The following is a 72,089-nucleotide window of genomic DNA, read 5'->3' on the forward strand; positions in this document are numbered from 1 at the left end:
CCCGTTGCTTCTTTCTCCGTGGTTCGAAGGGACCACAGAAAGCCGGGTAGTTCATCGACCCATCTTCCTTTTAAGTCTTCAACCTTTTTCTTCAAGCCGTTGAGTATCGTTTTGTTGGCTGCCTCCGCCTGTCCGTTGCTCTGAGGGTGGCAGACGGAGGAGTATGCAAACTTGATGCCCAACTCTTCTAACCGATTCATTATCAGTCACTCCAAAATTCTCGGCCGTGGTCAAACACCATGACTTGGGGTAGTCCAAAACGAGTTATAACATTCTCCCAAATCACCTTTCTCACGGCCGCCGTAGTCTTTGCAGGCACCGCGACTGCTTCGACCCATTTGGTGAAGTAGTCGACGACGACGATGGGGAACTTCCTTCCCCCGGAGGCCGTCGGGAAGGGCCCTAGTAAATCCATCCCCCACTGTGCAAATGGAAGGGGACTGAGCACCGGTTGTAGGTCTCGGGAAGGAGCGTGTATCACCGGAGCATGCATCTGACAGTTCGTACACTTCTTCGTTTTTGCCCTGGAATCTTCAAGCATGGTGGGCCAGAAGTAGCCGGCTCGGAGAGCTTTGTGGGCTAGTGTTCTTGCCCCCATGTGGTGTCCGCAGGTGCCTTCATGAATTTCTCACAAGTATAAGCTCGCGTCATTTACCGGGCCGACACATTTCAAAAGTGGTCTTATTACGGACCTTCTGTATAGTTCTCCTTCGAACACCAAGTACCTGGCGGCGATCCTTTTTATCTTGGCCGAGAGATTGCGGTCCTCCGGCAACTCATTTATAAGTTTGTATTTCATTATCGGAGTCATCCACGTCGTCTCGGCTTCCACGTCGCCCACCATGCCGACGGTCTCAGTGATGCTCTTCGCATTCCTGATATCTACCAGCACGGTTCGGCTGACATTCTTGATGGTTGAACTGGCAAGTTTTGAGAGAGCGTCGGCCCGGTTATTCTTAGACCTGGGGACGCATTGGATCTGGAAAGATTTCAGTTTTGCTGTGTCAGCTTTTACCCTTTCCAGGTATCTTACCATCCCGTCGTCCCGAGCCTCATACTCTCCTCTGATTTGGTTCGTCACCAATAGTGAGTCTGTTTTCAACACAATGTGTTCGCCCTCCGGCGGCTCTAGCTAGCTCGACTCCGGTTATCACCGCCTCGTATTCGGATTCGTTGTTTGAGGCCGAGAAGGTAAATTTCAAGGCATACTCAAACTCGTCCCCGTTTGGGCTGATGATAAGGATGCCGGCCCCCGCGCTGTTCGTCGTGGAGGAGCCGTCGGTGTATACCTCCCATACACCTGGATTTGGCTCTTCTTGATATGTGCATTCGGCCAGGAAATCTGCAAGTGCTTGCCCCTTTATCGAAGGCCTCGGCTTGTACTGAATGCCGAAGCCGGAGAGTTCCACTGCCCATTTGATAAGCCTACCAGATTGTTCGAATTTTTCCAATGCCTTCTCCAACGGCTGGTCGGTTAAGACCGTTACGGGATGTGCGTCGAAGTAGGGTTTTAACTTCCTTGCGGCAACGACGACGGCGAAGGCTACTTTTTCAATTAGTGGGTAGTTCCTCTCGGCGGCCAGTAGTGTATGGCTGATAAAGTAAATTGGGTGTTGCTGCTTGTTCTCTTCTCTCGACAATCACGACCGACCGTGGCCGAGGTAATCGCTAAGTACAGATATAGCGTCTCCCCAAAGATCGGCCTGGACAGGTCGGCGAGTGTCGAAGGTGAGCTTTCGGTTGCCGAAAGTCGTGCTCTGTTGCTCCCCCACCTGAAGTCTTTATTCCCTTTTAGCATGTAAAGAATGGAGTGCTCTTGTCGTTTACCGACCGAGAGATGAAACAGCAAGGGCCGCCATCCTCCCGGTCAGCGTCATTACTTCTTTTCGGTTCCTCGGCTCGGCGGCAGTCCAAAGATTGCTTGGACTTTCTCTGGATTGGCATCAATTCCCCTGGCACTGACAAGTACGCCGAGGAACTTGCCGGCCCGGACACCGAAGTTGCACTTCTTTGGATTTAGCTTCATCTTGTATTTCCTTAGTGAACAAAATGTCTCGTGTAAATTGGCTAGGTGCTCGCTGTCAGACTTGCTCTTTACAATAGCATCGTCGACATAAGCCTCAACGTTTCGCCCTTTCTGATTTTGGAACACTTTGTCCACCAGTCTTGTGTAAGTTGCGCCGGCGTTTTTCAAACCGAACGGCATCATTTTATACATAAATGTGCCGTCTCTGGTGATGAATGCGCATTTAGGCATGTCTTCTTCGGCCATGAATACCTGATGATACTCTGAGAAGGCGTCCAGCAGGCTCAGCATAGTGTAGCCTGCAGTGGCGTCAATTAAACTATCTATTCGAGGCAGAGGATAACAATCTTTGGGGCATGCTTTATTAAGATTGGTAAAATCTACACACATTCTCCATGCCCCCGATGATTTCCTCACCATTACAACGTTAGCTAACCACTCAGGATAAGTACAAGGCATGATAAAGCCCGCCGCTAGTAACTTATCTACCTCGGCTTTGATGGCCTCATCCTTCTCGGCTGAGGAGTTCCTCATCTTCTGCTTGACGGGGCGAGCGGTGGAGAGTACGTTCAGCTTGTGAACAATCACCTCCCGGCTCACGCCCGGCATTTCGGCCGCTGAGTAGGCGAAGACATCTTTATTCTTCCTCAGCAGAGTCCAGGAGGTCGGCTCGAATTTTGGTTCCGGTTGACACCGACGATTACGGTGCGGCACGGGTCAATCTCCACCTCCTCGGTCTCCGCTCCTTCGACCATGCCGACGGAGGTATCCATGCGTTCGCCCTCCTGTTGCAAGGATGGGCTCTTCCCCTCTCTCGATTTCTTCGCCACTTTGAAGGATTGCATGTTGCACCCTCCGCGAGATACTTGGACATTGACCACTTCGTCCTTTTCGTTCTTTGAGACGAGCTTATGCGCTTCCCCGGTCGAGACATACATCAATGTCGGGCCGGATGGACATTCTGCGTCGGCCTCGCTCGAGTGACTCGGCCTATTAGAACGTTGTAGGCGGACGAGCCGTCAATGACCACGAACTCAGACATAACATTCTTGGCCGCACTCCCTTCGCCGAACCTCACCGTGGCTGATTGACCCGGGGGTACCGGCCGGCCCCAGAAAAAGCTGTACAATGGGTTGGTGCAGGGGCTGAAGTCTTCAACCTTCAGACCGAGGTTGAGAAAGCACTCTCTGTACATGATGTTCGTGTAGGCGCCTGTGTCAATCAGGCACCTCTTCACCAGGTGGTTGGCTATGTCCAAGTGGACTACAAGTGGGTCGCTGTGAGGGGCGATGACTCCCTCGTAGTCCTTCTTCCCAATAGTTATATCGGGGATACTGGAAGCGGGGGTTGCTGTGTTGGGCACAAAGTTGATGGCCTGATATAGTTCATTCAGGTGCCGTTTGTGCCCATGAGCGGACCCACCGTTCTCGTTGCCCCCGATGACAACGTGGATTACCCCTATCCGTTCAAAGACGGATTTCTTATTTGACCCACTGGTATCAGTTTTTTGGCCCCCGACAACATATTTGCCGAGGCTCCCCTTCCGGATCAGCTCTTCAATGGCACTTTTCAGATGCCGGCAGTCGTTAGTTAAGTGGCCGGTGTGGCCGTGGTACTCACAGTACTGGCTCGCGTCACCGTCCCCTCTCGCCTTGGGAGGCCTTTCCCACTTCTGACCCTCGTTTTTGCTCAGGGCGAAGACCTCAGCAAGAGATACGACTAGGGGAGTGTGATCATTGTACCGTTTTTTGTAGTACGGTACCGAACTTCCCCCGGCGCCCGCCGAGCTCTGCTTCCTGGCGGATTTGTCGGGCCGTGACTTATTATTGTCACGGCGTCCTTCGTCCGGGTTGTCCTCCCGGCGGCTCTTCTTCTCTGAGTGCCCAGCCTCGCTGTGGCCTACCCAGGTCTTGTGATAGTCCTCCACCTTTATGACTTGATCGGCCAGCTTTCTGGCGGAGTCTAGGTTCAGGCCGCCGTACTTGATGAGCTCGTTTTTTTAAGTCCCCTCTTGGGAGGCCTTTCATCAGTGCGAAGGCCGCCAGCTCGGGGTTACACTCTCGGATCTGCTGAACCTTGGCGTCGAACCTCTTCACATAGCTTCGTAGAGACTCGCCCCCCTCCTGTCTGATAGTCAGGAGATCCGAAGTGTCCACGACCCTCCTCTTATTGCAAGAGTACTGGGCTAAAAAGGCGTCCCTTAGGTCGGCGTAACAGTATACCGAGCCGTCGGGGAGCCCCTTGTACCAACTTTGAGCCATCCCATGCAAGGTCGTTGGGAAGACTCGGCACCAGACTTCATCAGGTTGTTCCCACACCGACATGTACGACTCAAAAGCCTCGGCATGGTCGGTGGGGTCGCTATCCCCTTTGTATGTGAGCGCCGGCAGCTTCAGCTTGGTTGGCACGATGGTTTCAAGGACATAGGCACTGAGGGGCTGTCTGACCACGTGTCGAACGACACGCGGCGATCGGCTCCTCGCATTCCTAGTCCGGCTCCTCTCCCCGTGGCGGGAAGGGCTTCTTCTCCGACTCTGGTGAGTCGGGCTTCTTCTCCGACTCTGGCGAGTCGGACTTCTTTCACTCCTCTGGGGCAGGTCTCGTCGGTGCTGCGGCGACGCTGTCCTCCCGCGAGTGCGGGAAGGACTCAGGTCGACCACTAGCACTCCGGGCTCCGCCGGCGTCTTGGCAGGGTCAGCTTCCTCCAAGGCTTCGTTCAAGTTTCTCGGAGTCACATTTTGGGCCCTGGTCTCCAGTGGGGGTGCCGCCGCTCTTGTCGTTGTGACAGTGTGAGTCGGCGTGCCACCTATTAGGTCCGATGCGACTTCCCGGTTTAGTTTGCATCAACCACATGCCCCATGATGGTGACCTGGTCGGCGGGCAGCGGTGTATCTTGCTCCTTTGGCATCCCGTTCGTCGTATCAGTGATACAGCCGGTGGTGGATTGCCCGATTTCAGAGTTGTGGAATGTGTCATCCTGGTAGAATTCATTTTCCACAAGCGCCCTCTCTGGTTGTTTCGACATCTTCTTAGCTTGTTGGGTGGGTTTTGTTTTTGTTTGGGAATGAATGTGACTAGCTTCTAGTATCTTTTCCCCACAGACGGCGCCAATTGTTCCGGGTGTAATTCCGAAGCAGGTATTGTTACCACTCGTGGCTTGTAGAATGATGTCTTTGATCGAATCCTCCTTTGGCCTCTCCTGAAATGATGAACAAACTGAGGGCTCGGCTTTGGCCGAGCGTACTCACTCCGACGCCCAAGTCAGTGAACTTAAAGAGATAAGTTATGTGTTACTTGGCTATATATATTGTAGAGAGATAAGGAAGATATTACCAGATTATGAGGTATTTAGGTTATGAATTTGGGGATCCTTTCCTCAATGAGGGTTGAGGAGTATTTATAGACTTTTACCTTTTGTCACGTAGTGGCCAAGTGGCTAGCAGGTGGAAAGACTGATCTACCCTCGGCCGAGGGACCCATGGCAGGCCGGCGGGCCCTGTTGACTCTCCGCCGAGGGGTCTTGGATATGAGTACGCGGATATGTGCCCTACCGGCTAGTTGTCCAGCCCGAGACCCAAGTGACAGCCGACAGCCGAGTCGGCTAAATTTGTCGATACGTTGACTTCTTTGTGGATATCTTTGACCTTGCTCAATATGTTGACTCGGTCAGCGGGTGCAGAATATGCCCCATCAATTGTGTTTTCTAAATTTAATTACTTTAATTTAATGTAGTTTCCATAAATATTCTTCATCAAGGCATCTTTATATTATACTTTTAACAAAAATTATATAATATTTACATTGAGGTCCCTTTATCAGGTCCATCACACGGTGCTATCGATTTAAAACTATATAATATATTTAATTTGTATAAATTTCTTTAATTACATTGAAGTCCCTTGGTTTCTGGAATTAATATATAGTATTGATTGATTGATAGTATTGATTGATTGATAATTTGTAAGTCCTTTCTTATTCACTCCTCAAAAGTTAAAGGTTAAGTAATCAAATCTAAATTAACATCAAGCATTATTTTTACCTAGTGAAAAAGTATGTCAAGGCCTCTAAAAACACCAAAGATGAACCATGGCGTTAATTCAATAACTATGGAAGATTTAGATGACTATATCCTTACTCAAATACTACTTAGACTTCCGTCTTGTGCAACCGTAGTAGCATCCAGTCCTGTGAACAAGCGTTGGTATTCTTTAATCTCGGACCCCAACTTTCCGGTCCAGTTTGGCAACCACAAGAAGAAAACCTCCACTTTTTTGAAGGGCTCGGGTTCCAACATTGATGAGCCACCATTTACCTTGGTTATAACCTTGTTGACAAAACTCAGACCTTATGGGAACAACAAAACCAATAATGTGTCCGGATTTGTCACGGAATTCATGTTCGGGTCGCCAAAATTATCATTGAAATTCCTGCCTGGTAATTCTTTCATTGCAAGGGCCACCTTCAAGGACTTAGTGTTATGTTTTGATTGCGGTATCTTTGACGTACGCGGCGGCGGCAGAGTATATTACATTACCAATCCATTAACCAAGCAATGGGTTGCTCTCCCACCATGCCCTCGTGTTGAGTATCAATGGATGCCTGCTTTTATATGTCAATCACCTTATAACAACACTCAAAATTACTATAATTTTAGAGTTGTGGAGGTTCGTCGTCATCATCGAGACAAATTAGAGTTGGTCGTTTATTGTTCAGAGATTGGTGATTGGAAGGAAATTAACCTTACGTTTCCCAAGGAGGCTGGACCAGTCACGGTGAATATTAAAGACCTCGAGACTGTTGTTTGTAATGGTATAATCTACTTTAAAAATAAGTTATGTTTGGTGGGATTTGACCCGTTTGATGTGAATGTCATTTGTGACACGACCCTTGAGGCGAAAGTTATGCCACCATTACCCAATTTTGGGTATTTGCTAGAATCCTCGGGACAATTGTTACTCGTGCACACTCCTAATAGAAGGGCCGTACCCTGGTTGTGGTACCAAAAAGATGGGATAGATATTGAATTACAAATGGTAGTGTGGAAGTTGGACCCGAACCAAACACCTCTTGTATGGGAAACGACATTTAAAGGCTTGTGCAAAGGCACCGGTAATAAAACTGAATCGCCATGTAACTCCCCCGGATTTCGATACAACATTTACTCCAACTACATTGGGGTACACCCATACAATGATACGCTGATATATATGTATCTTTCCTACGAAGAACAGCTGTTTTTGTGCAACACGCGAACAGAATGCTTGACGCCTTTAAGAAGTTTCTCTAACTATCATTTGCGGACTGTTCAATTATTTCAACGACTCGAGCACCAATGGTGGCCTACCTTAGTTCCTTGTTGTGCTATGCCTCACAATCGTGCAGAATTTGACACCACTACTGCTTCGTAGTGGTAATTGCTGGATTTTAAACCCAAAACTAGTTATGAACTTATGATTGTTGCTAAGGTTCGAGTAATTATTATTGTCACACTAATTTCGGTGACAATATTGCTGGATTTCATGTGTTACCCACCAATATAATTTAATTAGGGATATTCTACAGTGTACTCCTGAGTTTTTCGCTTTCTATGTTGTACTCCTTTTTTTTTTTTTTTTTTAATTCTACATTGTACTCCTAAACTTCTTACTTATTTCTCATCATAACCTCGTTTAACTCTCCATTAACTTTATCACTATCAAACGATACTTTGACATTTATTCTGACTTATTAATGTTGTATCACCATTCTATATGAGAAACATCACAAATCACTTTTAATAAGCACCAACTACTATTAAAAACATTTGTTATGATTCATGACATAATAATGAAGATTTTTTGGAACTTTTAGTTATTTTCGTATACTATTTCTTGGGCTAATGAGTAATCGGCGAACTAATAAGTAAATGAGTAGGTTATCGAGTAACTAAAATGTACTCCGTATAATCCCTTTATCGAGGATACAACTCTGTAATGTCGTCCATATTTTTGGTATCATGACTCGAATATTCACGACCTCGACTTTGATTTGATTCAGCTGTAGTTGTTACGGCAGAAGATTGTCCAGAACTATAAACAGTACGTACAGGCTCTTGGGGTGGTTCCGGCTCCGGGAATTCTACTAGATGGCCATTTAAAGCCGAAACAATCGGGGCCATTGTCGGCCTTTTGTTTGCTTCTTCTTGGATGCAAAGCAAGCTAATGTGAATGCATCTTGTCACTTCCTCGCTCGAGAAGCTACCATCAAGTCGATCATCGACCAGGTCTGTACCCGTTCCTTCCGTCCAGAGTCTCCATGCCTGGCACAAATAACAAAATGTGTTATCCATAGGACCTATACATTCCGTTGTATCAAGCGTGTGGATTTCGACTTACTCTTTGTACTAGACTCTCTTCCTCGTAAGGAAACAAAGTTGAGTTACATTTGTGGCCGCTTAGTACCTCCAAGATTATTATTCCAAAGCTGTAAACATCGGTTTTGACTGAGAATCGACCCGTCCTAGTATACTCTGGTGGCATATATCCACTGTGATAATCATATCAATCAATTTAATTATAGGGAATTTTTATTGTTGGAGAATTAGCGAAAAATAATGAGATTTTAAGACGAAATATGCGAACAAATTAGTTCTATAAACAACAAAAATAGGTTAGTTGATGGATGAACTTACTATGTGCCCATGATCTTACTAGTAACAGCCTGAACTTGATCTGTACCCACGAGTCTTGCCAATCCGAAATCCGCTATTTTGGGGTTCATACTTTGATCTAACAGAATATTGCTTGATTTCAGGTCTCGATGAATAATCTTCAGCCTCGAATCTTCATGGAGATATAGAAGTCCTCTCGCGACTCCAGCTAAGATCATGTACCTTTCTTCCCAACCAAGTGGCGTTGGCTTGCTCGGATCTAGCATTAGTATATATGGAAATAACAATCGATTTATGCTAATGCGATGAAATTCAAATAATATTCGACTTTTAATAAAACGTTTTTTTTTCAAAGGATTCTACTAAATCACTTTTTTATTTTTCAATGAGATATTTATCGTCAAACTTTCTCCTAATAGTGAACTTTGTCAATCTTACCTAGCAAGACTTTGTCGAGACTCGAATTTGGCAGAAGTTCATATATAAGCAGCTTTTCATTAGAATGTATGCAAAATCCCAAAAGCCTAACCAAATTCTTGTGCTGGAGTTTCGCAACTAAAAGAACCTCGGTCTTAAACTCTTCAACGCCTTGCCCTGAGTCTATCGATAGTCTTTTCACTGCTATTTCTTGACCATTATCAAGTCTTCCCTGAATTCACAATGTATAACCTAAATTAATACCGGTACTCTTTTCGTCTAAGACATTTGTTTACCTTCATTATTATTTACTACTATACCTTGTATACTGAACCGAATCCACCTTGTCCAAGTTTATTATCGTTCGAAAAGTTGTTTGTTGCCTCCCTAATCGTCCTGAAATCGAACTGAAGCGATTCTGTTGCTGTGATTTCTTCAAACCCTGAGTAGCAATTGACAAAAGAGCAATTAAAAACATAGTTCAATTTAGTGCGTAACAGAGATTTTCAGAACATAAATTGTGACTATACCAAGGCGAGATTTTCTGCGCTTCTGAAGGTAAATGCATAAATAAGTACACAAGAGCAGCAGCATGACTCCTACGACAATTGACACCGCAGCTATTACAGCAGCGTGAGACCGTCTCTTCTGCTTCCCTTCATGGCAAAAAATTACATTGTAAGAAAAATTCTGTGACGAGGGACTATATAATTCAAGAAATCATTAAACAGCGGAAATAATTAGGATCGGACCTTACCATTTGTAACAGGCACTATAGAATTGGTTGAATTCGGCAAAAAGAAAGCCGTATTAATAGCCTCACTATAGAAATGGTTGAACTCGTACCTAACGTTACAACTCGGCTGCAAAACCCGGGCGCCATACATTTTAGGAAGCTGAGCAATTGCATTCTTCAAGCACCGGTCACAATCGTCCTCGGTCAAGTAAGGGTTACACTGCCCGAGCGAGTACAACTTATCTGATGAGTCCGTCACATCCGATTCCTTAGTACCATACTTAATGGTATTATTCGCGACTTGAGGTGCCAATTTATTTGTATTATTCTCAAGAGTCTTCACGAAAGCAACAAACTCATTACTCGAGACATTTTTAGGATTACCAATCACCCTAGACGGAGCATTGTCCGAAAAGGGCAAGTTCGAGTACCCAAGCATGCAATTATCAAACCAAATAATGGCCGATCTTTTAAAAGGGCATTCACCGGACATAGTCCCACTGGCTTGGTACACACATGAGCTACAATCGGAGGCACTAACATCGCCTCGACAAAGGTAATGAGCGTGGATTTGATCAACGTTTTGACCGATGGACGACTTGTAAAACCCGGTGGAGGCGGCTTGTTTAGTTAAGGTGGATAAAAGAGTGTCAAGGTTGGTTTGATATGTGCTATTTGGGGAATATATTGAACTATCCGTACAATTAGCAAAGCAAGTATAAGCTAGGGAGGAGTTGGTCTTTACTACATAAAATCCAAGTATAGAAAGGATTGATATTAGTATTTTCATGTTATTAATTAGAAGAGATAATTAACATGTTTGATGCTTGTGCCTTATGTTTTGTGGTGATTGAACTTGTATTTTTAATGAGAGTTTTAGTGAGTCTTGTCTCAACCAAATATTCAATTCGCGTTGACCTCTTCAACTTGCAATTTTTCAATTAGACTAGATACGGAGTGGATAGTGATAGGGCGCCATCGGGTGACGTCCAAATTGGGTGCCACCCTCTCACAACAATTGTTTATTGAAGGGGTCTCCACTCACCCCATGTAAGAGGGCGGCGTCCAAATTGGGTGTCACCCGGTGGCGCCCTTTCATTTTCCTTAATTAATATGGTGTATGGAATAATTCGAACCTAATAGAGTAAAAGTTTGATAAGTGGAATTGAGGTTGACTTGATTAAAGATGATAATCAGGTCACTCGAATTAGTTATGGTAGGGTAAAAGTGGGTTGGCTTATCTTGGATTTGGGTTGTTTCAGCTCAATGACAAGTTTGGGTCAGGTACAGTTTATGTTGGGTGTTCATAGAGGGTAAAGTGGAGTCGGGTTCGATTCAGGTGAGTATGTATCTGGTCAGGCTATCAACAGATATTTTACCTATGTAATTTAATTTCGGATGGTTAATTTCATGTTAAAACAATGTATGAATGCATTAAATTTAGTTTTAATTCAAAACAATTATGATAAATGTCAAATTAGTCTTATTTGCATCGTTATTAAGCTAATTCATTATCGGATTTTTTATCAGGTTGAGTCAATATCGGGTCACGTGTTAGTCCAGGTCGGGTTCGAGTTGGAACAAATAAAACTGTTATCAATTATCGGTTTAGTGTCAGGTCAGATTGAATCGGTTTTGATTCACCCAATTTTCAGCACTTGTCAGATTTCTTGTTGTTAAGGTCGGGTTCCGCAGGTTAGGTCTTTGTCAGCTCTACATTTGATTCACCCAATTTTCAGCTTTTGCTCAGTGGTAACTGAACTTGTATTTAACTTATTGAGAGTTTAATTAAGTGGGAAAAGGCTAAACATACACAATGTGTATGGAATTTCCATACACATCTAATCACAACGCAACATGTGGCAATCTCAATTTAACCTAGTTTAGTTTTTTTTAGGGTTAGGTTAGTAATTTTGCAAATGTGGTTCAGTTGTTAATCATAGGTAGTTAATTTATTTATGGAAGTTTAAAACAAAATCATTATTCATAATCTATTTTAATTAATTACATTACTCCTGATTTAACTCCTACTTTAGTCAATTTTTTTGTTTGTTTTTTACTAATGTTGATCAATCTTGATTAAATCAATCAAAACTTACTGAAGATAATAATCGATCATCAAACTCCTAATTCATTTTGTCAAATCAATTGCCCTAAATTAATTACTTTGATTAATCTTAACATAAATCAATAGCAGAATTTATAACGATTAATCATGACACTACTCACGATCATAATTTATAACTAACGGTTAACCCTATTTAATTTATGAAAGTTGATTAACATAAAAATTTGGGATTTTCGATTTTACATTGAAACTTGATGAACCCTAGTTTCAATTTCATCAAGCCATGAACCCTAAATGTAATTGTTAAAATCAATTAACCCTAAATTAGTTTATTCGATTTTGTTAAAGAACCCTATTTTTTTTTACGGAAGTTCTAATTTTTGTCAAATCCTAATCGAAATTCTAATCAATTACACAAAGTTTATGAACCCTAATTTTGGGTAAATTCATGATTACAAATTTATAATGACTAAACATAAAATCAATCAAGATAATAGGGCATAATGTTCTTTCTATATTGTTGAACCCTAATTCAATCATCAAAATCAATTATGACACTTGAAGAACCCTAATTTAATTATTATTTTTTTGATTAAATTTGTTAAATTGATGAGCCATAATTGATAAATGTGTACTTTAGGTTGGTATGATTTTACGCGATAAAAAAGGTAAAAAAAAAATTGTTATTGAGGTTCGAACACGGGTGGGAGAGAATAACGCGATATGATCTTTGCAAAGTGACTTGTAACCAAGTTAGCAGGGGTATCAGCACGTCCATTTATCTTCTACATTTCAAAGTGACTAGTTTTTAGGAATGATTCAATTAAGATTTCGGTTAGCTATAATTTAGGAATGATTTAATGAAGATCATATTTTTTATTTCTTTCGAGATTCTTCCATATTGACCATATATTTTTCATTTTATCTTATATTCGTCCATTATATTTTCCGATTTTCTGTTAGTTATTTTCTTTTTATTCGAAATTTTTACAATCCATTGATTTAGCACTTGATTTTGGAGGGAAAATTGGGAGGGAAAAACAACTCTTCATAAACCCTAACCCAATTATGGGATTCCAAGTTGAAGATGGAGGCCTTGATTGGTCAATTTATGCTCCTCCTAACAAGATACACGGACTTCCTAGTGCAATAACAAACCTCGATAAAATTCATGCGGTTCAAGTGAAGGATCTAAACTCTCCGCAAGTATGGTTGCTGCATGCAATGACCTAATGTCATTCTACACCTTTTGAAGGTGTGATTCGTGGACGAAATTAGCCATGACTCGTGCATGCAAACCATGGGCTTATAGTTAGGCACATTGCAAGGAAACAGTCGAGAATAAGTATGATGAAGCCGATGGAAAATATAAAATATTGTCCTTGACTATGGTACTAGTTAGATTTCGATGCAACTCTGTTTGATGAACGTTTTTATGCATAATTTTCCGTCTTATTTTGTATAATTAGTTGTTTGTGTAATCGGAGGTATAAGTTTCGTTTTGTTGCAATTGTGTATGTGTATCTCATTTTCAATTGCATGGTAAGTGAATGTTGTAATCGGATGTGAATGTTGTAGTCGGATGGCGTTTTAATTTAAATCGTTTGTTCTTGTTATCGGATTGTTTAATCTCGTTCATTTTTTGTCAACATCTTGCATGAAGTTGATTGATAAATTGCACAAAGAATAGCATGTTCGAGTAAGATGGAAACAATTAGTGGTCAATTGCTCCAGTAATCGGTTCATCAAAACTGATTGATAATATAATACGAATTAAATTTCGATTGCATTTGAACACGCAAAAAATGTCAAATCAGTTGAAAATTTTGGTAGGATAATTAGAGTCAATTGCTTGTTCAAGTAAGATGGAGTACAAAGTTGTACAAAGTAAAGCAATTGATGTGACTTAAAATTAGAAATTGTAAATTACATAACATAAGACGACTTATTAATTACAAACTTAAGACGGATTGTTAAAATACACGAACCCAGCAATGCTTGACATAAGACGGATTATTAAATTGCACGAACCCAGCATTACTTAAGACGAATTCAAACGACTACAATACACACAATGCAATACGGAAAATACACACAATGCAATACTCGAGTTATGTAGAATAAACCATTCTCTATATGTTTTACTCTCCTTTTATATTTTGGTCTATCATATACTGCCCATATATAATCACGGTGTAAATGCGTACTGTATAGCTAGACGAACTGATGAATATTGACGATATCTCCGTAAAAATGTTATGAACCTCACGAGTCATGACTATTGACATAATAATGATGAAGTAACTCGAAATAATTAAGCATAACCACATAACCCGTAGATACAGTATTGCCGAGTTAAGCCTTACTTTTAATTTATTTTTTCCCTTCAAACTTAATTCAAATGACTTGGTTTGATATAAGATGGAAAATACAAACAACTTGACTAAACAGTAAACACAATATACAAAGTACAATACTACTAGGGAAAAGATCGTTTGCGGCGCTCTTGAATGACTTTTAGCAACGCTAAATAGCGCCTCTAGGGGATATACCGACGCTTTTAAAAGCGCCGCATTTGCTCGTGCCGCTAACCCCTTCCGCGGCGCTTTTTATTTGCGTCGGTATAAGTCATATAATAGCGTCGCCAAACTAGCAGCGCTATATTCTTCTTGTAGCGCGCTTTTCAAGCGTTGCTAAATAGAAACCGTGCCTGTTATAGAGCTTCAATTATTTTGTTTGGCTGCCTTCTCATTACCAGTAGTCACGCTCTATTTAAGCTTGTCACGTCTTATAGTATTGTCATTGGCAAACAATTTATGAAGCTAATTTAAAAAACTGAAATCCCATAAGAAAAACATAGTTTTTAAATTATTCACCGTCGAGTCAATTAATACATAAGCTCTGTGTACACATTCCAATCCATATGTTTGTTCTAACTAAAAGTGAAAATGTTGCAACAATGACTACAAATAATAGCTATGATACTTAATTGTACAACTCGTTCTTCACCACTACTCAAATTAATCAAACTAGTCTTTTTTGAGTTCTTGAAGCATCTTAGAAGTATTGTCATCAGCATAATAAACCTTCCAACACCTTGTAATGCAACTTGACTTCCAACCCCTAGTAATGCAGCTTGATGCTTGAATTTTTAACACTGCTAAGATCCATGTGAAGATAATATTAAAGGTCATATCATGAAATCAAAAATGAAAATCTTGACGATTTCATTTAACGAATTTACATACATCACTACATCAGCATAACAACCAAATGCTCATACCAGCATATCGTCAATATTTTCGCCAGTACTTAAATTTAAAACTACCGAATATAATAACAAGCATAATTTAATAACGTACCGAATAAAGCTTTAACAACATACAGTATTAAACCACCTAAATGCAATAGCGGATCTATCAATTTATCAAAAGTTTCAATCTTGAATATAAATTCAAAAAAGTAAATATCCACACACAAGGTTACATAAATTCAGAAACAAAAATAAAATCAATAAAACATTCCAACCTCCAGATATTGCCTAGCTGCTCCAAGAAAGGATCAGAATACTCGATCAGGCCCAAAATATAAAGCAATTGTACTATAAATCCGGAAAGTTTGTGTTAATGAGGGATACTACTTATCAGCTGCTAAACGTAACAAGCTACACACATCCACCATAAGCGTTCAACGAAAATTATTCACACATTTCGGTCAAGTGATAACACCGGGAGAGGGTGAAAGGATTAAATGTTTTAGTTAAATACCTTAGTATTGTCATTATCAGAATCTTCGTCGGATTTATTCACACATTCCGTTGCAGAGTTGTGACCTTGTTCATGGTTATCATCCTCCGAGCTCCTTTGCATTTCTTGGATGCTTCTTTTTCTACTAATCTTTAAATTCGTAGCATTAGCCATTTTCCTTGACAATGTGTAAGTTTCATCAATCTACTAATTATATTTGACAAAAATTAATAAGCACATGATTTAAAATCAATTTGCACACACAACTTCAAAGAAAACAAGAATGCACAATCAGACCAACAAAAACTTGTTCATACTCTACTCAACAGTTGAAATAAAGCAACTTCGTCCATAAACTAGTGATAACTATTGCAAAATAATGATCTGGTGACACCCACCATATTTCAACAATAACAGCATACAGGTTTTGAGACAGAGCTTAAAAAAACAAAGTTGTTATAGTTTCTCACTGAAGCGAAAACAAAAGAGACAAGTGTAGGAATTAGTCATTTTTCATGTATTACCTTTGAGAACCGTTTGATAGATAACAAATGGAGATTCAAGTATTTAAGGTACCATATTCATTGCATTTAAGAAACTACTCAAATAAGTTAATGGATGTTAACAACTTACAATTAGGCAATGCACGCTGTTGATCTGGATACTAGCGTAGGTGGCAGAGGAGACAATGGAGAAAGGCAATGATAAATTCCTTCATTCACAATGAATAACCAACACCTAGGAGAGATTATTAAAACAAGTACACAAAACAAAGAAAACTATCTACAAAAGACATTGTATATACTTCCTCCGTCTTATTCATTTGTTTACCTTCCATTAAAATACCGCTCACATACAGAGAATAATAAAGGTAAACAAACAATTGAGATTAAAAATAGGAATCATATCCCTAAACCAAGATATCCTAAAAAAAACCATGTAATTCGCAGTATCCAGTACCTCATGAAAACAGTCGCTCAACTCCGTAAATTTCAAGTGATAGGATAACAAGTATATCAATATCTATTGTTATTAGATCATCATTTATGGGTAAACTTGTGGTCTTATACTACTCTAGTCATCATATCCAACTTAAGTCGTTGAAAAAGAATGCAATTTATATAAAAATCGTCAAATAAAAAAAAAACCCAAATTTTCAATTGAAAAACATACAAACAATTAATTAGTGCTAATGATAACTACGACATAGAAAGAGAAAGACAAGTAAGGAAAAATGATACCTGATTGTGAGATAAGAGATCTTGATTTTCTAGATCTTGAATGGTTGTGCTAACTTATGCGCATAGCCCTTCCCCAAAGATGGTGGTGATAGAGAGGTTATTTTCTAAGGGTTTACTAGTACTGCTGGAGTCAATGGGATATAATATGGGGCTCAGATTATCCCGCCTTTTCTATTTTAATTTTTAGGATGACGCTTTTGTGAGGCGCTTTGTATAAGCGCGTCTTTTTTTATGCTAATGAGTTTGACTCAGCACTTTTTAGTGATAGCGTCGTAATACAAGCGCCCCAAGAGGCCGATTTTGTAGTACTGAATACAATATACGAACTTAAAATTAGTATTGAACGAAATTAGAGAATCGTAAAACAATAAATAATTTATTCAAATATATAGCTTTAAAACTGAAAAATTACATGCTAATTTCGGTCCAATAACAAACGTAAAAATACACGTTTAAAATGCTAATCAGTATCTAAAACATAAAGCTAATGAGTGTTACGAGATATGTTCGTATGAACCCTTCTTCATCGCAGAGTTGGTTGTGAAGGGCCTGCATCATCGTCGACATTTAAAGGCCTCCTTACCGTCTTTTGCCTAGGCCTAAAATCTCTACCTACCCCTCTTTTATCAAACGGGTCTCTCAAAGCGCCTTCTGTAGAAGGAGGTGCGTTCCTTATCATGTGGCGTTGGTTGTTCTCCTTAGATTGTAATATTCTTTTACCCCAGACCTTTGTTACATCAGAGCCACTTTACAAACATTATATCACGTCTAAAACGTCCCGTGTTCGAACCTCAATAGCAACACTTTTTTTTTTGACGTTTATTCCCAAATTTTAATAAAAAACCGTTTAATCAATTAGGGTTCATCAATTTATCAATTTCTTTCAAAAATTCGATTAATCAATTAGGGTTCATCAATTTAATTATGAACGTTTTTGATAATTGAATTAGGGTTATCATTATAAATTCAGTTTAATCAATTAGGGTTTATCAATTTTTTCAAAAATTCGATTAATCAATTAGGGTTCATCAATTTAAATTATGAACGTTTTTGATAATTGAATTAGGGTTATCATTATAAATTCAGATCTTGATTAAGTTTTGATTTATCATTGTCGATTTTGATCTTGAATTAGGCTTCATCATTATAAATTATGATCTTGATTAATGTTATGATTAATCATTCTCGATTTTGATCTTGATTAATGTTATGATTGATTTTGACAAATAGAATTATGGTTCGTCTTTTAATCACTAATTATGAGCTTGATTAATTTTTGATTGAGTTTAATCAAGTTTGATCAACCTTTGGAAAAAATAATAATATTGTAATTAATAGAAATAACGTTTTAATTGGGAATTAAGTAATAAAAATTGAATAAAAAAATTAGTATAAAACAATAAACATTCCATAAATAAACTAACTACAAATAGTTAACAAATTAACCATAAATGTTAAATTACTAACCTAACCCTAGATTAACTAATGTAGGCTAACTTGAGATTGCCACGTGTCATTATGTGAGTGGCTGTGTATGAAAAAAAAACCATACACATTGTGTATTAAGTGAGTCTTGTCTCAACCAATTTATATTATTCAAATCGCGTTGATTTCTTCAAATTGCAACAACTACATACTAGAAGTACATCTCATATATTTTGTGTAAATTAATATGGTGCGTTGAATAATAGAAGAAACTAGGTAGTATCACGCGCTTCGCGCGGCCTGTTTTAATATTTTATGATTATAATTGAATAAAAAACTATATAATTCATATATGACCTTCAATATTTTCTCTTATGAATAATTTTTTCTCAAATTTAATATTTTTAGGTTTAACTTCAATGTATCAAAATAAAATACATAATAGTTTTAATTAAAACTAATAAGTGATAATTAATTATGCATGATCAACGTTTTATAAATAAATTTGTGACTTGTGAAATATTATACATTAATCAAAATAAAATTTATTTGAATAATACAACAATAAACAATCAACAATAAGTTCTCAAATTATATCATTTCACGATACTTTATGTCTCAAATCAATTAATATTTATTCAAAATGATGTGAACATAATTTTATGTAATTTTTAATTTTTTATGTATAACATGTGACTATCTATCAAACATATAGAGTTCAAACTCAACTTATTCAAATGTTTTGATTGTGTCTTGTATGTGATATGTGTCAAACATATCTATGAGAAATTTGCACCTTTTGTTTTTTTAAACAATTATATATAATGATGTTTAAGAGTTTATTACCTGTAAATATAATAGGTTGAACTTTCTCAAATATTATTTTTTTATGTTTAAATTCAAAGTATTTAAAAGATAACATATAAAATATTTAACTAAAAGTAATACGGAGTATTTGGTTAGTCATAATTAATATTTTATATTTGACACGCGTACACATACTTGTTATCACACTATTGAAACCTATCAAAATCTCATATGTATTCAATTTGTGCAATATAATTTTTTTCATTCCCAGACTATAAAAACTTATCTTTTATTAGTTTTTTTTAAAGTTGTGTTTTTAATATATACAATGACTCTTCCAAATATATTTTTCTTAATGGATTTAATAGTCTAAGTTTTATAACTTTCTAAAAATATTTTTTTACGTAAATGTAAAACATTGTGAGGCACTCACTTTAACATCTCTACATACCAAAATAAATATTTCAATAAATATAATGAAAATTATACTCAATTGAAAGCATTTTTCATAGTGAACGTAATTATTTAAATTTTAGAATTTTTATCAAAATAACTTTTTAGTAATTTAGAATCAAATCACCGTAATTATTTAATAAAATTTTATAATAAAATTTATTAAACTATAATTAATATTTTGCTGAGATTTATACAGCATTTATTATGTTTGTATTTAATTTCATTTGTAATTAATACGTGTAGTTAAAGCTGGGTTGACACGTGGCGCATCCACAGCGTTTCAACCCAGTTTTATATATATACTAGATTTAATGCTCGGGCGATGCCCGGGACAATTTGTACTATCATATGCTTATTGTGATGCAATAATACATAAAGGCTCCATTCTTTTATATTTAATTTTGCTGAACTGGACATATAAAAGCTGAACTGAACTTATAGGAGATTAACTTTTAATTTTTGAATTAACTTATAAGAGCTTAACTTTTCTTAATTGAATTTATAGGAGCTGAACTGAACTTATAGAAAAATATGTATAAATTGAGCTTAACTTTTCTGAACTGAACTTATAGGAGATAAACTAAACTTATAGGAGTTTAACTGTTATCAACTGTGATAACTAAAAGTATAATGGCTAAAATGAACATAAAGGAAGTGATTCTAAATCCAAAAGAATAGTGTCTAACTACTAAAATTTTGCCAATAATTTAAATCTAACTCAAATCGCATGTGATTAAATTGGATGACATAAGTTAACCTAAAGTTGCAGTTGAATTTATAGAACGGTAATAACGTTAAAGTTAATCTTAAAGGTAGAGACTGCTTAATTACTCAAGCGTAACCCATGTCGAATACCTAGCTATAGTCAATTTGTAATTTATAAGTTCGGTTGATTGTTTTGGAATAAAGTGGAATAGATTAGGTCCATTGTACTATCAATCTATCACAAATTCTCTTATTAAACGGTCTCTCTATCAAGTTGATGAGACATCTCATATAATATAGGTAATTATTAATTTGAAATTTTTAAAAATTACTTTTGTTACTTCATGGTGTTTTCCATGTCTTATTCCTTGTCAAATACATTTTACTCAACTTCATGTTGACTTTTGTATTTTAATAGCTGATTTTAATGTTTTTCAAGTAATTCGGTAAGATTTGCATATTCCATTTAAAAAAGCTCCCTCACATATTGACATATTTTAATAGCTGAATTTAATGTTTTTCAAGTAATTCGGTAAAATTTGCATATTCCATTTGGTTTGTTAACACAATTCACATCAACTAAAACGTTTTCACAAGTCCAATTTAGTAGACACAATAACACAGCTTATGAATTTAAAAAGCTACTTGTGAAATTATTTTATTCAATATTTTAATACAATAGTAGTAACGCCGATGTCTAAAATGATGCATTCAAATTGGCTATTGGTCTTAAGTTATAATTTTAAATAACATACTTCTATATTTTTTTTATTTTCTTTTATCATACTACTGCTATTTAATTTGTTAATCATTTTCTTTTCTTTGAAAATCAAAAGTAATACGGAGTACTTCATAAGTAACGGGACATTGAATGTGATACAATTCCAAAGTCAAATCTATTTTGTTTGATTATGTTAGTATTACGAAGCACATGGTAATCTTGTAACGCTGGGCAGAATGAAATACGATACCATAAGGTATGAGGTTCTAAATTTTCGTGGAATATTGTTGATATGTAAAGTCTCTTAAAAGCATTCTCAGTGAATAGTTTAAATTTCCTTTATTTTGTGAAGAAAAAAATAAAATAAATGTAAACTACTGACTGAGACGGGAGTAAAGAACAATAGTTACTGGTTAATAACAACTGAGTTAACATACACTATATAAGTCTACAAATTAATAACAAAAATATGTACATTCGGCACAACAACACCAACTTATTATTTGGAAATATGGAATCGATGAACTGAAATTTATAATGCAAGTAGATAAATCAATACCGGATAGATAAAATCGATTATAGTTGTCATAAATAGAAAAATAAATGCAAAAAACTCAATAAAATCCCATAATAGATCATTAATCCAATAGAAGATGCGTGAAAGATAAATTGATCACAATTAATATCTAGGATGTACCATAAAATATAGTTGACCATGCAGTAATTATTGTGTAAGACGGTATCACACCGTGAGACGGTCCCATAATGAGAAAAATAACCCATTTATTTGTAATAAATGAACAATCTTTTTTTTTTGTAAAAGTAAACCGTCTTATACTATAATTTATAACATCAAAAGTATTAGCAATTACAAAAATCGTTGTGTAATGTGCTAACAACTATGTTATATCATACGGAGTACGGAGTATTTGATAGTAAACCTATATCAATTAGATTTTGACTACAAAGTGAAGATCTCTCATATTGAACAACGCAGCCAGGTCTTCTATAATCTATGAACTATCTCCCGATAAAATAAGTAGATAAAATACTACTCCGTATAATTTATAATCCATCAAAAGTATTAGCGATCACAAAAATCGATGTCTAATGTGTTAACAACTATATCAAAAGTATATTATACGGAGTATTTGATAGTAACCCTATATCAATTAGATTTTGACTACAAAGTGAGATCTCACATATTGAACATCGCAGCCAGGTACTTCTATGAACTATCTCCCGACAAAATAAGTAGATAAAATTTTCCTTATTATTCCATATATTTATAAGAGTTATTGTATCTACATTTATCTGCGTTTAATATCGTTCACCTCCCTTCCCCTTTAATTCTTATGATGTTTGATTTGATGTTTAAGTTAAAAAAAGTAAGCGCTTTTCGTTAACAATACGACGTCAAAATCATCAAAGCCACGTATCATATTATTGATTCATGGTTCATAATTATACCTTGGTAATAGGGACTGAGATATTCACCCTACAAACAAAACAAAAGAAATCCGTAGTAAAGACTAAAGATTGACAGACAAATTAACAATACGGGATATTTCATGTCAAAAAAGAAAACAAATAAATAAAAGACGCACAATTAGACTGGAATAGAAAAACCATGCCATGACATATATTTATATAATAAATATAAGTAGAAACGTATGAACATATATATTTCAAACACGATATACCTGATAATGAAGAGCATAAAATAATCGACAAATAGGCTTGAGACGGGTGAAAAAAACCATAATTCCATAACGTAATTGCCAAATAATCAATACATCACTTTTATTCTTTTAGCCTCTCTCAATCTTGTTATAGCCAAATAAACAAATCATATCAGATCGTTAATATATTACGGAGTAATATCTAACATGCAAAATTTTTAGGACCGACAGATTTGACAAAAATAAAACAAAATAAATAACTTTCATTGAATAAACTATATATGCAAGCATAGGTAACAAAGACGTGAAAGATAAAATAAGTTGGTGGGGGAGTTTTGTTTATATACTTAGAAATTTGTTGTTGCTTTGTATTAGAATTCCAACGTAAGATAAAAATTGGCTCTCATATTTTTTTCTTAATTATATTATTATTATACTATATTTAATTAAAGTAGGTAGCTTGGAAAAATTGGACTCTCTATAATCGCTCGAAAAAAGCTTCCTTTAATAATATAGATAGATAAGAAAGATTGGAAAGTTCATCAAGGTTATCCACAAAAATACATTTACTGCTGAACTTAAACATCAAGGTCATGGAAAGTCAAATGTGCGTGCGTGGGATCAAGGTTGACTTGATCAAGTCATCCACAAGACCACAACGTTTTGTGATTATAAAGTGGAACAAGCGACCATTTAAGATTTTAAGCCAATCCGATTTCTTATACCCAAATTTTGATATCTAAAATGTGTTCTAACGATACACGTTAAGAGACTTAAATAGAAAGTTTTATGACATAAATGTATTATGAAAAATTAAAATATTAACACTTTTATAGATTCTAATGTCATATTTATCGTCAAACTTTCTATTTAACTCACTTTAACATGTGTCTTGGTGAGGTCGAGACTTACCCGCCGGTTATCATCAATGCTAAACTAGATGCAACTCAAGAAGAAAAACTTTTGAAAATTTTCAAAATTCATAGAAAGACATTGGGTTATAGCATTGATGACATAAAAGGGTTGAGTCCGAGTTTATGCATGCATAGGATCACCTTAGAGGAGGGAAGTTGGCCTAGTGTAGAAGGTCTAAGAAGATTAAACCCGAAAATGGCTGAGGTTGTTAAAAATGAGGTCTTGAAATTGTTGGAGGCAGGGATTATTTACGAAATTACGGATAGTAAGTGGGTAAGTCCCGTCTAGGTGGTCCCGAAGAAAGGAGGGGTGACCATGGTTGAGCAAGAGGATGGAACTTTTTACTTCGATTATTTACCAAATTGTTGGAGGCGGGGATTATTTACCAAATTTCGATTAGTGAAAGATATATTTTGAGATTTGTAATATATGAACCCAAATTTTTTGGCAATGATCGAGAATTTTTTTACTTCGATATTTGTAATATATGAACCCAAATTTTTGGCAATGATCGAGAATTTTTTACTTGTAGCAATATAGCAATGATTGACGGTAATTTTTTTTTTAACAATGATTGAGGATTTTATACTTATTTTTTGGCAATAAATTTTTATGTTATTTTTGAGCAAGATTATTTATGATCTAGATTTAGGCGCTGTTTGGTAAACGACATATTGGCCAATTTTTAGCATATTCAAGGGTTTTAGCATGTTTGACCAATCAATATGCTAATTTTAGTGTTTGGTAAACAGCATATTGAAACAAAGATATTTGGGGTCAATATCTTTGTTTTTACAATATCTTTCGCTTACCCCAAAGATATTGGTTAGCATATTGTAAAATAGGAATTTTTTCTCCATTTTACAAAGAAAACTAACAATCTACTAATCGTAATCTCCCAATTACCAAACACCCAAATTAATTCTGCTAATTATAATATGTTAGTCAAACCTTCTGATAAAATCTGCCATTTTTAATCTGCTTTTGCAATCTGCTTATGCTGAAATTAATCCGCTGTTTACCAAACAGGGCCTACATAGTAGAATAGAACGTTATACATATTTTTTGGGAATCATTTTTTACATCAGACTTAGCCATGGGCGAAATCAGGGTTAGCCCGAGTAGTTTCTAAGAGGAAAACAAATACGGAGTATATACGTTTTGAAGTAGTAGAGAATCAGTATTAGCTTTGTAGTCTGGAGGTCTTGTTGTTGGTTTTCACACAATCACCCCTTGACCCATTGTTTTCAGTTTTTCACACAGCTACTTATATCACGTATTGGTTGCTTGCCACAAGCCCACAACCTCGTGCGATTTTGTTTCTTGATTTCTCAATGAAGTTTTGTTGTATCTTTCAAAGTTTCACTTTTTCTACATTTTTTTCCTCTCAATTATCAATCATTTTACAGCTAACAAATAATATATGGTATGATAAATGTTATTATACACTTCCTCCATTATAAAACTGTACGGACTATAAAATTTTCAACTTTACCTCATAATATTAAGAAAAATGGCGTACATTCTTTGGAAGGGAGTATGAGTACATCATTTTAAATGAATTTTACGAAAATTGTGTAGGAGTGCAATTAAAATAGTTCGCCATCAAAATTGTTAGAATATTATAAATTAGACTCATTCAACATAAACATTATAATATCGATAATAATTAATAACTTGTACTCATTAGTAAATAGTAACGGTTTATATTCATCTCAAAGACTACAAAATTGATACGTGAGATGTAATACCCATAAAACCTTTTTTATAAGTATCGACTTACCAAGCCTATATAATACTCTTGTATTACAATCTCGAAAAAAAAATTTAGCCCTAGGTAGATCGAATTCCTAGTTCCGCTCCTGGACTTAGCCCATAGTAGAATGCAAGAATTAAAAGCCCAATTAGAAGATCATATTTTAGGCAGGAAAGAACGTAGATTGACCTATTTATTTAGTAAATAGGGGATGATGACTTTTAATTTAAAATAAATAGTAGCACCATATCACAATCTTATTGTATAATCTACGACTTGGTTAATAAAGATAGTTGATGACTTGATGACAATGTGTGAAAAAAGATAATGCATTACATATACGGAAAGTAAATTTGATGAAAAGACGACGGCTCATAACAAAAGCAAATAGATAGGCTTGCAGTATGACAAATCTGGGACATGAATTAGAGAGGCAATGAGGAGGTGCTTGATTGAATTTGTTGGGGTGCGTAAAACTGACCATCAAGCCAAAAATCGGGGACATGTTGTATTAGCGGGTAGTCTGCTCCATTAGGTACAGCACATCTTTCGGAGAGATGCCGACAATATCTAATCCACAGTGACTCCAGAAACTTGATGTGGAGAAATCCCTCTGGTAGACGAACCAGATCAGGACAGTTGTTAATGACGATCTTACGAAGCACCGTGAAACTCTGTGACCACGTCCCAAGTCCTATCAGGCTGCTGCAGTCTGAGATGAACAGATATTTCAGAGACTTTGCAGCTAATTGAACACCATCCGGTAGATATTTCAACCGTGGAACCGTTTGGATAAATAGTGATCCAAGGCTTTGTAGGCCATTCATACATTCACCTTTCTCTATATCCAGCTCTTCACAGTTCTCTATCCACAATTCCTCGAGGTTAGTTAGTCCCTTCATGCTGTTTGGAAGACTACCCAATTTCTGGCAGTGCTGTATGCCCAAATATCTAAGAGAACTCAGATTACCAATATCATCGTCGTCCCATAATAACTCTAATTCTTTGCAATTGCAGAGCACCAAGACACGAAGACTAGGTAACCTCATAAAACCGGTGCCAACTAAAGTTTTCTGACATGTAGTCACTGACACTTTCCTCAATTTTACCAGCCTGTATATCTTCTTGGGTAACTTTTCAAGTGTTTCACAGCAGTAAAAATCCAGATTTTCTAGTTTTAGTAACTTGCAAACGGTATCAGGGAGTCTTTTCAGGAAAGGATTGAAAGATATCTTAAGGTCTCTTAAGTGCTTCAACTTCCCAATTGACTGCGGCAACTCCTCAAATGTACTGTAACCAATCTCTAAGACACGTAAGTAGCTGAAATGGGCGATAACCCCCTCGAGAAAGGATAGACTTACATTACTCATTCGATACCCAAATTTGAAAGTCCTTGCCTTTTTTGCCACTAGAAGCTGCTCCCTCGGAAATTGGACTCCTTTCAAACCATCAGGCCCTTCGTATCCCCAAATGATATGTCTAGTCGATTCTGAAACATTGAGCTTATTCCGAGTAACAACAGCTAACTCTTCACCTAGAATCTCCTCAGCTAACTGGTGCAAAAGGTCGTGTATCTTACACGATAAGATTGTGTCATTAAAAATGATAGTTGGGTGTTCAAGAAGGGATCTAGATACCAACTCCATTGCACACGCATATCCACAACCTTCAATATCAGCATTTTCATCTTGTAGCTGCAGCAACCCATGTGCATTCCATATATACATCAGTTGTGACGGATAAAGCTCGACATCTCTTCCCCTCAATGAGCAATAAGCGAAACAGGGCTTCAAATGGGATGGAAGTTTGTCATAACTTATCCTTAAAAGTTGCATCACTTTGGTGTATTCTCCAGGCAACTTTGTAAAGCTATCCATGTTGTTAATACGCTGCCATTCTCGCTCATCCCTATCCCTCCGTAAAAGACTTGCTATACTTTTAATAACAAGCGGAACACCACCGCATTTCTCAACAATAGATCTACCAATCTCACAAAGAAATGGATACCTTTGTTCTTCACCTTCCCTGAAGGCTATCTGACTGAAGATCAACCAACTAGTTTCATCCGAAAGCCTATCCAGATCAAATACTCCCATCGTTTGAGTGTCTGAAGCAATTTGCCGGCTTCTTGTGGTGATCAAGACCACACTTCCAGCCTCACCAACCTCAAGAAGGCTCCTAAGCTCCTTCCAATCCGCAACAGCATCATCCCATACATCGTCTAGAACAAGCATATACTTTTGGCCTCTTAATAAATGTTGTAGTTTATTCACCAACTGTCCTAGAGTGTTGTTAGTTGTATCTATACCACTAACATCTTTTATAATGTCTTCTAACAGCTTAATGAGGTTAAACTGATCCGAAACACAACCCCAGATCTTCATATCAAACTCATTACGTAAATCATCATAGACCAACTTGGCTAGTGTAGTCTTTCCGATCCCGCCTATTCCAGTAATAGGGAGAACAGAGAGACAACTAGCATCACCAACCGACAATAAACTACGCATCACTTGTTTTTTGGCCTCGTCTCTTCCCACAACAGACGATCGATTCAAGTAGGAAATATCATTAAAGAGATCTCTTGACGGCCTCGACACTTCAATTGGATGCTCGGTAAGACCAAACTTAGTTTTTCTAGCTACGATACGCTCTAGTTTTTGACCAAGGTCTTTAATCTTGTGAGTTAGCTGGAAACGAGAGATGACAGGATTTGAGGAGGAAAAGTAGTACCTTAGTTGCGGAAACAAATGAGATTTGTTGACACTACTTCGAAGGGAATCAATGGCGACATCATCCAAGAGGTCATCGATGTCGTAAACAAGCGTCTTAAGATCTTTTAGCCAAAGCTTCATGGTGTCATTACGATACTGCTTAACCTCTGCATCTTGAAGAACAGCACAAATGGCAGTGAGGTCTTCGGCTATGATCTTGAGATCTTCCTTAGCAGATTTGGCAGCTTTAATTTCTCCGTCGATAAGGTTCAGCACACGATCACCAGTAAAGCTAGCAATCTTCTTAACGATGCCTTTCGCTATGGGAAATATGATTGCTTCCGCCATGTTACAAAAAATGTCTGATGACTATGCAAACTCCATTGTTAAGTAAGGAATCGCTTCTTCGAAATCATTTGTTTATCTTTTTTATTTTTTTGAGAGTATTTTGAATAATGATTTGAGACGGAAAAAGTATGCACTCGCCTAATTTTCGACTTTCGAGCTCATTATTACGAAAAGTCTTGAGTTTAGATAAGGAATGAAATGAGTAATTAACAATGACCACGTATCAGTTATCAGTTTATCACCATATATACCAACTTCAAAATATGTATGGCGTAAAGCAAATAACTAACTCCCTTTAACCACTTATTAACAAATTGTTGGGCCATTCTTCTCCAATTATAATACGGAGTACATGTTGAATTGTTGATACTTGATATCATGTCACCTGTCGTCCTTGCGGGTTCTTTTTTCGTCTTAAGCTTAAGACGGAGAAAATATAACTCATTTACAATAAAATGTAACTACTTTTTTATATAAAGTTACCAGAACAATAATTCCTCTAAAATGGAATTATAATATGTCTACATATAACCAGGCAATATTTTCTAGTTAACATGAATTCTGAAATCAGGTGACATGACATTTTCAAGGCATTGCGAGTTCCCGTATGTAACCAAATGATAAGTCTCATGAAAGTTTTTCCCCCACAAGGCAATCATTATATATATAAAAGAGGAATGATAAAAAGCTGAGGTGCACAATCTCCTTTGAGAATTAAGGTAATGCAGCCCTTACATTCAACCTCACAAAATCAGTTTTGTTTGAGCCAATCACGGTTTTGCAATATGGCCACATCAGCTTTTTATCATTCCTCTTTTATTAATTGGACAAATGGTCCATAACCTCAAAGAGTATCGTAATCCAGTAGAAAAGATTAAGGGCAAAACTGTCCATCTTGCTCATTAATGCAATACTACTTTTTAAACCACCAACCATTCTATGTATTACAAATTCCAATGGGTAACAGATTATATACAGAGTCATAAATTAAACAATTACCCATTTTTAACATTAAAAAAAGCATTCATTGATTACTCTTCTCCCATTCTTCCTTCACGCCTTTTTATTTCCCATCTTCCTTCATCTTTTCATCAACTTTTGTTACAGTATTAGATTAGTAACCAAATATTAACAAGTCTCATTATTTCCCATGCACAAAAAGAGTAATTATGTATCAATTTGTTATTCGGATTCCATAAATTCCAAATGAAGGAATACCAAGTATAAATTTGGAAGAAACAACTGATTGTCTTCGTCACTCAATGAATATGTGAGTCGATGCTCTACGGCAAATCACTTCAGTCAGGTAAATCTACCATCTTTAATTTCCCTTGCAATTTGTGGATTTTACAATTCGCAATTTTATCGAGATATCGGCGGACGTTGATTAACCCAGAATAGTTGTGTCAATTATAGTACTCTACTCATATTTTAAGGCCTTAAGAATCTCATATCATCTTAGGCATAAAATTTAGAATGGTAGTCGTATTTTTAGAGCTATCTATTATGGTTAATAGTTTGACAACTTGAGTATAGAAGATTGGATTTTTATATAGAAATAATAGAATCATAATTAGTTTTGTTGTTTATTTACTACTAATTGGGTCCTTTTAGATGCAGGTATTACTGATTTTAAAGGAAGCCTATATAACTTCACAAAGGACTGAAAAATAGAAGAAGATGAAAATGGGTATTGTTTAATAACATCACAGTTTGATTTCGTCTATTGTCTACTATATTTGTTGTTCCTGGTGTTGTTACTTGTTAGTGTTGATTTGTGAAGGGATTTTGCAAAAAGGCTACACATACACGAGGTGTATGAAAAATTCATACACGGCCAATGAAATTGCGACACATGGCAAACTTGAGTTAACTTATTTGGGTTAATCTATATGTGGTTAATAGGTTAACTACATCTAGTTAACACTAATTATGGAATTGTTTTATTTGTTTTCATTTTCTTTAATTTCATTTATTAGCATTTATATTTTTATTGTTTTTTTTTTTCATTTAATTTGTTATAAATGATTAAACAACTATTTTAATCAAAATCTGAGTAAGTGTTGGAAAAAAAAAATTGTCATCGATGAACCCTAATTTAATTCAATTAATCAAAAACCTAATTCAATTATATTAATCAAATTCATATTAATCAAATTTCTATTGAAAATGAGTAATGAAAATCGATTGAATCATTTATTGTAAATCAATGAACCCTAATTTAGTCTAATTAATCAAAAACCTAATTCAATTATATTAATCAAATTCATCACCCTGATTCAAATAATGATAGTAGATCAATGAACTGATGAACGGTAAAATCACTTGGAAAACCCTAATTTAATACGATTAACAAAACATAATTCAATTCTATTAATGATATTGATAAACCCTAATTCAATAAATCATAATCGAACAATTGATAAAACCCTATAAATCATAATCGAACAATTGATAAAACTCTAATTCAGTTAAGTTTTATAAAAATTGATAAAGTGATTGGGGTTCGATTCAATTAATCATGATAAAAATTGATAAAGTGATTGGGGTTCGAACACGGGTTAGTACGGGGTAAGGGGAAAAAGTAAAAAAAAAAAAATTGTTGTTATTGGGGTTCGAACCCAGGTGGCACAGGAAGCTTGATGGTGATTTCAAAGAGACTAGTTACCAACAAAGCAAGGGGTATCAGCACATCAATTAGGGCATCAAAATACATTATATTGTTTACGTAATGCTTGATAAAGAAGCCTAATATAATAATTTCGAATTTATGTAATTAGATGATCTGATTATTTGCTTTCCTAAAAAATATTATCTTAAATTCCTTATTTAGAGTCCATTATTATCTTAAATTCCTTTTGTTGAGTCCATTATTTTAGAAATGATTTTTGGAATCATATCTTTTCCATTTTAACAAATTCCCCACTTTATTTTAATATTGATTGTGTTCACACTTTATTTTATTTTATTTTATTCTTCATAATATCAGTTTTGTTTTTAAGGAAATAATTTTTATTTTATGTAAAAATCTTGACCGAGTACAATTTTTTTTTTGGAGGGAAAAAAGGGCGGGAAAAAAGGGAGGGAAAATATGGAGGGAAAATTGGATTAGCATTATTAGTTTCATATAAATATGGAATTAAGTTCTAAACCTAACACACTCAAAACAAAACTGATCAAAGTCACAAATCTCATACAATTTTTTTTAGATTTCATTGCTATACAAATTCCCATGGCTAATCAAGCTATTGAGATTGCTAACCTAACTAGAGAGCTTGCCATTGAGCGAAAAATTCACACAACCGACACTATGGAAACACGTTTTTTTATTAGGGCAATGTTGGACTCGGTTGATCCTAATGTCATAGAAAAATCTATGTCCCGTTCCCCTTACAATCTAAATAAGGTGTGGTATATCTATGAGGAAGAATTCAATGCAAAATATTCAAGGTCACTACCGGATGAACAATTGAAGTGGCGTCAAGTGGGTGATCGTGAATACCTCCCGATGCCTGTTACGGACTTTTCAATTGTTCGGGTTGAAGATGGAGATAACGTTGAAGTTCCTAGAACCCCTCCTCCTACGCATCCACAATGGAGGTCTAGGGGACGTTATGCCCTACATGGAAATGTAATGAGGCGCATTAATTTCTAAGGACCAGACCTTGCAATCTGCAAATCGTGAGGAACATCAGTAGAAACAAAGCAAAGCTTCTCCTTAACATGATCAATAAGCAAAGTCTCATCCATAACATTAACAGTAAAAAAAATAATGTTCTTTTAAACGTAATTATAAGATGATAAACCCTAAATTCATTAGCTGAACATTTAGGATATAATGAAATACAATTGGTGAATATATGTGTTGATACCCCTTGCTTAATTGGTTTCTAGTCTCTTTGCAAAAACTAGCTGTTATTGACAACCTGTGTTCGATTCCTAATAGCTACATTTTTTTTAATTGTAAATTTTGATTTTAATTAACTTAATTAAAACTGATTTAACACCATTGGCGGTAAATTCAAATATTTACGTTTTCAACTTGATAAAATTTATATTATTGTTCCTTTGTTCCAAAAAAAAAAAAAAACTTGATAAAATTTAACCTAACTTTGATTTTTTGAAGTTAACACAATTGGCGCAAAATTTAATAAAAGTTATGACGTTTAGGGTTTTGGGTTTTTATGTTTTGGGTTTCTAAGTTTAGGGGTTAGGGTTTATAAATTTAGGGATTAGGGTTTCTAAGTTTAGGGGTTAGGGTTTCTAAATTTAGGGGTTAGGGTTTTTAAATTTAGGAGTTAGGCTTTCTTTGACCGATTATGGACATTTCATGTAAATATTAATAAGCTAAGTTATATAGATCATATGTTATAAGTAAAATGATATTTTATGAAATTACGTACTAAGTTATGACAATTATAAGTTAAAAATGACATTTCATGTAAATAGTAATAAGCTAAGTTATATAGATCATATGTTATAGTAAATCGATATTTTATGAAATTACGTACTAAGTTATGACGATTATAAGTTAAAAATGACATTTCATGTAAATAGTAATAAGCTAAGTTATATAGATCATATGTTATAGTAAATCGATATTTTATGAAATTACGTACTAAGTTATGAAGATTATAAGTTAAAAATGACATTTCATGTAAATAGGAGTAATAAGCTAAGTTATATCTTATGAAATTACGAACTAAGTTATGCCAATCATAACTTAGGGGTTAGGGCTTCTAGGTTTTATAAATTTAGGGGTTAGGGTTTATTCTAAGTTTAGCAGTTAGGGTTTATAAATTTAGGGGTTAGGGTTTCTAAGTTTAGGGGTTAGGGTTTTATAAATTTAGGGGTTAGGGTTTCTTTGACCGATTATGGACATTTCATGTAAGTTATAGATTATATGTTATAAGTAAATCGATATTTTATGAAATTACGTACTAAACTTTTAAAAAAGACGAATAAGTGAACTAGGTGTATCAAAATCGGTCATGACGAATTTGTATATATACCAAACCCATGGGAGAAACGTAATTATAGAAGCTCTCTCATGGGATTAATCAATAGCTGTAATCTACCGTCGTCGACAATAATTAATCAATAGCTGTAATCTTTGAGAAATCATGGCTTCCAGTTGCTGAGTAGCTGAACAACTCAGGGAAGCTCTCTCATGAAATTCCAAATATGCATATTTGCACGTATGTAAGTATATCTATGCGGGTGTACACAAGTAGTTTAGAAATGCAGGCCAGTGGATTGTTTCTACACTTAAGCATACTTTATGATGAGATTTTCTTTTCGCCTAATAGGATCATTGCGCTTCCACATGATTGCAAATTCGTTTCATAATAGGTCTTAAAAATTTATTGATGAAAAAGACGAAATCGTCAACCAAGACTTAATAATTGTTAAAACAGACGGTCTTAAAATTTGCTAAACATACGACACAAATAAAACATAAAGTCTTATTAGATAATAATCAAACGACACTTAAATCAATAAAATTCACTGAGTGCTACGAACTGTGTTCGTATTGACCCTTCTTCGCCGCGGCGTTGGTTGTGAAGGACCTGCATCGTCGATGTTTAAAGCCCTTCTTACTGTTCGTTGTCTAGGCCTTGAACCTCTACCTGAACCTCTTTTATCAACCGGATCTATTAAGGCCCCTTCTGTAGCAGGAGGTGCATTCCTAAGCATGTGGCGTTGGTTGTTCTCCATCGTCTGTAATCTCTTACGACCCCACACCTTTGTTACATCGGAGCCTACTCCTATAGCGTTCAAAGTCTCAATGCCGACATGTGCCTCTAACGCCTTCACCACCTTCGCCGATTCGGCCTCATATAAGGCGTATGTCTCATCATCGTGTAATGCCAGCCTATATATGTAGTCATTCTTCATTGTGACCGCAAGAGATCGCTTAAGTAGTTCAGACTCACCAGGATTGTAGTACCCAACAGGAATGTGCTCGTAACCCCGAACCAAATCCTTTCGCCAGCGACTCAAAATGTACTTATCGGGAATATACTGAACTTTCTTCAGCTGTAGTATACGAATAATATGCCTGCACAATATTCCTTTAAATTCAAATAGCTTACAAGTACAGGTAAACTCACCGAAGTCCAATTGAGACGTAACAACAAACTTTTTTTCTCGTCGATTCCAAAACGGTGTTGTCACCTCATCCGTTACAGTAAACTTTGAGAAATTCCCAATGTTCATATCACACTCCGCATTGGTGTGTATAAGACCTTGTACCTCATCCTTCACCAACCCGAATATGTCATTTGTGTAAGCCCTTTGGAAGACTTCCTCAGCAATGATGGTTTTATTATATGGACTTGGTTTTTCGAGACAAGCATAGTTCAATTTTAATTCATGCTCGACCTTGGACCTTAGTGCATTTTGATAACTATCAAAAAATTTGAACAAAGTAGTTTCGACGTTGACATAATTCTTGAAAAATCTATTTGTCTGTTCACTTCTTTGCGTAGCTGACATACCTGCACAAAAAATGTCCCTCCAATACAATGGCACCCACGAATGCCGTTTTTGAAAAGCCTCTATGACCCAATTATTCTTTTTAAGATCATATTTAGTGACAAAATGATGCCACGCCTCCTCAAAGTCATCGCTATCAGCACTGTCATCAACAATTTTCCTAAGATCAACATTAATTTCATTATACCTGACATGTTTTCCCAAATTCTTTACCGCGTTCATCATCATGTGCCAAAGACACAAACGGTGACGAGTACTAGTAAATACGTTCTTCACAGCTTTCTTCATCCCCTTGCATTGATCCGTTAGTATAACTGATGGAGCTCTACCCATACAATCTATCCATCTCCTAAACACCCAAGTAAAGCTCTCTGCATCTTCATGTGAAACCAAAGCGGCATCAAGTACAACAGTGCTACCGTGATGATTTACGCCAACAAATGGAGTAAACGGCATTTTGTACCTGTAATTAAAACAAAAGTAATTTGAATGGAATAGAAGAAGTAATATACAATTTTTTATCTATGCCTAGTGTATTGACACATAAGTTCAACATGGAAAACGAGAAGACAAATATTCCCTATACAACCGTCCATAGTCCAAGCCCACACACTCAACTATTCAACTCTTATTTTCACACTTTCACGTGTAACAATTTTAAACAAACTCCCATATTTTCCAAAATAAATTCTCATTTGTGACGGGTAGTATTCGTCACAAGTTTGTGACTGGTCAAGTAAAACCCACATAAATGGATAAGACAAATCATCTATGATTTAGTATTTACTTTAATTCTTGTCCTATCTACCCATGCGGGTGATATTGGACTCATCACAAGTTTGTGACAGATATACCCGTTACAAGAGAGACTTATTGATTTTCCAACTACAAGAATCTCTCCAAACAATCCAAAATGGTGCAATGAATACTCTTACATCAAGGTTAGTCTCTCTTATCTGATGACTGCGAACTTTCCACATTTGTTAAGTGGCAGGCCTTTGAGAGTGTTTTGTACACACTGCTCTAGCCTTTAATGTGTACAAACATTAAACTACAATTATACTCCTCTGCCCTTGAATGTGGGTGTTGTATAGGTTTTTTTTGTCACTGTCGTCGTTGTGCAGCACAGTTTTCGTGTCTCATTTAGGCCAGATTTTACGTAAATTGTACTTGACAGAAAGTCCAGAAAAAATTGTACAAGTTTGTGACGGACATACCCATTACAAGAGAGACTTATTGATTTTCCAACTACAAGAATCTTTCCAAACAATCAAGACATAAACAATTACCAGAATTCGCTAACCAATCTTTCCAAACAATCAAGACTTAAACAGCTACACCATATAAATGCTTCTTACTTCTCTAGACAAAAGTGAACAAAGCCATAAAACAATTACCAGAATTAGTTAACCAATATGACTTTCTAAGCTAGCTAACATTGGCATGTGACCAATCACACTTGCATTAACAATTCACTCAAATTCCTACAAAACTATCCCGTGCAAATGAAAATGAAAATGAAAATTGACACAACCTGTTAAAACAAGTAAAATAATTGACACAAATCTAAAATTACAGTCCCGTGCAAATGAAAATTTAGGCCACTAAACTTATTTGTCTATAGCTGAGATAAAACGAGTAAAATAATTGACACAAATTGCTTTACCTGTTAACACAAAATGTAGCGTCGTAAGAAAGCACATCACCGAATACCTTGGCCATTCCTCTACAACGTCCATCGGCCCAAAACACATAAGTAGCTTGCCTTTGGCATCCTTCTCGATTGCATAGTAAAATTCGGGATCGACATCTTTAAGCTTAATAAATCGTTCTTCCAAAGCAGCTGCATCACCATTAATTCTACTACGTCTTCGTTCAAGATTAATCAAGTTCCTTATATCACGCTGATTAATGCGTAAATTTTCATGACCACCAGCTTCTCTAACTAAAGTATTGAAGTTTTTAGCAATAGAAATACCGGCGGCGTCATTCAACAAGGCTCGTCTTCTAAAAAATAAGTCAAACATCCTGTAACTAACCATGTGACGAGTATTTTCAGGTCTTAATTCGTGATTGTGCTCCAACGAACAAGCACCGATGACAATAACATCATTTTGCAACGATGCTTCCACAACGAATTTGCATTTCTCAAAGTTTGGAATCTTTATAAACCCATTTTTTTTGCTCGGCTTTGCCCCCCTTACACAACATAACCTGATCCGCTTCATCATGTAGAAACGAGTCTGGTTTTTCCCCGTACCATTGCGCTTTACACCTCTTTCCTGGTACTTCTTCATTAGTTCACTAGTTCTAATAAAAATTTGAAAGCCGTTTTTATACGCATATAGGTAACAATACGCAGCAAACTCATCTCCATTCACAAATGTCATTCCTCTGGTAGGAGGATTAACTTCCAGAGAATCAGCATTGCCTCCAATGTTTAACATATTACCTACCCTTTGCACCCATCCTCCTTCGACAATTGGAGGAGAATCGTCCAAATCATCGTCGTTATCGTTGACATCATCATCATTCACAATATTGAAAATATCAACGTCTTCACTACTTGACTCATTGTCTTCACTACTTGAGTCATTGTCTTCACTACTTGAGTTAGGGTTTTCTTCTTCCCATGGTATATTCAAATCAATATCCATTTTACAGTAAGCTTTCTGTTTGTTTGTTTTTTTTTCTACGGTGGAATGAATAACAATAGGTTTGTTTTTAAATTATTTTTTTAGCTTTCATGATTAATAACAAACCGATTAATAATGCTACTAAAAAATTAAAAAAGATCTTCCCCATAAATCTCTCAACAATAAGATTGCATATTTTAAAAAATATTCCTCAAATCAATCTACAATAATTTTCTTTTCAATTAAGGAAAATTTAAAAATTGAATCCAAATTTTTAAATTAAGCAGTTTATAATTGAGGTAGTTTTTAAATCATGTAAATGAATAATTTAAATACGGCATTTTATAAATCATGGAAACAAATAATTTAAATAAGGAAATAACCGAATTTACGAATTGTGTCAATTATTTAAAGCTTCAAATTACAATATAATGAATTTTGTTTGTTGTTTTGACGTGCTGATACTCATATCTTAGATGGTTACTAATCTCTTTGCCAACATTAATGCTCTGTTAACGACAACCCGTGTTCGAATCACCATAGCAACATTTTTTTCCTTTTTTTTTTTTTTTTTTTCGATTAGTCAATTAGGGTTACCAAACAATTTAGGGTTACCCGTTACCCCAAACAATTGTCTCTACATTTTGATTTCGTAAACATTTTTTTTGATTAATCATTTATTTACATTTTCATTTAGATTCTCATAAAGGAAAACAATTGAATTGGGGAATCGATTAATCAATTTGGGTTAATTGAATTTTGACGATTTGAATTAGGGTTCATCAATTGATTGATCGATATTTGACTAATTGAATTTGATTAGCATTGATTAATGAAATGAAATTAGGGTTTGATTTTCGCAAATTTAATCGAATTGATTAATCGAATTGAATGATCGATTTGATTATTTAAATTAGGGTTCATCAATTTGAATAGTAAAAATGAATTAGGGTCTCATTAATCGAATTGGGATTAATCGATTGGGATGAATCTAAATCGATTTTCATTATTATGTGTTAATTGATTGGGATGAATAAAAACAATAAAATAAAAATTTCGTTTTGGATTTTTTTAATATAAATTTGATAATCAAAATTATAAAATCTAAATAACAAATAAATAAAAACAATAAAATAAAAAATACTTAATTAAATGAAATTGAAGAAAGTAAAAAACAATTAAAAAAACTTCCAATTAAACTGTTAACTAATCTAGTTATCTTGTTAACCCAATATGATAATTTACTAATCTAACCTTACTCTAACCTATAGTAGTAAACCCTAGTTTGCCACATGGCGCAATACCATTGGTCGTGTATGAAAAATTTCATACACCTCGTGTATGTGTATCACCTTCCAAATAATGATATCAATAACAATGGCAGGACATAGAGTATTTATACACATTCAATGCAATTATATATGATCTATACATAGGGAAGGAGTTAAAGGTAGTTTTTGATTAGAAGACTCCTTCTAGATTAGTAGTCTTTAATTTTCTACTTTAATATTTGACTTTTTTAGATGAGTAGTCTTTAATTTTCTTCTTTATCTATTTTATCTTCTTTTATCTATTTTATTATGAAGTAGTATGTATGGATTGGACTCTCTGTAATCGCTCGAAAAAAGCTTCCTTTATTAATATAGACTAGGTTTGGTGCCCGGCTTCGCCCGGGCTACCTCTATTTACCGTTAAATTTTATTTTCAATGAAATAAATTATGTTGGAGTTGTCTAACTCACACGTTTACTATTTGTAATATATTTTTCAACAGCATATCTTGTAATTATGATGAAATGTAAAATTTATTTCCAAATTATGAGACACGTTCACTACTCCGCTATTAATATTATTACTTTCACGACATTCTTTCTTAATATCATTACGTTCACTACTCATGTGGTTACTATTGTTTATTTTGCTAATTCCTCTATTTTTTCTGTTAAATTTATTATTCCCGTTAATTTTATCCGGCCTATAGTTAAATAAATAGAATATTTACTTGAGTCGATTGGTTATTTAATTGTTCATACTTTTCTCATTGTTACCTCTGTTACTTTTACTATATTCGTAGTTACTTTCACTACTCTCACTATCATTATTATAACTGTCACCACTCCCACATTAATACGTTAATTTTATTAATCTCATTGTTGCTACTATTACTTTTACTACACTTAATTTAATATATAATTCTATTATGATACTAATTAATTCCATAAGTGGGACATGTTAATTTTAAGGAAAATCACTATATTCTTGTATTTTCTAAATTTAATTATTTTAATTTAATGTAATTTCCATAAATATTCCTCATCAAGGCATCTTTATATTATACTTTTAACCAAAACTGTATAATATTTACATTGAGGTTCCTTTATCAGGTCCATCACACAGTGCTGTCGATTTAAAACTATATAGTATAATTAATTTGTATAGATTTCTTTAATTACATTGAAATCCCTTGGTTTCTGGATTTAATATATAGTACTAGTATTGGTGCCCGGCTTCGCCCGGGCTACCTCTATTTACCATTAATTTTTTTCATTAAATAAAATTACTTAAAGTTGCATAACCCATAAATTTATCATTAATATATTTTTCTATGACATATCCTCAAATTACGATAAAATAAATTTCGAGACAAATTTACTACTCCCGCTATTAATATTTTACCCTTATTAATGAAACAATAGTAATAACATTTCACTACTTACCCATAATCATTGTTACTTTCACTACTCCCGCCGTAATTATTGTTACTGTCACTACTGCCGCATTAATACTGATAATTTCACTACTCCCGCCGTAATTATTGTTACTTTCACTATTGCCGCATTAATATTGATTATTTCACTACTCCCGTTGTTGTTTCTACCACTTTCACTAATCTTTCTGATAATATTCACACCAAAAAAAACTAATATTTCTGATAATATGGTTACTTTTACTATTCAAATGAGTGATTACTATCATATAAACTAATGTTACTACAATTCTTTTTTTATGATGATAATAATTAATATCATAAGTGTGCATGTTTATACTAATTAATTATTTTATTTTAAGGAAATTGACCATCTTCTAGTCTTCTATAAATATTTAGGAAAATTACCAATCATCTTCTTTCTTTTAATCTCCTTGAAATTGACCATCTTAATTAATTATTTTATTTTAAAGAAATTGACCATCTTAATTAATTATTTTATTTTAAGGAAATTGACCATGTTTTAATCTCTTACAAATGTTTAGGAAAATTACCAAACTTCTATATAATTTAATTTTAACCCAAACTAAATAATATTTGCATTGAGATTCCTTAATCGGGTCCATCACACGGTGCTATTGATTTAAAACTATATAGTATAATTAATTTGTATAACTTTCTTTAATTACATTGAAGTCCTTGGTTTTCGGAGTACTCTACTTACCATTAATTTTTTTCATTAAATAAAATTAGTTAAAGTTGCATAACCCATAAATTTATCATTAATATATTTTTCTATGACATATCCTAAAATTAAGACGAAAGAAATTTTGAGACTAATTCACTACTCCCGCTGTTAATATTTTACTCTTATTAATGAAACAATAGTAATAACATTTCACTACTTGCCCATAATCATTGTTACTTTTTACTACTCTCGCCGTAATTATTGTTACTGTCACTACTGCCGCATTAATATTGATAATTTCACTACTCCCGCCGTAATTATTGTTACTTTCACTATTGCCGCATTAATATTGATTATTTCACTACTCCGTTGTTGTTTCTAGCACTTTCATTAATATCATTGATAATATTATTACTTTTACTATTCAAATGAGTGATTACTATCATATAACTATATCAAATGTTACTACAATTCTTTTCTTTCTTGTGAAATTACTTTTACTACTTAGGCATGCAATTTTAAGAGGATTATATATTTATATAAATATATTACATATATGCATTAAATCAAATCAAAAGAATTATGCAATATTATATATTATGGAATCTAACTTGAATTATTTATAACCTACTCATTATATTTTTGTATGTTAAATAATTAACATCTCTATACATCTAATTTAATATTTTTACAAAGTTTAATAAAATTGCATAGATTTTAAATTTAATATATAATTTTATGATGATAATAATTAATACCATAAGTGTGCATGTTTATACTAATTAATTATTTTATTTTAAGGAAATTGACCATCTTCTAGTCTTCTATAAAATATTTAGGAAAATTGTCAAGTATCTTCTTTCTTTTAGTTTCCTTGAAATTGACCATCTTAATTACTTATTTTATTTTAAGGAAATTGACCATCTTAATTAATTATTTTATTTTAAGGAAATCGATCATTAATTTAATTTAATTTTAACCCAAACTATATAATATTTGCATAGAGATCCCTTAATCGGTTCCATCACACGGTGCTATTGATTTAAAACTATATAGTATAATTAATTTGTATGACTTTCTTTAATTACATTGAAGTCCCTTGGTTCCTGGATTTAATATATAGTATTGATAGATATATAGATGGATAGATATTGATTATCATTATTAGAGAAAGAGAGTATAAAATATTCATGTATTTTGGTTAATATTTTTTAAATATTAATTATTTACGACAATTTTCATATATCAAAGGCTCAAAGCTATGTTCTCGATACAAATATTACCACCATTAATGTACAAGCTTAACCCGAAGGGATTCGATAATCTGACCCTTCTTCACATCCAAGATTCTAATAATTTCACTAATAAGAATTTGAGTAGATGATCCGCAGTCTATAGAAATGCGAAAGTAAGATCGATAATGCATTACATAAATTTAAAAGCAATTTGATGAATGGAAATACTCACAACGAGCAAATTGATACAGGCTTACAGTATAACAAATTTTAATTTAAATGACGTCTAAACCACACTTAGAGATGCTATAAATATAAATACCCATGGATTAGAGTAGAAATCAGGAGCTGCTTGATTGGATTTAATGAAGAGTGTAAATGTGACCATCGAGCCAATATTCAGGGACATGTTGTATTAGCGGGTAGTCTGCTCCGTTAGGTACAGCACATCTTTCTGAGAGATGCCGACAATTACTAATTTTCAGTACCTGCAGAGACTTGATATGGAGAAATCCCTCTGGTAGACTCATCAGATTAGGGCAGTTGTGAATAAAGATCTTACAAAGCACGGTGAAACACTGCGACCACGCCCCAAGTCCGGTCAGGCTGCTGCAGTTTGAAATCCCCAGATGTCGTAGAGACTTTGCAGCTGATTGAACCCCGTCTGGTAGGCATTTAAGCCGTGGAACCTGAATGATTGCTAGTGATCGAAGGCTTTGTAGGCCACTCATACATTCACCTTTCTCCATATCCAGCTCTTCACAGTTATTTATCCCCAATTCCTCAAGGTTAGTTAGTCCCTTTATGCTGATTGGAAGACTAGCCAATTTTTGGCAGTTCTGGATGTACAAACGACGAAGAGAATTGAGATGACCAATATCGTCATCATCCCATAATAACTCTAATTCTTTGCAAGTGAAGATCCACAAGAAACGAAGACACGGTAACCTCGTAAAATGGGTCCCAACTAAAGTTTTCTGACATGTAGTCACTACAAAATACCTCAGTTTTACCAACCTGTATATCTTTTTGGGTAACTTTTCAAGTGTCTCACAGCCGTACAGCTCCAGAGTTTCTAGTTTCAGTAACTCGCAAACGGTATCAGGGAGCGTTTTCAGGAGAGGATTGAAAGATAGGTTAAGGCCTCTTAAGTGCTTCAACTTCCCAATTGACTGCGGCAACTCCTCAAATGTAGTATAACCAATCCCTAGGGTGCGTAAGAAGCTGAAATTGGCTATAACCCCCTCAAGAAAAGATCGACTTACATTAATCATTCGATACCCAAATTTGAAAGTCCGTGCCTTTTCTGCCACAAGAAGCTGCTCTCTAGGAAATTCGACGCCCTTTAAACCCTCAGGCCCTTCGTATCCCCAAATGATATGTTTAGTCGATTCTGAAACATTGAGCTTATTCCGAGTAACAACAGCTAACTCTTCACCTAGAACATCCTCTGCTAACTCGTGCATAAGATCGTGTATCTTACACGTTTCCATTGTGTCATTAAAAACGATAGTTGGGTGTTCAAGAAGGGATCTAGATACCAACTCCATTGCACACGCATATCCACAATCTTCAATATCATCGTTTCCGTCTTGTAGCTGCAACAGCCCATGTGCATTCCATAGATATATCAGTTGTTTCGGAAAAAGCTTGACATCTCTTGCGTTCAGTGAGCAATAAGCAAAACAGGGCTTTAAATGGGAAGGAAGTTTGTCATAACTTATCCTTAAAAGTTGCATCACTTTGGTGTATTCTCCAGGCAACTTTGTAAAGCTTTCCAAGTTGTTAATACGTTGCCATTCTCGGTCATCCCTATCCCTCCGTAACAGACTTCCTATAACCTTAACAACAAGCGGAACACCCCCGCATTTCCCAACAATAGATCTACCAATCTTACAAAGCAATGGATATCTTTGTTCTTCACCTTCTCTGAACGCTAACTGACTAAAAATTGACCAACTTGTTTCATCCGAAAGCCTATCCAAATCAAACTCTTCCATAGTTTGAGTGATTGAAGCAACTTGTCTGCTTCTGGTGGTAATCAAGACCACACTTCCAGGCTTACCAACCTCAAGAAGACTCTTGAGCTCTTCCCAGATCGCAACATCATCAACCCATACATCGTCTAGAACAAGCATATATTTTCGACCACTCAATAAATCTTTTAGTTTATTCACCAACTGTCCTAGAGTGTTGTTTGATGTATTCACGCCACCAGCATCTTTTATAATGTCTTCTAACAGCTTAAGTAGGTTAAACTGATCCGAAACACAACCCCAAATCTTCAAATCAAACTCATTAGATATATCGTCGTAGACTAACTTGGCTAGTGTAGTCTTTCCGATCCCACCTATTCCAACAATAGGGAGAACAGAGAGACAACTAGCATCACCAACCGACAACAAACTACGCATCACTTGTTTTTTGGCCTCGTCTCTTCCCACAACAGTTGATCGTTTCACGTAGGAAATATCATTGAAGAGATCTCTTGACGGCCTCGACACTTCAACTGGACGCTCGGTGAGACCAAATTTAATTTTTCTAGCTACGATACTCTCTAGTTTTGTACGTACGTCTTTAATGTTGTGACTCAAGTAAAAACGAGATATGAGAGGATTTGAGGAGGAAAAGAAATGAGATTTGTTGACACTCCATCGAAGAGCATCAATGGAAACATCATCCAAGAGGTCATCGATGTCGTAAACAAGCTTCTTGAGATCTTTTAGCCAAAGCTTCATGGCGGCATTACTATACTGCTTGTTTTCTGCATCTTGAAGAACAGCACAAATGGCGGTGAGTTCTTCGGCTATGATCTTGAGATCTTCCTTAGCAGATTTGGCAGCTTTAATCTCTCCGTCGATATGGTTCACCACATAATCACCAGTAAAGGTAGCAATCTTCATAACAATGGATTTTGCTATGGCAAATATGATTGCTTCCGCCATTATTATGTTGTTGCAAAAAAGTCAGATGGACTATGCAAACTCCATTTATATTTTTTTCTAGGGTATTTTGAATAATGATTGAGACGGAGAAAGTATACATATACTCGGCTAACTTTCGACTTTCGAGCTCATTATTCCAAAAAGTCTTGAGTTTAGATAAGGAATGAAATGAGTAATTAACAATGACCACATATGAGTTATCACCATATCCACAAACTATCATTCAGGGTCAGTCTTATTAATAACTTCCTTCAACCACTTATAAATTGTTGACTCTTCTATAAAACCAAGTCTATATCTATACATATTGATATTCACAAATTTTCAATTCAGACGGACACTATTCGTCTAAAGTTGTAGACGGGTACCACTTTCATAATAAGACAAACAACCAAAGTGGATGTCACTACTTTGTCTTATTATGTAAATGCTGCCGTTATCCAATACTCCCTATGTCCCGGTCATTTGTTATCATTTCCCATTTTTGGGAGTCTCATTCAATTGTTGTCTTTTTTATTTTAAAAATGAAATTGAAGAGCAATTTGATCATTCACACTCAATTTATTCCACTTGTCATTTAGTAATTGGCTCCCTCCCTTTTCTCTGGTCTTTATGCTAAAACCAAAGGACAACAACTGACCGGGACGGAGGGAGTAATGAGTTTAATATATCAAAGCTATGTTCTTGATACAAATATTACCACCATTAAAGTACAACCTCAACCCGAAGGAATGCAGCCGTCATCATGATCAAGGCTTTTGCCATCCCCAAGACAATTAGGTGGCGACTTGGCCAAATTATAAGAAATTTGATGCATTTCATGTAAGAACATAGCTTTGATATATTAAACTCATTATTAAAAATAAAAGTAAAAGTTTCTAAAAATAGAAAGGGGAACATTAGTTGAATAATCCGTTTCGGAAAAAAGAGGGAACATTATAGTGACTGGGAGGGAGTAATACAGATAAATGTTCCGCAGTCCATAGAAAATCAAGTTTAAGAAAATGTGAAACGAAGATATTGTATTACATATACGTAAGCCGTTACGCGATTTGATGAATGGACGACTCACAACAAGCAAATAGATGAAGGCTTACAGTATGACAAATTTAGATTTAAATGGCATCTAAACCACACTTACAGATGCTATAAATATAAATACCCATGGCCTAGAGTAGAAATCAGGAGCTGCTTGAGTGAATTTGTTTGCAAGGGTAAAACTGACCATCAAGCCAAAAATCGGAGACATGTTGTATTAGAGGGTAGTCTGCCCCGCTAGGTACAGCACATCTTTTGGAGAGATGCGGGCAATTACTAATTCTCAGTTCCTGCAGAGACTTGATATGGAGAAATCCCTCTGGTAGACCCATCAGATTAGGGCAGTTGTAAATGGTAACGTTACTGAGCACGGTGAAACATTGCGACCACGCACCAAGTCCTGTCAGGCTGCTGCAGTTTGAGATGCACAGATGTCGCAGAGACTTTGCAGCTGATTGAACCTCGTCTGGTAGGCATTTGAGCCGCGGAACCTGAATGATTGCTAGTGATCGAAGGCTTTGTAGGCCACTCATACATTCACCTTTCTCCATATCCAGCTCTTCACAGTTGCTTATTACCAAGTCCTCAAGGTTAGTTAGTCCCTTCATGCTGTTTGGAAGACTAGACAATTTCTGGCAGTTCTGGATGGACAAACATCGAAGAGAATTGAGGTCACCAATATCATCATCGTCCCACAGTAACTCTAATTCTTTGCAAGTGAAGAGCGTCAAGACACGAAGACTAGGTAGCCTCATAAAACGGGTCCCAGCTAAAGTTTTCTGACATGTAGTCACCGCAAAATTCCTCAATTTTACCAGCCTGTATATCTTCTTGGGCAACTTTTCAAGTGTCCCACAGCCGTAAAGATCCAGAGTTTCTAGTTTCAGTAATTTGCAAACGGTATCAGGGAGTGATTTCAGTAAAGGGTTGTTAGATAGCTTAAGGCCTCTTAAGTGCTTCAACTTCCCAATTGACTGCGGCAACTCCTCAAATGGACTGTCCCCAATCTCTAAGATGCGTAAGTAGCTGAAATGGGCTATAACCCCCTCGAGAAAGGATCGACTTACATTATTCATTGGAGAGTTGAAAGTAAAAGTCCGTGCCTTTTTTGCCTTGAGAAGCAGCTCTCGAGGAAATTTGTAGCCCTCTAAACCCTCAGGCCCTTCGTATCCCCAAATGATATGTTTAGTCGATTCTGAAACATTGAGCTCATTCCGAGTAACAACAGCTAACTCTTCTCCTAGAACATCCTCTGCTAACTCGTGCATAAGATCATGTATCTTACATGAAAATATTATGTCATTAAACATGATAGTTGGGTGTTCAAGAAGGGATCTTGATACCAACTCCATCGCACACGAATATCCACAACCTTCAATATCATCGTTTCCCTCTTGTAGTTGCAACAGGCCATGTGCATTCCATATATATATCAGATGTGTTGGATAAAGCTCGACATCTCTTGGTTTTAGTGAGCAATAAGCAAAACAAGGCTTCAAATGGGATGGAAGTCTGTCATAGCTTATCCTTAAAAGTTGCATCACTTTGTTGTATTCTCCAGGCAACTTTGTAAAGCTGTCCATGTTGTTAATACGGTGCCATTCTCGCTCGTCTCTATCCCTCCGTAAAAGACTTGCTATACTTTTAATAACAAGCGGAACACCACCGCATTTCTCAACAATAGATCTACCAATCTCACAAAGAAATGGATACCTTTGTTCTTCACCTTCTCTGAACGCTAACTGACTAAAAATCGACCAACTAATTTCATCAGAAAGCCTATCCAGATCAAACTCTTCCATAGTTTGAGTAATTGAAGCGACTTGCCGGCTTCTTGTGGTGATCAAGACCACACTTCCAGCCTTACCAACCTCAAGAAGACTCTTGAGCTCTTCCCAGATCGCAACATCATCAACCCATACATCGTCTAGGACAAGCATATACTTTCGACCACTCAATAAATCTTTTAGTTTATTCACCAACTGTTCTAGAGTGTTGTTAGATGTATCCACACCAGTAGCATTTTTTATAATGTTTTCTAACAGTTTAAGCAGGTAGACCAACTCATTACAAATATCGTCGTAGACCAACTTGGCCAGTGTAGTCTTTCCGATCCCACCCATCCCAACAATAGGGAGAACAGAGAGATAACTAGCATCACCAACCGACAATAAACTACGCATCACTTGTTTTTTGGCCTCGTCTCTTCCCACGACAGATGAACGATTCAGGTAGGAAATATCATTAAAAAGATCTCTTGACGGCCTAGACACTTCAACTGGACGCTCGGTGAGACCAAATTTAGTTTTTCTAGCTACGATGCGCTCTAGTTTTTGACGAACGTCTTTAATGTTGTGACTCAGGTGAAAACGAGAGATGAGAGGATTTGAGGATGAAAAGTAGTACCTAAGTTGTGGAAAGAAATGAGATTTGTTGAGACTCCGTCGAAGAGCATCAATTGCAACATCATCCAAGAGGTCGTCGATGTCATAAACAAGGGACTTAAGATCTTTTAGCCAAAGCTTCATGGTGGCATTACTGTACTGCTTGTCTTGTGCATCTTGAAGAACAGCACAAATGGCAGTGAGGTCTTCGGCTATGATGTTGAGATCTTCCTTAGCGGATTTGGCAGCTTTAATCTCTCCGTCGATAAGGTTCACCACATGATCACCAGTAAAGGTAGCAATCTTGTTAACGATGGCTTTTGCTATGGGAAATATGATTGCTTCCGCCATTCTTAAGTTGCTACAAAAGTCTGATGCCTGAATGCCTGATGAACTATGCTATATGAGTTTTGCTAACTATCAAGCTTCTTGTTCATTCGATAAGGAATGAAATGAGTAGTCATAAATTGATAAGGAATGACTGTCAATTACTTGTATCAGTTATTATTCACCAACCATCATTCAGGGTCGGGGACGGAACTTAAAGCCGATAACTTCCTCAACTACTTATTCATAAATTGTTGGGCCCTTCTTCTCCAATCATAGAGCCAAGTCTATCTATACATACTGATATTTGATACCATGTCGGTCGACGGGTCATTGTATATGAATTTTCAGTTTTCAGTTAGGCTTTCAGCTAGCTAGTTTCATTGAACGGAGTATTATTTGATTATTAACATTAAAAAATAAAAAATAATCTCCACAAACTGCATAATAAGGCAAGAAAGAACCAGTACTGCAATGCTGCCGTTGTCAAATAATGATACAAATATTACCACCATTAAAGTACAAGCTCAACCCGAAGGGATTTTAAAATCCGATCCTTCTTCACATCCAAGATTCCAAACCGCAGACTTGCAAACAAATTAAAAAATAAGATTTATATAGGGTCATGAATAGTACAGTTTGAGATCCATTTGAGGAGTTCAATGTGACCCGCTTACTCAACTCTCCGGCGCAGGAGCTGGTGCCTTTAGCAACGGTTGTAGCGCTTTAACCACGATGCTCATATTCGGCCTGAACTCAGATTCATATTGGACACAAAGGGCTGCAACTGCTGCCAACTGTAGACAGATTATGTTCCAAACTTTGTTAGCTTGCAGCATAATAAGTATTGGAACAAAAAGGTTAAATCATAATTACAGCAACTAGTCCTTGTAAAATGGTATTCCGTATCATGTTAACAGACGCTACCCACATATCCGTTAACCCGATAACTTAATTAAAAACTAGCTCATGTCATACCCACATAGGTATTAGGTAGTTACTCGTCCTGATAATATTTATCATGATAACTTAAGCAATTTTGTTTTTTTTGCAGAATAAAATCAAGAAGAGACCTTAGCAACTCCTTTTGCAGGATAATCCTTCAGTCTGGGGTCAACGCACTGCTTCACTTTGTCCTCGCTCAATCTTGGAGTCGCCTAACAGTACAAAACAGCTTGTATCAGATTTTACACACAGTGTGAATCATACCATCTCTTGGGAATTGGGCAAGGGAAAGAGGAAGATATGCTACTCACCCATGTCACAAGACTTTGTTGACCACGGGGCATGGTGTGATCCACAGGTTTACGGCCAGTTAGAAGTTCCAGAAGAACGACACCAAAACTGTACACATCACTCTTTTGCATCAATTGTCCAGTCATGGCATACCTGAGAAGATAGTACAAAAACTGTTTCAGAATTATCGGTAGCAAGCCAGCGACACATAAAGATATTGGTACAAAACTGCCATATAATGCTACTCGCAAGTCAAGTTCTGACAGGGCTTCTAAAAATTACAGAATGCACATGATTCATATAAGAACCTAAAAATAACTAAAAACCTCCAGAAAATTAAACAATGTTATAATCTCAAATTTATTATGGCTCTTGTGACAAACTATGCATCAGAACTCAGAAACCAAAACATGAAACTATCATGACCTATTACGAATCAGCCAGCAAAGAGAAGAAGGAATGATCTCTATAGATGCTTGAACAAATGGGATAAAATGAAATTTCTCAGAAAGCCGGTCAAAAGTGTCATGTAGGCTTTCAAGTAGACGGTCGGAACTTTTTTTCTTTGAAAATTAATGCTTAAAAATAAATAATTAACCAAAGGAATTGTGGGCAAAAATATTAGCAAGGTCGCATAGCACTTCCAGCTAAAGTCACTGAGCGACATTAAGAATTACAGAAACTTTTTCACGGAGGAAAAAAAGAAACAGAGCAAAAACTGTCCAATGGCTGAGAGGCTTTACTGATTTTTTATTTTGGCATACTTGCTACTTGATTCAGTGTCTTTTATCAAAATCGCTGAATGGCTCGACAATTTTTCTCCAGGTCCTAAAGAAAAAAGAAAACGATCCTGTGTGGACCAATATTTTTATGTAGCTACACTACACCCAATCCCAATTTGACAGTTACTTTGTAAGAATTAACTAAATAAAAAAATTAAGACGTTTATGGGTTGCAACTTTGCTAAAAGAAGCAACCAAGCGATCTCTAAACTATTAACGCCCATAAAAAATTTGCTATTGTCTAAAATATCATTCTTGAAAGTTTTACACAAGTCCAGTTGACAGTAAGGTTATCCAATTCTCTGAAGTATGTAGTATAGGTTCCAAAATAAGCAAGACGGCAAGGGTACTTAATACTTCGTATCGCTTAAGCTGACATCATTGACATGCTTTTCAAAATTAGAATCATGTTAAACAATAACACAAAACACCATAATAGATATTAGGGTAGAAAGTAATTACTCAGGTGCATGATAGCCAAAAGTACCCAAAACCCTGGTAGAATGAAGACGAGCAGCCATATCAGGAGCTTGGTTTGAAAGGTTGAAATCAGCTATTTTAGCCCTGAAGTCCTCGAACAAAAGCACATTACTAGATCTGATGTCTCTGTGGATAATAGGAGGTTGAACCTTCTCGTGAAGGTATTCCAAACCCTTTGCAGCATCCACTGCAATCCTCACTCGCTGCATCCAATCAAGTACCGGGCCCGGTTGTGCACCTTGCACGCCTTTCCTGCCTGCAATAAGGATTCGTAAAAACTTGTATAGGATGGTTTAACATGTGAGACCAACCGTATAAACCTATAAATTAAAGGAGTACAAAAGGACTTGGGTTGGTCTGAGCGTGAGACTATCCAGTATTAACAGAAAGGATTTGAGAGAAGCTTAAGCACAAAAGAAAAAAAATCATTACTTTCATGTTACCTTTTTAATGTCGCTTAAAATCAAGAAAAGTGCATACCATGTGACACGCCCAATAACCCCATAACTAAATTAGTACATGAGGATTTGGGTTACTCTCACTATCTCATACAAGACTCACTAAAAAGGATTTACGACCAGCTTAAGCAGGAAAAAAAAAATCAGTACTTTGATGTTGTCTTCTTTATTTCACTTAAAATCAAGAGAATGTTCATACCATGCAAAATGTCATGCAAGGATCCCATTGTAGCAAATTCGTAAGCTAAGACCCGCATATTTCCTTCCACACAATAACCTTGCAGCTCAACGAAATTTTCATGCTTCAAAGTCGAAACTTTAGAAACCTATATCAGGACAAAAAAATGTAAGATTAACATCCACTTGATAAACCACATAAACATGTAATAAAAACCTGACTGCTTATAGTATGCCTGACCTGCGTCAAAAATTCAACATTGGACTCTGCTGGCTCTTGGGAAACATCAAGCTTTTTTACAGCCACTGCCTTACCACTTTCCATCGTAGCATAATACACTCTTCCATAGGAACCTTCACCTATTAATGCCTTGGAACCAAAATTATCAGTTTTTTCCTTAAGCTCGTCCAAAGACAAGGCAGGTACTTCGATTGTTGGTGCTGTCTTTTGAACTTCTTCCTTAACGGGAGCTGCTACTTTCGTGTTTTTGGAGGTTCCTGTTATCCATTGTAAAGGCAAAAAAATTGAAACACCATTAATATCCATGCTTGGTACAAATTACAATAAGCCCTCTAAGTTACAGCGGAAGGTCAAAGATTTGAAGATGTCATTAAGGGATCACACAACATCAGAAAGTGCAAGTTCAAGAACAAAAGATAAGGTGATCAAACTGCAAAAATCATCAGAAAAGTATTTTTCGAGGCGTAATACCAATCCTGTAAGAGCATACATACTAACATTTACCCTCATTTGCAAAGCATCACCTAAAGTTCCATTTTTTGCGAAGCACTGCCTACAATGCAGTCATATTGTGAACTACCAGCCGCCAGTTCCCATAAAAAGAAGTCAACTTTCCGGCATTAACCGCTTGCATCACGTGGGTTAGTCAATGAAAACAGATCATGCCTTTCTTCCTTCCATTTTAAATTTTCCTCAATGTCCAACCTCCTAATTTACTAATACATCCTCTCTATACTCAACTCTATTCTTCCTCTACAAATCCAATCTCCCTCCGTTCAGTACCGACTTCTCAGAATACCGTGTCAAGTATTCAAACTTACAGAGGCAGACTCAACTTTGGATAGTAAGGTCACTTAGAAATGGAATAATATTAGCATAATAAGGATTACACGAGTTTGCCAGAACAAACACATCCATGGAGGTTGGTGCAGAGAGGGTTAAAATAAAGTGTAATACATTACATTTGGCATAATGTTTGTTTTACTCTGTTATTCATGGTAAATAGGGCAAAGTAGAAAGTGCAATGAACCTTTACTCGGTATTTAAACACGGCGCTTATTATGACATTTGACAGTGCAAGACAAATGTGGTTAAATAGTAGGTAGTGCTTTGTATAACAACATTGCCCCAGTACCTCAAATGTGGTTAAATAGTAGGTAGTGTTGTGCATTAAAAAAAAAAAAATAGGTAGTGCTTCGCAAATGGGGGTTAGTAGGGGTGTTCATTTCCAGTTCATCGAACCGGTAGAATAAACCGATTAACCGCTCAACGACTTTTTCATTTCAGTGAAGCGGTTAACCAGAACCGTTCAGTATAGAAAAGCAATAACAAGTAGCCGTAGGCCGTAGCAACCACATAATATACAACAACAACAACAACAACAACAACAACAACAACAACAACAACAACAACAACAACAACAACAAGATCAGAGCCTTAATCCCAAAATGATTTGGGGTCGGCTGACATTAATCATCCTTTAGAACCGTTTATGGGTGAACGCACACCTCCAAATGTGAAAAAATAGAAAAGGGAAAAATGAAAAACAAAAGTGAGAGTGAAACATAATACAAAGTCAAGGTAAACTTATAGGTTTTAAAATCGAAGTCCGGATTTCTTTTACAAAAACTTAAAATTTAAATCGGGAATAAAGATTAAAACGATTTTGAAAACCGAAGTAGAATTTAAGGATCCGGAATACCCTAAAAGTAAACCAAGTAAAATATATAAGAAAGTAGTTGGTAAAAAAGGTGTAACAAAGGAGAGAAGAACAAATAATTTTTTTAAAAAAATTAAATAAAAACACTAAATATGTTAAATAACATCAAATACTAAAAATCCACATGTATCATTTCCCTCCATTGTGCCCTCTCCGTCACCATACTCTCCTCAAGCCCCAGAAATCTCATATCGCGCTCTATCACTCTCAACCATGTCTGTCTCGGTCTCCCTCTACCCCTAGGGACCTTTTCTGTTCTCAAAGCAACCACATAATATACGATTACAATATCAGTCGATACATTACTTTCGACATTTTAATCTTAAATTCATGTTCTTTCATAATCAGCCACGACAAAAAAAATAGTAAACTCATTTAATCGAGAACACAGGGGGTTAGGTGGAGGGTGAATTAATAAAACAGCAAAGAGCGAAATAATCAACTTAATACCATAAGTATGCCGTACGTTATTTATAACGCTCACATACACAACTAAATACGGTCAATTTTACAAAGTTATTTCCTTTATTTGCAAATCAGTGGAGGAGGGCTGTGTAAAAAAATCAAAAATAAAAAGGCAAAACAAACCACTCATCGGAACAGAGAATGCCCGCCGAGTGGGGGAGTGCACCCGAGTGGCGGAGGCCGGCAGCATAATTGTTAACGGGCACCAGCAGCTTGAACAGCAGTGGAGTTAAGAATTAAGCGTGAGGATGAGGGTGGAGTAATATGTGATAGCCGATAGGGTGGTGGCTGGTGGCTGGGTAAAATGTTAAACAAGAATGAGGAGAGAGTACATTAGGGTTCCTTTAATTGTGGGCCTATATACTAGACATCTTCTAATTTTCATGGCCTTTTCATATTCTGGTTCGGTTTGTTTTGGGCTTTTCAGTTTGGTTTTCACGGCTCAGTTAACCATGAACACTCCTAGGAGTAAGTGTTTGTTAGGGTTCACAAGAAATTCAACCACTATGCATACACAATGAAAATAATCGAACCTCGGGACAATCAATTTGAGGAGAAATGGGGGTATGATAATGTTACTTAACAATACGGATTCACTACATGGTGCCAATGGGATCATAATAAATCCAGGTTATAGCCGGTGGCTGATATAAATGTGATAGACAACTGAGATATCATAAAATTCATAATTCAGGAGCTGAACCTCTATATACACACTATTTTCACTCCGTTTACAAGTTTCAGAACTAAAGATATCAAAATTAGAAAATTAAGCACCAAAGCTTCACCTACCAAATGTTAATTTTCTTCATGCATGAGATCCTTAAATTCTTATGCAATATCGCATTAACAGCAACAAATAAAAGGAAATAACAAACACGAAACAATTGGAAAAGAGTATGTATCCAATGTAGAATTCGGAAAAAACTATCTAAGTTGCTCATGACACTTAATTCACTACAATCAAGCACACAATTGTGTTCATAAGACTGGAAGCAAATAGCCAAGTGCAAAGCAACATACTTTCTATATTGTTCCTTGGGCTTTGAAAGGGCTCCTCATTTGATGGATAAGACTCTTCTACATTGCAGGTACAGCAGAGCCATTTCCGCATCCTTGAAGTTGGCTTTCTCAAATGCAGATCGTCTTTTGAATCTCCGTTAAGCCTTGTGAAATAGCGGGGCAGTGAATGCGACTAGACAAGCAAGGAAAATACCTAGTAAGATTTTATACTAGCTGTAGAGAACATATTAAACACCACAATGCTAGCAATTTAATACGCCTCAAATTTCATCCAATAAAAATTAACGAACATTTCAACGTCCACCATGAATACAACTAGCTATGTATCGGACATTTTAACACCAGTTTCACCACACATACCAAAACAGATAGATCACTTCAATTAAATACAAGAAATTATCATATAAAATCGGAAGAAATACCCTAATCCCCAATAAATCTCTAAACCCATCTCTAGCTAGTTTAGTTTCTATCCTTTCATTGAAACAATTGAATACAATGTTCAATTCACAAATGATTGCATGCATTACAGCAAAACTTTCGTGAATCATACCTTAAATACCAAAACATACCCAAATTAAAATCAAACAAAAAAGGCAATACCAAAATACAAAATGCCTATCAAATTCACAATACCCACAAATAAAAATGCAATCCTCACCACATAACCACGGCCGCGAAACTTGTCTTCCATCAATCAAGAACACAAAGAAGACCCTTTATTATTATTATTAATTACTAAAAAAGCAATCAAAATTTAAGAAATTTCACCTTAATTTTTAGGTAGAAAGCAAAAAATAGAGAGCCTGCGAACTGGGGTTGATTATATAATTTACAATAATTCACAGGAGATTTCTTAAAGAATAATTTTGCTTGAAAAACCTAAAAATTGAGCCAAAATTGAAAGAATTTCAAAGAAAAGATTCAAACTTTGAACAACCCCAGAAAATAAAAACAAGAAAAAAAACATGGGTTTTAAAACAGATCAAGAAAGTACAGCCGAATTTACAGGGAACATGAGTTGTATCATTCAAAGTACAGCAAAAATTATAATAATATAACAAAAGACTGCAACTTTATATTTATTTATTTTTTCTTTAACGAAACGCGCACTTAGTCTCATTATATCAGACGGGAGGGGGATTCGAACCTGATGTCACTGTATAATAATAAACTAAATATGAAAATAATGCAACTTTATGACAGTAAGCAAACCTGGTGTGGTGTGTAGTAAGAAGAAAGGAAAGACAGCAAGTAAAGAATTGGAATAATATGATTTGGGTATTTTTGGAGAGACAGATGGGTAAGAGAGTGAAGAAGGCTTTTGTTTGAAGCAAAAATAATGAGAAAAAAAGTTTGAGGGACCAAAAAATGGATGGAAGGAGGAAAGGTGGGGTCTTTTTTGGTTTTTGTGGATTGGGACTCTTTGAAGGTTTGTTTGTTTGATTGTTTCTCATGTGTTTGGCCGGTGGGTGGGTGCCGTCTTCGGTTAGAAAGACAACTTTTTTGTAAGACCGTTTTAGGGTAAGACTGCTTGTCGTTGACTTTATCGTAAAAGTCAATAGATGTTTGTTATTCGAGGGAGGTTTTAGTGTTTAACTCGTTACCGTATTATGAATATACATTTTTATCGTGTGAAGTTATTATGAATGGGACGGTAATTGTTGTGATTTGCAGAATAGTCATGAATATCTTACTTTAGATTATAGAACTATTTAATTATGGTGACTCGTCAGTTAATATCACAAACTACTTTCGTTCTTGCTTGGTAATTACAGTTGAGATAAACAGGTGTGGTTAATTAATCCAATGTTGTACTTACCTTTGATAGTTATGCTAGTCAACTAATCAATTAATTTTAATCAAGAGTAGAGGCTAACAATCTTTCAAACTATAATAACTCAACTCGAACCCATTTTTATAGCGTTGATTAAAGAAGGGTCCTCCTTAATCGTGTCTACTTGCCCCAACATTTCTCATACATGAAGGCTAGTGGTCAGATCATAATCAAACTCCGTTAACATTAAGGCAAAATTGTCGATTAAAATCACTTGAACTCGATTTAGTCGAAGTAAAAAAGTCAAATAATGAGTTAATCCATATATAAAATATTTTGCATTGATCTTAATCCTCCTTTTCTTAACTATTAGGTAAAACTTGTAGACTCGAGCCAACATAGTAGATTGATCAATCAATCTACTAATTTCATATGTAAATGACATATTCTGATAGCATATTGGTCGTAATATGCTATAATATGGTGCTAATAACATCACATTCAATTTATACATGAAAATAACTAAATTGTCATATAATCTGTTAATTACAAATCACCGGTCTGAAAATCTGCTAATATAATTTGATAGTCCAACTGCTACAAAAAAAGTTAATCGTATTTTGCGAAAGTTACCAGCTACTATAAATCTGCTTTGATTCTACCACCTGTCAAACAAGACTAAAATCATGTTCAACATATAAAGTAGTTAACAACTAAAGATGGCAACTTATACAGCTAAGTTATCATAAATTAATAAAAATAACAACTACTTACAACGTTCAAAAGTTTTAACATAAGTAACACCATACATTCTAGCAATAACTACATAGAATAAATGAGAGGTGGGGAAAAAATATACGGAATACAAGCTAAAGATCGAAATGTTATCAAAGAATATTTGAAATTCAAAGGTTGATCGCAATAAATACGTAAAATTGAAAAATGTTTAAATTAGTGGGGTATTTAATGAGAATAATTCAACTCACAACCCAACTTCTCAATATAAACGTTTAAGGTTAATTCCAAAATAAACTTAATTTCTTGTGCCATATTTTCAAAATAGAGAATTGTAAGACCAACTATTATCCCTTCTCTATATCATAACCACCACTCCACCACCAGACCTCGTCACCAAACTTGGGGAAATATTAAGCGGGTAATGATTTCCTAGGAATACCAAACCTTAAGTCAGGGAAAAATCTCTCCTACAATCAATTTGGTGGGTAATCATTTCCCTATATACAAATTTCCCTCTCATTCATTAATGACATACCAGGCGACCCCGTAGGAAATGATGTTCTACTACGCTTTGCAGGTACACACCCTTCACAAAACTCTAGGTCATCAACCGCCGACAACCCTAAGATTGTGTATTTCCCTTTTAGAAGTAAGTAGTGACTATCGTACGTGCTGTTAGAACACACTTGGTTGATGATGCCAAGTTTCATTGTTATTTAATTGTTTGCTTCTTAGTTATAATGTTTAGTATTTGAAACACTCAATGAATTTCCAAAGATAGTTCAAGAATGATCAAGATGAAGTTATGACAAGAAATCCCTTAGTCTTAGTCAAATGTTGTAAACGGTTACAAATGCTTAATTAGTGATTGAAGCAATCAAATGGACTCTCAAAGACGGCTTAACATGATCAAGATGAAGTCAACAAGAAGTCAAGACAATGATATGATCTTAGCATTAGTCGAAAAATGTAAGAGTAAGTGTAACATTCTCATTTACGTCAAGTGGCTGCAAAACCATGCAACAGTGCATTGCACTGTGGTTTCTGATACTACCGTATGGAGAGACTTTTATTCGAAATGTTTAAGTGTAAAAATCTTTACAAATTTCATATTCTCAAAAATTTTACATTTGAATTATCCCAGTTTGAAAACAAATCTGAAAAAAATAAATTTGCAAATCTCACATGTGACTCCTCTAAAGTTGTGCATCTACTTTTACATAAATGGAAAGTTGATTTAGTCAAGTATTAAAGCACTCTTCCATTTGTGGTAAGTTGTCACTTGTCAAATGTGTTGAAGTTTTAAATCTGAAATTTTAAGTCACAAATCCACATTGATTAATCATTTAGATTTGTGCATTTACCTTTTTACTAAAATGGTAAGTTGAACTTGTCAAAGTTTTAAAGCTAAAAATATTTTTTGCCATTTTGGTAAAATGTCACATGTTGAGTGTTTGAGAAAGAGTTTTCTAAAAAAGACTAAAGTTTTGTGTGCTCAAGCAACCCCTAACACTTAAGGTCACTCAAAGGCTACTTATTTTATTTATGGATTAACTTACTTTAAAGTGTACTCTTTAGGTGATTGTTTTCACTATAAATAAGGAGCATTTGCATCATTTATTACCTAAGACTTTTCTGAGCATTAATTGTTAAAACACTTTGCAAAACATCAGCTCTTGTTCTTCAACCTATTTGCAAAACTGTTTTCTATTTTAAAAGACTTCAATCGTTTTTCAAAAGAGCTGTAAATCCCCATGTATCAGTTCGTTGCACTGTGACATCTGAGTTTGTTCCATGATTCTCGTGTTTAGATCTTAATTGTGATCTCCATGTTCATTAAGTGAACGATTGAGATTCAAAGACTCTGTAAACCTGTGAGATAGAACTTAAGTCTTGAAGCGGAATAGCTTTGAGCAAGTGAAAGTCTTGAAGCGGAGTAGCTTCAAGCAAGTGCTACCGGAGTAGGTTGGCGAGTTATTTTCATTGTAAGGGGTTTAGTTGTTTGAGTAAATTTCTAAACAAGCAATAAAATAACGGTTGGACGTAGGCCTCGGAGTAGAGGCTGAACCAATTTTTCAAACATCGTCTTGTTTGTTCATTTACTTTTACGTTTGTTCTTCTTATTTATATATTGTTTATCTCGCAATGCCATGCGTGTCACGGTGTTCAATCGTGTCTCGGACTACTTTGATTGATTCAATCTTGTGAACTTAAAACGATTAAGTATCTCAAGTTTTCAACTTAAAAGTGATTCACTTAAGATTTTCATTGCTAAGAGTATTTAACTTAAAAAGTATTCACTTTATCTCTTCATTGCTAAGTTGAAGAAAAATACTCTTTCATTCATACTTTTTAAGTCGTGCAACTTGATCGACTTTCTTGTAACATATCGAGTGGAATTCGTGTGTATATACTTCTAACTCAAATAGTTCTAAGTATAAACACCTATATCATTTAAAGTATTGTCCATATCAGTTTAGTCTATTGTCCTAGATTTCAAAGAAGCTTAATTCAAGCTTAAAAATTTTAATTGGACACCTAATTCACCCCCTCCCCCTCTTAGGTGTTCTCGTCCTTGACTCTTCAATTGGTATCAAAGCCTTGTGCTCCTGTTATTGGTTAATTACCAAAGAGTTGATCCTATAGCCATGGACGGGAAACATACTAAGCATCCTATCTTCATTGGGGATAACTATTCATGGTGGAAAAATCACATGGAACACTATGTTAAGAGTACGGATTATGAGTGTTGGTCGATAATCCAAAAAGGGGCCCTTGCTATCACGGTTACTAGTGCAAATGGTACTAGTACCCCAAAAAGTGAGGATAAGTATGTCGAGGCTGATTATAGAAAGGTCGAGAAAAACTTAAAAGCCATGTCCATTCTTCAATATGGCATTGGTGAGAAAGAAGTAAACCGGATTTCTTGATGTACCTCGGCCAAAGAAATTTGGGACACTTTAAGCCTTGCTTATGAGGGGACGTCTCAAGTGTAACACCCGCGAATTTTCCATTTTGACATTTATAACTTAATTAACCATCTACTGTCTTATTTATATTTTAAATTATTTAATTTAATTGATTTCATTATTAAACATGATTTTTATAAATATTATATTTTTAAAGCTTAAGTTATACAAAAATAAATATTTTGGTCGGATAATAATAATAATAGTAATAATATTTTCCGTCTTGAGTTGTGGTGGGCTTGAGACGTAAATTCTTGTGTATATCGACTCAATCTTGCATTTTGGGCCTAGTATGACTAATGGGCTCACATACTACTCCTTCCTAGGGATGTCAATGGGGCAGGGTGGGTGCGGAGGAGGGGTAACCCACGCCCGCATCCGCGAACTATAATGCGTACCCACGCCCGCCCCGCGACCCGTAGCGGGTTGAACTTTTCAAACCCGTCCCCGCCCCGCGGGGACCCGTAGACCCGCCAAATTACCTATCTCCTCACAAAACAATTTTTAAAAATATAAATCTTGAACCTAAATTATACTAGTCTCGTACTCTTGTACATATTATACAAATAAGTTTTCGCAAAATGGTCTAACATTTAATTAACTAGTACACAAGTTTTTTAAACCACAAAATAGTTTGAGGATTAACGTTTCTTTTTTTTGGGGTTAGGTTGTTCGGTATTTGGGTAGGTAAGAACTAAAAAGTAGATTGAATTTGTCTAGTTTTATGAAAAAAAATGGTTTAAACTTTTTATCTAAGTTATAAATTTTATTTTTATATAGTACAAATTTGTCTAGGTTTATGAGTAAGGCGGGTATAAGCGGACCGGGGACATGCGAGGCAGGGTGGGTAGGGCGGGGTGGGGCGGGGTGGGTATAGGGCGGGTCTCACGTGATACCCACACCCGCCCCACGACCCGCGACGAATGACACTTTTGAAACCCATCCCCTGTAACACCCCCATACTCCAAGTGCCTTACCAGGACCACTCAGGTATGAAGACATTACCATCTCGGTTACCCGAGGCAATGATAATCAAACAACAATGAGGAAACAACATTTATTATAAGTAATTTAGCGAATAGTTACAATCCTCAAAACCAAACCAAAAGTACGATACATTATTCTCAAACTGACTGTTCTAACTGAAATGTAAATAAACTAAAGGCTACAGCGGAAGACTCCTATCATCATGTCGTGGCATCCCAGCTATCCCAGTACTCATCTCAATACCTGCTCAATATCTGCTCACCATCCCCGAATGGATCACCGCAGGTTTACAAAACAACACCGGGGTCAGTACTAATCACACAATCCAATACATATATTAACAATAAGACAAATAGACAGCTTAACTGTCACACACACACACAATTACACCAAATCCAACCATCTCAATCACTGACTGTCCACTGGACCAGCCCTGCCAATGGGGGACCGCAGCCGTACCCACCAAATCCCCGCTCCACATAACAGTGAGCGATAACCCTGTCCATTAATGTGCACATCCCTTCTGTGGCGGGTTCCACAGAAGGCGAAACTAGGGCGTGAAGCCACTCCCGCAAGTAACCCCACTCAGCCGAGGCCACGCCTCGCGAACCATCAACAACGATCACAACCACAAACACAATACAGTTATATATCAAACAACCAAATACGATACATCAACCAATCATCCCATTATGGGATTAATACTGAGTAGGAAATCCTACCTGGAAAGCACAACAGTCAGACGGTATCAACAGCTGTATCAAAAAGCCTCTTCTACGAACCCTCCTCCTATCATATAACACATAGAGGCTACACATCACATACTACACACAAAAACCCCAAATCTCTAAATTAGGGTTTAACCAAATCAAGGGAAAAACGATAAAAAGGGTACATAGATCTTACCCTCGACGCAAGGAACTCAACGATACGAATAACGACAAGAACTGACCGTCTGAACTCCGGGAATTGCTAAGAATGCGATTAAGAAGATGAACTAGTTGATTTCTCTCTTAAACAGGGATTTAGGTTTTGTAAAAGTGATTTAAAACAATGACGACGAAACTTAAATACCTTAATCGCATAATTAACAAAACCCGAGAAAACTTCCCGTAAAACCGGATACTCGATCGAGTACCCAAGGATACTCGATCGAGTACCCCCCTACTCGATCGAGTGCCCCAGCTACTCGATCGAGTACCCAACAGGTCAGAAACTATTTTATTTCGCCACTTACCCTTACTCGACAGAGTAAGAGCTACTCGATAGAGTACCCCCAAGACTTATAAATACGGAGTATTACATCCCCGCCCCACGTCCTTCCTCCTTATAAGAATCATGAAGAAACCCTAACCATTTCTTCTTCCTCAAAATTTCAGCACACCATATTCAACAACAAGCACCATTGTTACACATTTCTCTTACAAATCTTCAAAACACCATAACTTGCTCAATTCTTATCCGAATCAAGTGATTTTCGCGTCTATCTCTTCCTCTCAACGCCCTCCTTCTTTCTAGGTAAGAAAGACACCTACTTTCCTCCATTAATGGGGCTGTCGACCCATTTTATACATGGTACCCTTTTTTCTAGTTTCGATTCTTAGTCTAAATTTGTGTTTTCTTATGTTTAGGAGAAAGATTAGTTGACCCGAAAGTGGATTCTTGCATGTGAGACGATTCCATTAGAGATTGAGAGCTAAAAGGTAACGGTGATGGGTTACTCGACTTTTATGTTAAAATTGTGTGAATTGTGTAGTATTAGACTTATATGAATGTTAAATTTGGTGTCTTTCATGACTTGTGGTGAATTGGTATTTATTGGGATACTTGTATAATATTTTTCACATGTTTAAGGAGTAATTTTCATGCCTTGTTATAAGATGGTGAAATATGAGATTTGTCTTAAAGGAATTCCCTCATAATTATATGATTAAGCCTTACTTTAATGATTTATAATCCACCCCATATGTTAATTACATCTTGAATGTGGTGATTTTTCATGTATTCATCATATTAGAGAAGTATACGATGATTTAAATTAAGATGGTTGAATTTGGAAGACTTTAGATGGTTGTTTGATGGATTTTTCGTGTGCAGTGAGTCCCTGCCGGTGGGCCGGCAGTCGGCCTACCCAACCGGCAGCGCATCATTGTATTTCTGAGTTAGAAAAATTGGAAATTTAGCCTTGTATGCCTCTGCCGGTGGGCCGGCAGCCGGTCCACCAACCGGCAGAGAGTTCCTTATGATTTTTCTAAGTTCATGTGGTAAGGTGTGCGTCCCTGCCGGTGGGCCGGCAGCCGGTCAACCGGCAGAGAATACACAATGTACAATGTTGAGCTTGATTGACTATAGGGTTTATTCCCTGCCGGTGGGCCGGCAGCCGGTCGACCGGCAGAGAACACACATTGAGTATTATTGACCTTGTTTACCCTGACTTGTATTCCATGCCGGCGGCCGGTGCCCCGGCAGAGAATACACTTTCACATAGATCTTACCCTCGACGCAAGGAACTCAACGATACGAATAACGACAAGAACTGACCGTCTGAACTCCGGGAATTGCTAAGAATGCTATTAGGAAGATGAACTAGTTGCTTTCTCTCTTAAACAGGGATTTAGGTTTTGTAAAAGTGATTTAAAACAATGACGACGAAACTTAAATACCTTAATCGCATAATTAACAAAACCCGAGAAAACTTCCCGTAAAACCGGATACTCGATCGAGTACCCAAGGATACTCGATCGAGTACCCCCCTACTCGATCGAGTGCCCCAGCTACTCGATCGAGTACCCAACAGGTCAGAAACTATTTTATTTCGCCACTTACCCTTACTCGACAGAGTAAGGGCTACTCGATAGAGTACCCCCAAGACTTATAAATACGGAGTATTACAGTCTTCCCTCCTTAAAAGGAACTTCGTCCCCGAAGTTCAAACCACTACTAAACGAAGGTACTCCCATAACATTCCCGACTCACAACCAAAACAAAATTCAACATAAAACATGTTACTAACCCACACATCCCGACACGGCATACAAAGAAAGGTATATAAAACTCTTAAAAACCTTAAAAACTGCTCGCGATCATCTCCTACCCCCCTAAAAGAAACAAGGTTACGTCCCCGTAACCATACATACCTGATCAAAAAGGAAAGGGTAACGCTCTTTCATGATATCCTCTGCCTCCCATGTGGCTTCCTCAGTCTCGTGGTTAGACCAAAGGATCTTGAGCAGAACTGTCTCACCACTCCTAGTCTTTCTAACCTTTCGGTCTAGGATCTGTTTAGGCACCTCAAGATATGATAAGGACTCATCTAGCTCTAAGCTCTCTGCCTTTAACACATGTGACGGGTCACTCACATACTTCCGCAGCTGCGATACATGAAACACATTATGCACTCTCTCTAAAGCAGCAGGTAAAGCCAGACGATAAGCAACCTCTCCAACTCTCTCTAAGATCTCATAAGGACCGATGAACTTCTGACTCAGCTTGCCCTTTTTCCCAAATCTCATAACCCCACGCATAGGAGACACTTTCAGAAGAACCTTATCCCCAACCTGAAACTCTATATCCCGGCGATGTAGATCTGCATAACTCTTTTTACTGTCTCCCGTTTTGCTCTCATCCGTTCTCGATCATCTTAATCTGTTCTACCATCTCATGTACCATCTCTCGGTCCTAAAACCCTTTGCCTCAAAGACTATCGTCCCAACAGATTGGACTCCTACATCTCCTCCCATACAAAGCCTCAAACGGTGCCATACCAATATCGGTGTGATATTTGTTGTTGTAAGAAAACTCTATCAAGTCCAACCTCTGTTCCCACCTACCACCAAAATCCATCACACAAGCTCGCAACATATCCTCAAGAGTCTTGATTGTTCTCTCTCGCCGTCTGTCGTCGCAGGATGAAATCTTTGTACTCATCTTCAAAGTTGTTCCCAAAGATTCCGCAACTCTTTCCAAAACCTCGATATAAACCTCGCATCTCTGTCGGACACTATGTCCTTAGGGACTCCATGTAACTTAAGCACGTTCTTTCGATAGGCCATAGCCAATTGTGCCTTAGTCCATGTATCTTTCATTGGAACAAAGTGAGTGACTTGGTCGACGATCCACTATCACCCAAATCATGTTGTTACCTTGTTGACTCTTTGGCAAACCCACAATGAAATCCATGGAAATGGATTCCCACTTCCACTCAGGCACCTCTAAAGACTGAATCTTACCTTGTGGTCGTCACTGTTCCCCTTTAACTCTCTGGCATGTCAAACAACGGGACACAAACTCAAATTTGTCTCTTTCTTCATCCCAGGCCACCAAAACGTTTTCTTGAGATCCTTATATAGCTTGTCTCCCCTGGATGAACTGAATATGGTGTACAATGTGCCTCTGTCATGATAGTCTTTTTCAACTCCTCATCATTAGGAACACACCACCTACCGTCAAACCTCAAACTACCGTCTGTATGAATGGAAAAGCGGGACACTGTCCCTTTCTCTACTCCGGCTCTCCACTCAACTATCTTAGGATCCAAAGCTTGTTTACCTCGAATGTCATCATAAAACTCAAGCTGTACTGTCATATCACCCATGGCATCTCCTTTCTGCATCATATGTATCCCAAAGCTCGCTACCTCATCCTCGGCCTCATCAAAGATAGAGGCATACGAGAGAATGTACACTCTTCCTACTCAAAGCATCAGCTACAACATTGGCCTTCCCTTCATGGTAGATGATTTCCATGTCATAATCGCCAATCAACTCCATCCACCTCCTCTGTCTCATGTTCAACTCCTTCTGCGTGAAGATGTACTTGAGACTCTTGTGATCAGAAAATACCTTAAAGATTGCTCCATAAAGGTAATGTCTCCAAATCTTGAGAGCAAACACCACTGCACCCAACTCCAGATCATGAGTGGGGTAGTTCTCCTCATAAGGCTTCAATTGCCTAGAAGCATAGGCAATCACTTTACCATTCTGCATCAACATACATCCCAACCCATTCTTCGAGGCATCTGTATAAACCTCAAAGTTCTCACTCCCTTCAGGCAATGCTAAGACAGGAGCTGTGGTCAAACGCTCCTTTAATGTTTGGAACGCCGTCTCACAACTCTCATCCCAACGAAACCTGTTCTCTTTCCTCATCAACGCTGTCATTGGTCTAGCTATCTTGGAGAAATCTTTCACAAACCGTCTGTAGTATCCAGCTAAACCCAAGAAACTCCTAACCTCAGCAACATTCTTTGGTGCTTCCCACTTTGTCACTGCCTCAATCTTCGCCGGATCCACAGCTACCCCATCTTTAGAGATCACATGCCCCAGAAAAGCAACTTTCTCTAACCAAAACTCACACTTGGACAGCTTAGCATACAACTCATGCTCCCTCAACGTTTGCAACACGATCCTCAGGTGCTCCTCATGCTCCTCTTTAGTCTTAGAATAGACTAAGATATCATCGATAAACACCACCACAAACTGGTCCAATAACTGTCTAAAGATTCTGTTCATCAAATCCATAAACACTGCCGGCGCATTAGACAATCCAAACGGCATCACCACATACTCAAAATGGCCATACCTCGACGTGAAAGCTGTCTTTGGTATGTCCACCTCTCTAATCTTCACCTGATGGTACCCCGACCTCAAATCAATCTTAGAAAAGACTGTTGCTCCACTCAACTGATCAAAAAGGTCATCAATCCTTGGCAAAGGATACTTGTTCTTTATCGTCACTCGGTTTAGCTCCCTGTAATCTATGCACAATCTCAAACTCCCATCTTTCTTCTTCACGAAAAGAACTGGTGCTCCCCACGGCGATACACTCGGTCTAATGTATCCCTTTTCTATCAAATCATCCAGCTGTTTCCTAAGCTCCTCCATCTCCTTAGGACCCATACGATACGGTGCCTTAGAGATTGGCCCCGTCCCTGGTTTCAACTCCACGGTGAAATCTATCTCCCTCTTCGGTGGTAACCCCGGAATCTCCTCTGGAAAAGCATCAGCAAACTCTCCCACCACTGGTATCTCATCAACTGTCGGACTCTCTATCCGGTCATCTCTCACATGGCATAAGATCAAAGGACACCCCTTCCTCAAATAAGACTTCAAGGTGACAGCTGTAATCAACTTAACTTTGGGTTTGACTAGAAACCCACGATAAGACACACTAACACCCTTAGGACCTCTTAAAGACACTTTCTTTTGATGACAGTCTATCTTAGCTTTGTACTTCCCTAACCAATCCATCCCAACTATCATCTCAAAACCGTCGAAGGGAAACTCTAGCAAGTCTACAGGGAAATCAACTTGCCCAACTATCATAGATATGTCTCTAAACAATCTCCCACAAGATACAGACTCACCCGAAGGTATAAAAACTCGCTCACTAACAGACTCATATACTCTCAAACCCAACTGTTTAACATGACTCGAAGACACAAACGATTGAGAAGCCCCCGAATCAAACAAAACAAAGGTAGGAATACCATTAACAAGGAATGTACCGGTGATAACGTGCGCATCTTCCTCTGTTTGCCTTCTTCTCCATCATGAATAACTTGCCATCGGTCTTCGTCCACCTCCCGGACAAGATCTTGGTGATGTGGTCGGCTTAGCACCCGACCCTTGATTGTTGTTGTTGTTCGTTGGTGGTTTCTGATAAGAATTACCGCCGTTGCGGTTGCCTCCACTCCACTGGTAACTCGACCTCCCGGTTTGGCCATGATCCAGCCGGTCTGTTGCTCGCGAAGCTCTGTGCAGGTCTCTAGAAAGATCCCGGTGCACTCGTGCACTCATGTCTCTTGTGGCCTACACCACCACAACCATAGCAGGTCACTCCCCAACTATTACTCACACTTCCACGGCCACGCCCAAAGGAAGCTCCAAAGACTAAACCGGACCCGGAAGAAAATCCTTTTAGATCGATTGTGGTTGCCTTTCTTGTGATTCGATTGGCCACCACCCTCGCTCTCAGACTTCCTCTTCTCACCACCTAACCTCTCCTGAGCCATCTCCACCAACCTCTCAGCTCTCCCAGCCCTCTCATAAGCTTCCTTAACGTCAGTAAGGACTCCCACGGGTAACTTATCCATAATCTTAGGTGTCAACCCCCTCTCAAACCTCAATGCCAAATTATCCTCACTCAAACCCATGTCCTCAGCATACCTAGACTTCTCATTGAACAGCCTGTAGTACTCAGCCACAGACATCTCAGCAGTCATCTTAAAACCATCAAACTCTTCTCTCAACTTACTCCTCACATGCTCCGGTACGAACTCCTTTCTCACAGCCCTACGAAACTCCTCCCAAGGTATAGCAGATAATCCTTGGTTTGTATATATCTTCTTGGCACTCACCTTCACTGTATCCCACCACTTGCCAGCTGCCTCCCTCAGATAGAACGCAGCTTGTTCTACTCTCATCTCATCAGGACAGTGAACCAAATCCAATATGTTCTCCATCTCTCTCAGCCAACTATCAAGAAGGTTAGGCTCCCCAACCCCCTTGTATTCTTTCGGGTTAAACCTCGCTATGTAGAGGCTGATTTTAGAATGATCAACCTCCTTCTCCTTATCCTTGTCCTTATCCTCATTCACTTTCTTTAGGGTCTCTGTAAGAGCATCTTGGTGCTCCAACATCTTAACAATGTCATCCATGGTCATAAGCTCAGCTCTCGCATACAAAGCAGTCTTCTTGGGCGGCATCTTGAAACTATATATATATAAGAAAGGGTAGATATAAACACACGTACTAAACCTCAAAACACGAAAACACGCTGCCCAGACCCTACTCGATCGAGTGCCTAAACCTACTCGGTCGAGTAACGGGCTACTCGATCGAGTGCCCCTCCATACTCGATCGAGTACCTAAACATCAGACCCAAACAGACCTTCTGATCTCTAACATACTCGACCGAGTAGCTAGGCTACTCGATCGAGTGACCCCCTACTCGATTGAGTACCCCTAGTTACTCGATCGAGTACCCCAAAGCTCGATTCTGAATTCAAAATCGTCAAAAACCCACCCGATCGAGTCAGTCATGCTAATTTAGAAACGTTACCCGCATGCTATGTCACATACTAACATGCTAATAACTTTATAAAGTCACATATATCATAATTATCATGCTACGCATCTTTTCTACTATCTACGAGATCATTTCATCATGCCATTAATTACCACGTTGTAAAACATTCAACATGCTATCATTTCATCAACAAGTTTCTATATATCATCACTTTTCTTTCACTTTCTCAACTTTCAACTTCGAACATCCAACAATCAACACATTTCATCACATTCTTACACAAGTTAACCAAACACACATATGACTCGACAAACACTTCCCCCATGTGACCGGTTCAAAGTTGTAGGGCGACCCCGCGACTTTAGGACGTCTCCCAAGCCTTTGCATTAGCTCCTACAACTTTTACCCCGGGTTCATTTTAATTGACTCCCTAGGTTCATTAGGTTCATTGGTTACAGGTTTCAGGATCGTCGCTCTGATACCATTTGTAACACCCCCATACTCCAAGTGCCTTACCAGGACCACTCAGGTATGAAGACATTACCATCTCGGTTACCCGAGGCAATGATAATCAAACAACAATGAGGAAATAACATTTATTATAAGTAATTTAGCGAATAGTTACAATCCTCAAAACCAAACCAAAAGTACGATACATTATTCTCAAACTGACTGTTCTAACTGAAATGTAAATAAACTAAAGGCTACAGCGGAAGACTCCTATCATCATGTCGTGGCATCCCAGCTATCCCAGTACTCATCTCAATACCTGCTCAATATCTGCTCACCATCCCCGAATGGATCACCGCAGGTTTACAAAACAACACCGGGGTCAGTACTAATCACACAATCCAATACATATATTAACAATAAGACAAATAGACAGCTTAACTGTCACACACACACACACAATTACACCAAATCCAACCATCTCAATCACTGACTGTCCACTGGACCAGCCCTGCCAGTGGGGGACCGCAGCCGTACGCACCAAATCCCCGCTCCACATAACAGTGAGCGATAACCCTGTCCATTAATGTGCACATCCCTTTCGTGGCGGGTTCCACGAAGGGCGAAACTAGGGCGTGAAGCCACTCCCGCAAGTGACCCCACTCAGCCGAGGCCACGCCTCGCGAACCATCAACAACGATCACAACCACAAACACAATACAGTTATATATCAAACAACCAAATACGATACATCAACCAATTATCCCATTATGGGATTAATACTGAGTAGGAAATCCTACCTGGAAAGCACAACAGTCAGACGGTATCAACAGCTGTATCAAAAAGCCTCTTCTACGAACCCTCCTCCTATCATATAACACATAGAGGCTACACATCACATACTACACACAAAAACCCCCAATCTCTAAATTAGGGTTTAACCAAATCAAGGGAAAAACGATAAAAAGGGTACATAGATCTTACCCTCGACGCAAGGAACTCAACGATACGAATAACGACAAGAACTGACCGTCTGAACTCCGGGAATTGCTAAGAATGCGATTAGGAAGATGAACTAGTTGCTTTCTCTCTTAAACAGGGATTTAGGTTTTGTAAAAGTGATTTAAAACAATGACGACGAAACTTAAATACCTTAATCGCATAATTAACAAAACCCGAGAAAACTTCCCGTAAAACCGGATACTCGATCGAGTACCCAAGGATACTCGATCGAGTACCCAAGGATACTCGATCGAGTACCCCCTACTCGATCGAGTGCCCCAGCTACTCGATCGAGTACCCAACAGGTCAGAAACTATTTTATTTCGCCACTTACCCTTACTCGACAGAGTAAGGGCTACTCGATAGAGTACCCCCAAGACTTATAAATACGGAGTATTACATCCCCGCCCCACGTCCTTCCTCCTCATAAGAATCATGAAGAAACCCTAACCATTTCTTCTTCCTCAAAATTTCAGCACACCATATTCAACAACAAGCACCATTGTTACACATTTCTCTTACAAATCTTCAAAACACCATAACTTGCTCAATTCTTATCCGAATCAAGTGATTTTCGCGTCTATCTCTTCCTCTCAACGCCCTCCTTCTTTCTAGGTAAGAAAGACACCTACTTTCCTCCATTAATGGGGCTGTCGACCCATTTTATACATGGTACCCTTTTTTCTA

The 72,089-nt window shown here is 36.9% G+C and overlaps 7 protein-coding genes and 1 long non-coding RNA gene across 13 annotated transcripts; 1 reads left to right on the forward strand and 7 right to left on the reverse strand.

Moving 5' to 3' along the window:
- The first annotated feature begins 6,132 nt into the window (after nt 1–6,132).
- On the forward strand, nt 6,133–7,434 carry LOC141636638 (uncharacterized). The gene has a single exon (XM_074446751.1). It carries the CDS (start codon nt 6,133–6,135, stop codon nt 7,432–7,434), a length of 1,302 nt encoding a protein of 433 aa, XP_074302852.1.
- A 542-nt stretch (nt 7,435–7,976) lies between these two features.
- LOC141636654 (cysteine-rich receptor-like protein kinase 8) lies at nt 7,977–10,618 on the reverse strand. The gene is made up of 7 exons (XM_074446752.1): nt 9,850–10,618; nt 9,623–9,748; nt 9,413–9,534; nt 9,114–9,324; nt 8,697–8,934; nt 8,401–8,551; nt 7,977–8,324 (listed from the first exon to the last, which is right to left on the reverse strand). Exons 1-7 carry the CDS (start codon nt 10,616–10,618, stop codon nt 7,977–7,979), a joined length of 1,965 nt encoding a protein of 654 aa, XP_074302853.1.
- Nucleotides 10,619–14,742: 4,124 nt separating this feature from the next.
- LOC141642421 (uncharacterized) lies at nt 14,743–17,030 on the reverse strand. 4 transcript variants are annotated; one of them, XR_012543306.1, is made up of 4 exons: nt 16,884–17,030; nt 16,276–16,380; nt 15,664–15,846; nt 14,743–15,053 (listed from the first exon to the last, which is right to left on the reverse strand). It is a non-coding gene; the product is annotated as an uncharacterized LOC141642421 (long non-coding RNA). The 4 variants fall into 4 exon arrangements; XR_012543307.1 differs by having other exon boundaries at nt 15,664–15,849; nt 16,276–16,354; nt 16,884–17,029; XR_012543304.1 differs by having other exon boundaries at nt 15,664–15,849; nt 16,884–17,029.
- An 8,577-nt stretch (nt 17,031–25,607) lies between these two features.
- On the reverse strand, nt 25,608–28,628 carry LOC141642423 (putative disease resistance protein RGA1). The gene has a single exon (XM_074451217.1). The coding sequence runs from the start codon at nt 28,410–28,412 to the stop codon at nt 25,776–25,778; it is 2,637 nt and encodes an 878-aa protein (XP_074307318.1). The 5' UTR covers nt 28,413–28,628; the 3' UTR covers nt 25,608–25,775.
- Nucleotides 28,629–33,917: 5,289 nt separating this feature from the next.
- On the reverse strand, nt 33,918–37,567 carry LOC141636670 (protein FAR1-RELATED SEQUENCE 6-like). The gene is made up of 2 exons (XM_074446753.1): nt 36,624–37,567; nt 33,918–35,373 (listed from the first exon to the last, which is right to left on the reverse strand). The coding sequence occupies exons 1-2, from the start codon at nt 37,565–37,567 to the stop codon at nt 33,918–33,920; spliced, it is 2,400 nt and encodes a 799-aa protein (XP_074302854.1).
- Nucleotides 37,568–42,333: 4,766 nt separating this feature from the next.
- Nucleotides 42,334–45,393, reverse strand: LOC141642425 (putative disease resistance protein RGA1). The gene has a single exon (XM_074451219.1). The coding sequence runs from the start codon at nt 45,118–45,120 to the stop codon at nt 42,538–42,540; it is 2,583 nt and encodes an 860-aa protein (XP_074307320.1). The 5' UTR covers nt 45,121–45,393; the 3' UTR covers nt 42,334–42,537.
- A 687-nt stretch (nt 45,394–46,080) lies between these two features.
- On the reverse strand, nt 46,081–49,072 carry LOC141642424 (putative disease resistance protein RGA1). Its single transcript, XM_074451218.1, has one exon. It carries the CDS (start codon nt 48,891–48,893, stop codon nt 46,302–46,304), a length of 2,592 nt encoding a protein of 863 aa, XP_074307319.1. The 5' UTR covers nt 48,894–49,072; the 3' UTR covers nt 46,081–46,301.
- A 245-nt stretch (nt 49,073–49,317) lies between these two features.
- Nucleotides 49,318–56,858, reverse strand: LOC141642426 (PTI1-like tyrosine-protein kinase 3). Of its 3 annotated transcripts, none has more exons than XM_074451223.1 (8): nt 56,667–56,858; nt 55,452–55,623; nt 52,244–52,500; nt 52,025–52,151; nt 51,350–51,623; nt 50,126–50,258; nt 49,943–50,026; nt 49,318–49,666 (listed from the first exon to the last, which is right to left on the reverse strand). In XM_074451223.1, the coding sequence occupies exons 2-8, from the start codon at nt 55,540–55,542 to the stop codon at nt 49,547–49,549; spliced, it is 1,086 nt and encodes a 361-aa protein (XP_074307324.1). In that variant the 5' UTR covers nt 55,543–55,623; nt 56,667–56,858; the 3' UTR covers nt 49,318–49,546. The 3 variants fall into 3 exon arrangements, with proteins under 3 accessions (XP_074307324.1, XP_074307323.1, XP_074307322.1); XM_074451221.1 differs by lacking the exon at nt 56,667–56,858 and adding an exon at nt 56,113–56,650 and having other exon boundaries at nt 49,411–49,666; XM_074451222.1 differs by lacking the exons at nt 49,943–50,026; nt 56,667–56,858 and adding an exon at nt 56,113–56,400.
- Between the last annotated feature and the right edge of the window lie 15,231 nt (nt 56,859–72,089).

Source organism: Silene latifolia, chromosome 2 (assembly GCF_048544455.1).
Source record: "Silene latifolia isolate original U9 population chromosome 2, ASM4854445v1, whole genome shotgun sequence".
NCBI classification, from domain to species: Eukaryota; Viridiplantae; Streptophyta; class Magnoliopsida; order Caryophyllales; family Caryophyllaceae; genus Silene; species Silene latifolia.

Coding starts and splice junctions, on each gene's coding strand:
- LOC141636670 (XM_074446753.1), bottom strand. CDS start 37,567: ATGGATATTGATTTGAATATACCATGGGAAGAAGAAAACCCTAACTCA. Junction 35,374..36,623: donor GTTGTAGAGGAATGGCCAAG/GTATTCGGTGAT, acceptor TTTTAATTACAG/GTACAAAATGCCGTTTACTC.
- LOC141636638 (XM_074446751.1), top strand. CDS start 6,133: ATGGAAGATTTAGATGACTATATCCTTACTCAAATACTACTTAGACTT.
- LOC141642424 (XM_074451218.1), bottom strand. CDS start 48,893: ATGGCGGAAGCAATCATATTTCCCATAGCAAAAGCCATCGTTAACAAG.
- LOC141642423 (XM_074451217.1), bottom strand. CDS start 28,412: ATGGCGGAAGCAATCATATTTCCCATAGCGAAAGGCATCGTTAAGAAG.
- LOC141642426 (XM_074451221.1), bottom strand. CDS start 56,145: ATGGAAGACAAGTTTCGCGGCCGTGGTTATGTG. Junction 52,501..55,451: donor CCCAAGGAACAATATAGAAA/GTATGTTGCTTT, acceptor AATGGATAACAG/GAACCTCCAAAAACACGAAA. Junction 50,259..51,349: donor TTTGGCTATCATGCACCTGA/GTAATTACTTTC, acceptor CTATCTTCTCAG/GTATGCCATGACTGGACAAT.
- LOC141636654 (XM_074446752.1), bottom strand. CDS start 10,618: ATGAAAATACTAATATCAATCCTTTCTATACTTGGATTTTATGTAGTA. Junction 8,935..9,113: donor TCTCGACAAAGTCTTGCTAG/GTAAGATTGACA, acceptor TACTAATGCTAG/ATCCGAGCAAGCCAACGCCA. Junction 8,552..8,696: donor AGTAAGATCATGGGCACATA/GTAAGTTCATCC, acceptor TGATTATCACAG/TGGATATATGCCACCAGAGT.
- LOC141642425 (XM_074451219.1), bottom strand. CDS start 45,120: ATGGCGGAAGCAATCATATTTGCCATAGCAAAATCCATTGTTATGAAG.